Source organism: Ursus maritimus, unplaced genomic scaffold (genome assembly GCF_017311325.1).
Source record: "Ursus maritimus isolate PB19 unplaced genomic scaffold, ASM1731132v1 scaffold_11, whole genome shotgun sequence".
NCBI classification, from domain to species: Eukaryota; Metazoa; Chordata; class Mammalia; order Carnivora; family Ursidae; genus Ursus; species Ursus maritimus.
Genome location: NW_024423453.1, coordinates 25,175,067 through 25,247,155, shown reverse-complemented (window position 1 = coordinate 25,247,155; position 72,089 = coordinate 25,175,067). Strand labels below are relative to the sequence as shown.

Genomic DNA, 72,089 nt, shown 5'->3' with positions numbered 1-72,089 from the left:
ATGATTACCCAACATTTGCACCAACATGGATGGGACTGGAGGAGATAATGCTAAGTGAAATAAGTCAAGCAGAGAAAGACAATTATCATATGGTTTCACTCATTTATGGAACATAAGAAATAGCAGGAAGATCAGTAGGAGAAGTAAGGGAAGAATGAAGGGGGGTTAAACAGAAGGGGGAATGAACCATGAGAGACTGTGGACTCTGGGAAACAAACTGAGGGCTTCAGAGGGGAGGGGGATGGGGGATTGGGATAGGCCGGTGATGGGTATTAAGGAGGGCACATTTTCCATGGTGCACTGGGTGTTATATGCAAATAATGAATCATGCAACATTACATCAAAAACTAAGGATATACTGTATGATGACTAACATAACATAATAAAAAGTTATTACAAAAAAACAAAAAATATCCAAGCTGAATGATTTATTTTTACTTTTATATTTTATTTTGTAAAAATTTTTATTTTTCATTTTGTAAAAAAATGTTTTTAGTAAAATTTCCAAGCTGAATGATTACCTAGTATCTGAATGGACATTCTAACTTGGAAATTCTTTTAAGATAATGCTTGTGTTGGCCAATCAACCAAATATTGGCTGAAGAAAACATTTTGCATGAATAATTCCTATAAATCAGTCAAGGATGTATTATCAAAGGTCTCGATTACAAAGCAGCTGATTAATTTATGTTACATACTCACTATCACACAAATTATTACACTGTTCTTCAAGAATATATTGATAATTTGCATCTTCTAATTAGTTACCTTAAAATATTTAACAGGTGTAGGTTTAAGAGTAACATTGAAAATAATAGATTATAATAGCTTAAAGAACTTGAAGATTTTTCTTCCTCTTGTAAGGGATATTCCATTCTAAACTTATCAAAATTGTACATGAATGCCAGGATCTTATTTAAGTGGCAATTGACATGGTATATTACCTCTTGCCATCAAAAAATACTTGTTATCATAATTATTTTAATTACACAAAGCAAAGTTCAAGGAGATTTAATGAGTACGTATTTTTATGTTTGAGAGGATGCTAAAGCAAATACCAGAATTTTAAAATTATCTGAGGCCTGACCTCAAAGAGTTTACAGTTCTTCAGTGAGAAAGCAAATGAAGTAATTAAATGCAAAATATACTCTAAACATACTTCAGGGGATGATATGTTCTTGTAGTGTGGCCCATTGGGTACAGAATTACTTTTAATGTAAAAGGGGCAAAAGAATCAGGGCAGAAGTCCTTTACAATTCCTTGAATTTTCTTTTAGTAGATTCAACGTAAATATTGGGGAGGGTGAGGGTGAAATTGTATTCCTGGCTCTCATTATCAATGAATTTCACTACACTTGTACCTGTAAATAAGGAAGTAAATCTTCAGTGTCTGAAAGTAAAACATGTAATGTTTAAATATTAATTCTACAATTAAGATAAATTACAGGGTTCTTTTGTCTTTGATTAACACTCTCTGGTTTGTCAAAAGAATAAGCCAAAAAGGAAATGGGGTATAGAATCTATCTATAAAGATGCTTCATTGACTGTGAGCCAATAGTAAGAACAAGGGTGAGAAACACTTTGCTAGTATGAGTATGTCAAGGAGTAAAACAGACATCTAACCATAAGCATGGCACCTATGAACGCTGTCATATTCTCCATGACAATTATCTTTCCATCCATGTCGATGATGGGTACCATCATTTCCACATGGGAATGTCAATAATAAAAAGCATATTTAACAATTGCAAGTCTCATTCTCTATTTTTCCCTTTATCTGCATGAAGTTATGATCTTTGGAATATTATATGCACCAAATTTTTAAACAAAAAATAAATTTCACCTAAATTTTGTCAACATAGTTTTCTTCCCCCTCATCCAACATTCTAGAATCTAAAGAATTTGGGGCTAATGCAAAAACATACAAAATTTCCAACAGAGTGAAAATAATCTTGCTCTAGTTTGTAAAAGAGTAATCAGCAAATATATTCTTATAGAAATCTCTCCTTCTAATTTCACCAATTAGAAGTCTAGTGTATTTAATATACATTAAAAATATTAATGACTCATCAGAGACATTAAGCCTGTTGATCATTCAAATCTCTTACAAAACTTTTAAGTTTAATCAACAACTGAGATCAGCATTCATTAAGAAATGGAAGTTTGATATGAGCAGTAGTTACAGATCTAAGAAAACACATGGACAAGGTTAGTAACTCCGGTATTCCCAAGAGCTGTGTAAGAGTCCTGGAGTCTAATGAATTTAAGAGTAAAGTTAGGTGATAACTCATTGGAGTTTTATTTGTATTTCCCTGATAATCAGTGATGTTGAGCATCTTTTCATGTGTTTGTATGGAAGTGTTGAATCACTATATTGTACGCCTGAAGCTAATATTACACTGTGCGTTAACTTACTGGGATTTAAATAAAAACTTAAAAAAGAAAGAGAGAGAGAAGGTGAGCCTGGGTGGCTTAGTCAGTTGAACATCCAGCTCTTGATTTCACCTCAGGTGGTTATCTCAGGCTCCATGCTCAGTGGGGAATCTGCTTGAGATTCTCCCTCCCTCCCGCCGCCCCTCCCGCCTGCACATGTGCACACACACTCTGTTGCTCTCTCTCTTTAAAATAATAAGTAAATACATCTTTTTTAAAAAACTTGAAAAAGGGAAAAGTTAGGAAGTATCAAGAAGGCTAGTTTTGAGAAATGAAAGGCTAGCAACTCTAGGATACTTACTCTGGTAGTAACCAGTATATTATTAACAATTGAGTATTTACTTATTGATGTATATGTTTAGATATTAGTGTGCTGAAAGTTTTAAATCTCAGATTGCAAACAAATCAGTCTTTTCGATCAAGGCTACTTCAATATACCTCATCGGTTAAATTAGGTGTTTCTTGGTCAGGTCCACTTCGTCCTCTTAAAAACTTTTCTTTCAACTTTGGAATGGGAAGTAAATAAAAGAGGTCAATAGTACAATTTATTTATTTGCCAATGTGTTTCATTTAGGTTTTACCTCAGAATCATTATGGTTGGTGTTTTCCAAACACAAGAAAGAATACTAATTGCTCTGGGCCAACAACTGCCTTGCAGGTTGTAGGTGCTAGGAGGGAAGGGAAAAAGAAGAAGCTTTTCCTATTAAAAAAAAAAAAGGCTTAAAAGGCTTGAAGACAACTGGAACATTTTGCAGCTGTCTAGAACCCATGAAAGAATCCAGCTAAATGGGCCAACACAGATAGAAGACCACAACAAACACACTTGGAACCTTAACAATGTCTCTGAATTAAAGAACCCTGAAGTACCCTGCCTTAGGACTTCCTCTTATGTGAGCTAATACAGTTTACTTATTTTTAAAACATTTTTAGAAGAGTATTGGTATTTATAGCTGAAAACCTCCTAACTTACCTTATTTATTATTTATAAATAATAAATGCATTATTATTTATTTCTGAGGAAATTTGGTAAATGTTACTTACCTCTTACATGAGAACACATAGCAAAAAAAAAAAATTGAGAAATAACATAATGAATAGAGAAGAGAAAAAGTAATGGAATTCCAAGTTGTCAGAATAGTCTTTAGGCATTTTTTAGTGAGTCTAAAAGAAGTAAAAATTTGGATAATTTAAAAAACCTGAGAAACAAAGCAAAGTATGATCTTGAGCTACATTTAAATTTCAATTATCCAATTTTAGTTTTTACTTTTGCCCGTTATTTGTCCACTATATCTCATCCTATACTTTAGGATTTTCTTGGCATAGCCCTATCTTTACCTATTAATAAAAATACTTAATTAACATATTCAGGACCAATACTTTTAAAATTAAATTAACATTTGCTTGCATAAACATTTGCATTTGTGTCATGGGACAGGTTCATAGAGTTGAACAAATCAGACTACATGTAAGGTAAAAACAATTAGTAATTTCTCTGGAAACCGTCAATTTAAAAAAATTGTTTTGGGTCACCTGGGTGGCTCAGTCAGTTAAGTGTTTTACTTCTGCTCAGGTCATGATTTCAGGGTCCTGGGTTTGAGCCCGGCTTTGGGCTCCCTGCTCAGCGGGGAGTCTGCTTGTCCCTCTGCTTCTGCCTCTCCCCATGCTTGACTCTTTCCCTCTCTCTCTTAAGTAAATAAATAAAGTCTTATAAAAAATTTGTTTTGATGAGTTTTTATTATTATGATGTGTTCCCTTCTATTCACTATAAAATAAAGTTTAAGTCCTAAAATGATAGCTATATTTTACTTATGTCACAGAAAATTATAAGACAAGGGTTGTTTAGTATGAGTGACTTAAATATTATTAAATTAAATTTCAATTGCCAAGTATCATTTTTTCTTTCAAAACTATCTTCTAAAATCTACTTAATATTTAAAGAGTTCAATAATTTTGTTGTGCTTATATGTGAACATTAATGGTACTACTATTGATTCCAATCAGCTAACAACAATTACACTTAGTATGAATCGGTGCGTTTGAAAAGAATAGACACAATCTCTAAAAGAAATTTCATATTTTTTTTATTTTTTAAATATTTATTTATTATTTGAGAGAGAGAAGGAGAGAGAGAGTGGGAGGAGGGGCAGAGGGAGAGAGAAACCTAAGCAGACTCCCTGCTGATCATGGATCCCAACAAGGGTCTCCTCAAGGGCTCAGTCTCATGACCCTGAAATCATGACCTAAGCCAAAATCAAGAGACCAAAGCTTAAGTGACTGAGCCGCCAAGGTGCCTCAAGAAATTTCGTTATCCTTATGATTTACTTTACTACATTATCCTTATGATTAATAAAATTTAAGATGCATTTTTTGCACTTGAACATTAATATGTAAATGTTAAATAACAAATGCAATTAAAAAGTCTTTATTAATATCTGCAGTTTTACTCATAGAAGTTCTTTAGATATTTTCTTTTACATATCACTGTATATCTTCTCTACACTTTCTTTCTAATGTGTTATTTAACTGTTACAGATAAATTTGAATTTATTTTGAAGTAACACAATTCCATAAAAAAATTATAACTCTGTAAGGGTGCCTGGATGGCTCAGTAGGCTAAGCATCTGCCTGAGGGTCAGGTCATGACCTCTAGGTCCTGGGATAGAGCCCCTTGTTGGGGGGGTCCCTGCTCAGGGGGGAGTCTGCTTCTTCCTCTCATTTTGCTCCTCCCCCCTGCTCATGTACTCTCTCTCTCTCTCTCTCTCAGATAAATGAATAAAATTTTTAGGAAAAATTGTAACTCTATAAAGTGTTGATTATTTTACCAGCACCGCTGATCATGACAAAATGCATGTATTATAGGGTTATAATGTATTATGGGCTTATATTTTTAAGGCCAAACAACTGAGCATCTTACACATTTTTTTAAATTGAAGTATAGTTGATATGCAATATTATATTAGTTTCAGGTATACAACATAGTGATTTGACAATTCTGTATGTTATGCAAGGCTCACCATGATAAGTAGATTTATATATATATATATATATATATATATATATATATATGGAAGGGCTATGCTAATATATATATTTTTCATGATAGAATAAGATTTAAATAATATTTAAAGTACTACATTATGCAAAATTATATGATTATGCAAAATAAAGCAATTTACTATCTGCTGTGAATTGTTAGATTATCTCATTTACTTGTTAACTTGTTGACTTTTTATGTTAACATTTTAGCTAATTTTCTTTTTTTCTGGTATCATGTTAATATACTGCAACTATTTTTTTTCCATTCATATGTTTTGGCAATTTATACATGTTGATATGGATAGTCTTAATTCAATCATTTTAATATGTGGATCATTTAGGCATTTGGATATTTTCCTCTTTCAGAAATCATGCAATAAATATTCTTGGACAGGTATAATTATCCACTTGCACAAGGGCTTCTCTATGATTTATGCTCAGAAGTGGAATTCTTGTGGTTAGGTTATATGCATATTCCTAAATACTGAGAAAAAAACTACCTGTTGTATTATTTCTATTTATGTTCTCAGAGTATAAGCTTCATTTCCTAAAAATATTTCTCAAAATCAAAAACAACTAAGGGATAATTTCAATTTTAACAACATGCAGAAACCCCACATAAATATTTATAAATTTAAACCTTTTGATTTTGCATACTTTATTTATATTGAAGCAAAGTTCAGATTAAAGTAAAAGTCATGGGACATTGTTTATTTCCTTCAAAATATTATTGATGTTGCTCATCTGAATTCTGGTACTTCCTGTGGAGAAAGCTAACAATATTCTTTCTCTTCCTCTTTGTAGGTAACCTGACGTTTCTCCCTATTTGCTTATATGATTTTTTTAGCATTAAAGTTGAATAATTAATGAACTTATGTTACTCTTTTTTCCATATCGTCTTAGGTAACAGGTAGACCTTTGTATTGTAATGTTCATATTTTTTTAAGTTTTTTTCTCAGATTTTCTTCATCTTTCCCATTATCTGTTGTTTTATCAACACTATTATTTTGTGCACCTTGGAACTTCCCTGTCTTCTAATTCTGTAATTTAATTTTTTTTTAAGTTTATATCTTGTGGCCTTTCCCCAACATTTATTATGACTTTCAAAAGTATTTTAAATGTTCTCAGTTATATTTTTTCTTTTTTCTGAGTTTAATGTTATATTAATCTTCAAGCTCTTTTTATTCATCTCTTCTATTTCTTCACAAAGTTGTCAACTTGTTTTTAATCCTTTAAAAACATTTGCTCATCATTGAGCTGTTGCTATGGTACTTTTTATTTTGTTTTGCTTCATAATCCATTCTGTCCATAATTTTGCTGAGTTATTGACTGGAAGTAGTTCTTTGTATATTTCTCTGCTATAAGTTCTTGACATTTTTTTATATTGCATATAATTATATCTTGAAGAATATTACTTATATTTAAATATAGTCATCAATTTACTGAAAAGAGATAATGAAGAGAGGAAGGGGACTGAGAAGTGTCCACATTAAAATTCATGTTTGCTGTTCAACTATTTTCTCATTAAATCTGTTCTTTTCTTAGCAATTGCACTTTTAGAAGTTGGTGTTTCAAAGTTTAGTGCTGTGCAAAGTAAAGCCATTAAAATCACAAGGCCATGTTGTGTTCCCTGGATGTCTCTGCTTGCTTTCTTCTTCTTCTTCTTCGTTTTTTTGTTTTTTGTTTTTTGTTTTTAGTATCTGGCTAGGTTGCTAAATTGAAAATAGAAACTACATTTAAGCATGATTTTATCTTTGCACCATTCTCTCTTTGCTAGGGATAAATGACTTCTTTCATGATTTGATCAGGATCCTAAGGCATAATATTCTAATTAAAAAAAATTGATACAAGATTTTCATGACCAATGAGGATTTCTAAGAAATTGTGCATTTTGTTCTAGGCTTTTGTTTTTCTCATATTGTTTTGTTTTTGTGCATCTTTTTTTATTTTAGTGCAACTATCACAGAATTTGACAAGGATGCTCTATAGCTTAATTCTTTCACTGTTTTTTAGTTTCATGGGACATGTTTCCTCTAGATATGGTTTGGTTTTGGTTTTGTTTTTTGGTTTGGGTTTGGTTTGGTTTGGTTTTTAGTGTTTTTGTTTTGGTTTGGTTTTGTTTTCTTTGGTGTGGGGTTTTTTTTGTTTTTGTTTGGTGTGGGGTGTTTTGTTTTTTTTTGTTTGCTTGTTTTTTGGGGGTTTTTGTTTTTTGCGGGTTTTTTTTTTGTTTTTGTTTTTATTTTTATTTTTGCTACTCTTGTGCATTCCAAAGGAGATAGATGAAGTAAAATTCCTTTAGGGAACTTTATTTCACAGAAGTTCTAATTACCAACTTGAAATGTTTCTTTCCTAATGTCTTCCCAGGAACAGAACAGTCTGTAATAAATGAGAGGAAAACTTTCATCGCACACATACACATACAGAAGAGAATCATCAATTGTACACAGTGACACTATTATCCTGTCTTCCTCAAGATGGAAAGTTCAAAGTTTAATGCTATTGACATCTCGTTAGCAAAATTATAGTTAAGAAAAAAAATGTGTTGTTGACTAAAAACTTCAGTTAAAGCTTTTCAATGAAGTAAAAATTAAACATAACAAAACATTCATTCAATGAGGGAAATGTATGCAGCTCTAAATTTTGAAGCTATTTGTGTACATATTTCTTTTCCTTTCTGGTTGTGAGAAGTTACATAAGTGAACTTTGCTTGGCCCTGTTTTCCTACTGCCACAAAGTTAGACAGGTATTAATTACTGTTACTCCAACAGAAAAAAGAAATTGATTTCAATGTTTCAAACTTGGCATATGAATTTTACATAGCTGAACTATATGAATCAGGAAACATACTTGCTGTAGCATTCTGGATTCAGTTGTCTGCATATCTTCATTCCATTTTAAAAAAAACAAATTATTATTATTACTTTTTAGAAAAGGAAGAGAATTTTATTTGAGTACAACTTAGGACAGCTGCCTGGGATACACAATCTTCACATAGAAAAGAGCGCTCTGGTAAGGGAATATTTGGTGTAGGCTTATATACAGTTTTACAGAAACAGCTACAAAAACAAATTTAATATCTCTTTGACTACTTTAACATGTTTATTCTTTTGACCCTTCCACTTTATTTTCTAAGTCTTTCTGTGCTCAGTATTTTTCTATTATCTGCATCTAGTTCTTAGACTATGAATGCAAATATAACGAACCCAATTGCCTTGTCACATTTCCATACAACATATTTGTCTAAAAAAAAAAAAAACATATTTGTCTAGAAAAATTCCAACCCTGAATAAAAACATTCTTTTGTGGATGCTAGGACAGCTTGGTAAGGACTGTACAGATTGGCTCCATTTTAAACTCCTAATATCCATATTCAAGCAGACCTTTACCAATGTCTTACATCTGTCTTTACTTTTCTTATTCTTTTTCCTTCCTACCTGCCTTCCTTCTCCTTCCTCCCTCCTTCCTTTCTTCTGTCTCTCCCTATTTCCCTTCCTCCTTCCCTCTCTTCATTATGATTACTTCAAAACATTATCTATATTCACCTAAAACTCCACTTTAAAGAAATAATTCCATTTTCTATTCCAAAAAGGAATTATAAGTCATGAGAGGAATGTCCTCAAATTTTACCTCTGAACCAAGAAACTTGCTTGCACCAGCATGTTCATTTCTCTTTTCTTTGTTACAATGTACAATCTTGTTTCTCAGATTGATTCCTTCTAACTAAGCCCCGCTTTCTATACTTGCTTCCTTCTCAAGAATCTCACTTTGCCAATTATTTCTTGTCTTCCTGTATCATCAATCTCAGGCTCTCTAATGCCTCATAATCATAAGCTTTTAAAAAAAATTTTTTAAAAGATTTATTTATTTACTTGAGAGAGAGAGAGCATATGTGCATGCAGGGCGGGGAGGGAGGAGAAGGGACCAAGGAAGAGAATATTTAGCAGACTCCTCAATGAACACAGAGCCTGACATGGGGCTCAATCTCACAACCCATGAGATCATGACTTGAGCTGAAACCAAGAGTTAGACACTTAACTGAGTGAACCACCCAGGTGCCCCATCATTCTCATAACCTTTTAAATATCCCCCAATCTATTACCAAAATCAAATAATAATAATAAAATAAAACTCCTGAGCTGACACACATATAAAAATGCTGACAGACATGTAAAGTTTCCAAGAACTGTGCAAGTATGTGTACCATAAGAAGGTCAAAATCTCCATTTGCAAAACAGAAATAGCTAATAATTTCTACATCTAGTCCTATTCTGCTCTTCCTTTTGTATCTTCTTTCTTAATGAAAATCACAATCATTCACCAGATGACTAAGAGATGACATCCAGTTTGATATGTTATATGATATATGTATATTATAGAATGATATATAAATATACTGTGATGAATCTTGGAATTGAAAGGATAATTTTTTAGCTTAGGGAGAAATTCATTATTATTTAGGCAAAAAAAATTATCAGGGCATTTATAAAGATGGGCATTTCGAAATGTATAAATACTGTTATAATTAAACAATTCATGAACAAATGGTTAAGACATTTTCTCTATGTAGGATTATCTGCATATGTAATTTTAAAATATTATATATATTATATTTTAAAGTTTATAATATTATATGTGTTATTTATATATTTCAGAATTTGAAAGTTCATTTGTTTTTTTAATATTATAGGCTGTAGAAAAATTGGCACGGGAAAGTAAACGAAAAGTAGCATTTCAGAATGTAAGTTTATAAAAGATACATATATCAATTTACAAAAAATTCCAAGTCCAAATGTTGCCATAACATGAAAAAAGGAAGCTTTATTAATCTAACTTGCAATATATGAACTTAGTATGTTTGTATAAAAACATGCTCCTGAAGGAAAAACAAATTTTGGGGGCTTATTATTTTTAAACAGTACAATCTATGTAAATGTTCCTCGTTATTATCATTCTCTTATTGTTCAGAGACTAGTGTTGTAATTATGCATTGAAAATGTGCTGAATTAACAAATTAATCGGTATGCATATTGAAAGGATTTTGCAGAGTATGGGGAGCAATATGCTTCTTTTTTATGCACTAAATAACGTTAATGAATCTGAGTAAAAATTTAAGACCCGAGGTTAGCTTGCAATTGGGTAAGTGATCAATTAAAAAATCAACTCAAATTTGATATCGTCAATACTGACAGCATCAACTTCAAACAGCTGCTGAGTTGCTGATGAGATAAACAAATTAATGTGATTTCAAATGCAAAGCAATCCATTATTTCCAGGAGAAGACTTTGAAGTAAATGTTTGGAGCCGCATTTACATTCAAAGTTAGAGAGGTAAGAAAGACATTTACAAATAACATAAAGGCCCAGAAAACTAATTTTGTCCTTAGTGTGTAGACAATTCAGAGGCCTCTGATTTTATCAGTTTGTTGAATGTTTGAGATAAAACACTAAATACTGTTATGCATACATCTTTCATTTCTTTGTGTGTGTGTGTGTGTATGTTTGTGTTTGACATACACATAAATAGCTCATAGTACAAAATTCGTGAAACCTTTCGGTTTCCCTAAGGCTTGTCTCCAGTGTTCATTTCTAATTACTATTAAAATTTTAAAGGTTACTAGAAGAGCAGGCAATGAGAATTTAGACAGTCTATAAGTTAGAATCAACCAATCATTATTGAATGTTTTAGTATGCCCAGGAATACAAAAATGAACTAAATGCATTCTGGACTTGAATAGCCCAATTAATGAAAACAGATGTTATTGATAATTACTATATAGTAATAAGGCGCAGTTTCACATAGAAATTGGATTGAAGGAGAGAGAGAATTTTCTTAGGAGGTAAGTGGGGAAAATGCATTTCAAGAAAACTCAAGAACACGTGCAAAGGCACATGGATACGATTGAAGATGTCATCTTTGGGAAATGTTGAGTGGTTAAAGGTGACCACATAGCAGGATATAGCCATTCTGGAAGATCAGACCCCAAAGTAGCTGGGACAACTCACTAGCTGCTGTCTGACTTCAGTCTCTAGGGAATTGCAAGGCAGCGTACATACAGCAATCAGGAGAGTGAAAACATGACCCAGTTTACGTTTTACTTTGTATTTTGGAGAAATAATAACAGTGAAGAAGATTATTCAGAGAGAGAGACTATATGTACAAGAAGATTATTATGAATAGACAAGGCAAACAATCCTAAGGATTTTCACTAAGACCTCGGTTTGAGATGGAAAGAAGAAGGTATTTTTAACAAATATTAAAGTTATTTCTCTCATCATTGATATTCTTGTTTTGTAATATCTGAGTGCTGCATTTAACCCGTACCAAATGTAGACAGAAACAAACTCGAATGGTATATATTTTCAAAATTGTAAATAATAAAGGCCCTTACAAACCAATTGTCTTTTAAGTATGTCCATCATTGAGACAGCTGTGTCATTGGTTTAAATGATTTATATGTATTTTATCTGCCCTAATTCTATGTAAATCTTTTTTAGTGAAAATTAAAATTTCACAGATAGCAGTGCCTTTTGCCTAGTCTGCTTTCTATGGGCTGATGATCTCAAATGAAACTGTAGCAGTGAAAAAGGATAGAGCTACTCTGGAGATCCATGTATCCACAATGGCAACGGGAGGCCTTCACTGAGGAACCCTCCCACCTCCGATATTAAGATGTCAATAGGATTTGTGGCATATTACTGAACCCTCACCAAAGCATGAGAATTGTTTCCAATTTACTGTCAGTCAAGTTAAGCACATTTGTACAAGACAAATTATTCATGATATACAATTCTTGTGATATAAATTTTCAATTTTCCCTCATTACAGCATCCCTACGGCTAAGTGAATAGTTTCTATTCTAACCATTCCATATAAGTCTTATTTATTTATCCATAGTCTGTTCGTGGTATTATGAATTTCCTGTTTCTCTGCTCAGGGTTTGTCACTTCCTAGTATTAAAGCTTTCTTTGCTGTTAATAGGAAATATGTATGCTCTGCTCTTGTCCTTGCATAAAATTTAAGGACTCAATCTTTATCAAAAGTTATTGCTCTCTCATTTCCTGCCATGGTTTTAGTCTGGAACTGCTTTTACTTCTCTTTCCCTCTGACTCTCAGTGGGTTGACTGTCTTCATACCCATTGTCAAACTGCCATTACATTAGTTCCACTCAGGACCCTGTCTGCTCTGAAAGGAGTGAGGACGGCAGTCCATTTATCCTCTTGCTTCCGATTGACTATCAGGCAAAATGATTTCCTTACTTCTTTAACACCTGAGATATATTGTAAATCCCCTGAAAGACTAAAATTATTATCCTGATCTACAGCACCTCTTGTGGCTTTATCTTTCAATCATTTCATATAGTACAGTATTTGGTGAGATCTTTACCTATCTATGATATAAAAACACATGCATCTGAAGAATAATGAAAAAAGCAAGTTTAATATCGTAACAGATTATGTCAAGAAACCATATAAGAATAACATAAAATTGAACTGGGGTTGTTATAGACTGTCCAGACAAAGCCTAAGAGCAAGCTAAAGATAGCTAAAATAAGAGGACATTAAGATGCTGTTTGGCTTTCTGTTAGGGATACCATTATTCAAAGTGACAGCAATTATGTCATGGTTTTACTTTCAATGTTTCTCTCCAAGATGTTCAAACATTAAGATATATAATGGCTCATTAGTCACTATTATGTCATTTTTTCATTGTAATTATGTTCATATGTAACTCCATTTGACACCATAAAGAAGTGGAAGTTATTTATCTTCCAAATCAATAAACTTTTAAAAATCATCACAACATTATGTTATAAAATTCAGTATACATCTTAAAAGTGAATTTTCTGGGCCTATAGCATTTATACTATCACATTAAATTTTATACTATAATAAGAAAACAAATATCAAGAAATAAATTGTTTCTCAATGTGTTAATATCTTATAAATAAGTAGACTTGTCTAAAGAAGGTTTAATATATTGAAATAGTAAAAAAGTTTTGAATTTTCCAAGATTAAAATTCTAGCTGATTTTAGAATATATCTTTCAATTACTCTTGATCATGCATGAAAATTCTATTATTTAAAAATAAGATTCTAGAGCTAAGGTAATTTACAATTTTTATAATTTCTTCACTAATATAGCTAAATAGTATAACATATATATCATAAAACAAAACCAATACAGAAAAGCATATCTTCATAGTCTTACTGATGAAGAAAGTTACAATAGCAAATTGCTTGCATAGCATTGAGAGGGGATCCAATAAATATTTGTGAAATATTTTAAAACTATGCTGTGCATGGATGATGACAGAGGACTGTTATATGACCAAACATCTCACTATGTCCTGGAAAAAGAAAAGTACTGTAAATATTGGGTTTTTTTAATGTTATCATGTTATTATCTAATGCTACGTTTGTCAAATTGCAGAGCTAGTCTCAGTGGATCATGAAATCTAAGCAGTGGTTTGTAGCTAGTATTTCAACATGAAATAAACTAGATTAAAATTGGAAACTGTAGGAAAATCATGGTGCATTTCAAATGTTAAGGGTAACTACGGTTTATGAAATTTTTACTTTGGTTTTACATATGCATTTGTTACTATTTAACCAGTAAAAGCCAGTGTGGCCAGACAGTTGTTTAAACTTAGCATTGTATGAATTGATCAATACATCCATTCTGGTGCTGCTTTCACACCATAGATAGTGGTAAATGTCTTCAATACTCACCCTGGATATTATTTATATAATTTTCACATTATATGCCAAATATCTTTCTTATTGATATTCGTAATCAAGATGTTAGAGCAGACCTGTGACTGTAATTACTTTTTTATGATAATGGAAGGGGCCAAGGGGGTTTGTTTTACGTACTTCACTAACAAATAGTACCAACTAACAAAGTTATTTTTGAGCGAAATAAATAAAAGGGAAAAATTATCATATTCTTAAAAAGCAGATGTCCACTTTAAACACCTTTTACATATTCTAAGAATATGTAAGAGTATCATTCTTTTTCCTATTAACTAAAATGTTTTATCCTCATTTTCTTAATCCAGTTTGAGATCAATCCAAAAACGTATGGCAGTTGAATGTTCCCATTTTTTTGGTAATGCATAAGAACATAAAATGTATGAATTATGAATAGGTAAATGAGTGGCTAAGAGTATTGTCATCTCTAGTGCTTCTGCATTCAAAGAGAAACCTAAAAAGTCATAATACAAGTCATGATCCTTGTGCAAACTATATCCATTGTAGAGAGGAATTGGGAATCTCCAGTTAGCATACAAGTAGGAAACTAAGTGATGATGTTCTCACCAGCACAAAAAGCAGTCCAATCAATCTTGCTTTATTCTATTCAGTGTTGCATAATAAACCTGTGCCCTCCCCACCCTGGCTGGAAGTGATCCTTGTCCACATTCAACATTTAGGATTCCATTTTCCCTTTTGGAATTCTTGCCCTCAGAACTTTATTGATATCAAAATATTACCTTATATGTGGAAGTAAAGTTAATAAGGCAATATATATAGTATTATGAGTATTATGTGAATTATAAATCTTTTTTCCTAACAAATTATAATTTATTTTAGGGGCGGACTCTAATCGATTCTTAAATGAAATGACAACTTTAAATTATAAGTCAATGTTGTTATTTATTGCAGTGCTGTCCCTCAAGTATTTGGGAACACTGGAAAAGAAAAAGACTTCCATGTTATTTATCCTGGAGTATAAAACCAAGTGGACTCCTGCAGACCTGGCAGTCCCCAAGGAAATATTATTCATTATGTATTTACAGTTATTAGATTAAAACTTTGTAATGTGCTATGTTCAATTAATAATAATACAGACAGGGTGAACTATGAAATGCATTGTGCTTTTCTAAGAGCTCTAATATGGGAAAAGACAAGCAGTTTGTCCTAAATGAATGCATCTAATTGGTGCACTTTATTATAAAACACTGGAGCAGCATTTTTCAAGAGGCTGTTCTATTTGTAACTGGCTGTCTTCAGCATGTCAGGGTGTAATAAATGTGCTGCAGACTAGAACTGCTGATTAGCATTTCTGGAATCCCAGGAAGTTAGTAAAAGCTGTTTGCCATTAAAGAAAGACCTTTTTAGCAGCCCTCAGAAAGGAGCTATAGTCCAATGACCTATGGTTGTTATTCAGTGTAAGTAACTGTAGGAAGTTTTCCTTTAACATATGTCGTGATGCATATATGACCAAAAAGGAAGAGAAATACTAATGAGAAAATTATGATGCATTGTTGTAGTGTAATAATATTTCAGTATTTCCCACAGAGGTATGTTTGAAATTTCTAGTATAAGTGGTATCTTAACTATAATTATCTGGAACACTCTACTTTTTTCCTTTTTTTTTTTTTCTTTTGTTTCATGTTTCCTGGACTCAGATCAGTAATGGATGTAAATCAGCCACTGGTAGAAAGAAAAATGAATAAGAGGAGATTTCAGTAGAGTCACTAGTGATGACAAGTGAGGCCAAATCAAAATTCACTTATGAAATAGAGTTTGATGTCACACTGAAAAAAAAAAGGTCATTATAATTTTCTACTATATCTAATAGACAATATAATAAAATGCACCTTTAACCTAAATTTTTTGAGATACTAGGTAGCTACAATATTTAATCCTGAAAATATCAAAATAATGCCTGTAATAATTTTCAAGATGTAAAATATGAGCATAGACATAAGTCATATGTTGACACATATTAATATTCACTGCTTTGGTCTGTTACTATATTATTACTCTAAACTTCTATCAATTATTTCTAAAAGTAGAATCATAATTTATCTATTTAGAACTTCAACTTAAATAAAATACTTTAACATAATGTATTTTACAGCTGGAATCTCTTGAGTTTTTAAGGCCAAAATAACATGTAAGTATTTCTATGTTAAGGAATAAAATTACTCTTAATGACAGTCTTCTGAATTAGAAACCATGGTAACTAAAAATACAATGATCTAGTGTGTGGACAGAGAAGATGAATTGAATTTTTGATGGATAGTATATTACAAGAGACCAAAAATAATCCTACATGGTTAAAAATACATAAGTAAAATTTGAAGCAGCTTCCAGAAAATTTAAAGGGACAACAACCTGTTTGTTTGTTTGTTTGTTTCTTTTGAACATTCAAAATTAACCCAACAAATAGTAGAATTTGGAAAGTCATTGTAAAGTCCACTTTACAATTGTAAAATTGTAAAAGTCCACTGCCCAGGGAATAACACAGGTTCAGAGAAGTTATGAGAAGACTGTTTCCATGCAAAGAATTCTCAATAAGACTGAACCAATTTCTTCTCAGAAACTTTGGAAGGAAGAAAGAAGTGAGTTTATATAGTCAAAGTAAAACACAGTCAACCAGGAATTCAATATCTAGCAAAGTTGTCCTTCAACTATGAGGGCAATATTAAGATATTCTCAGAAGGGCGCCTGGGTGGCACAGCGGTTAAGCATCTGCCTTTGGCTCAGGGCGTGATCCCGGCGTTATGGGATCAAGCCCCACATCAGGCTCCTCTGCTATGAGACTGCTTCTTCCTCTCCCACTCCCCCTGCTTGTGTTCCCTCTCTCGCTGGCTGTCTCTATCTCTGTCGAATGAATAAATAAAATCTTAAAAAAAAAAAAGATATTCTCAGAATAATAACAATTTAGGGAAGTTAATACTAGACTTGTGCTAAAGAGAGTCTTTTGGGTTGAATAAAGGAAAATAGGCAGTGACCAAGCCATATGGAGAAATAAAACTTCTGATAAAAGTAAATGCATGAAAAATTATAATTTAATTTTTAGTTAATGAATCCAACTTCTATTTTTACATGATTTAAAAGACAAATGTATAAAAAGAGCAATTATTCATTATAGTTTGGGGTATTCAGTGTAAAAGACATAATTTGTGACATCAGTAATAGAATAGGGGATAGGTAGGAGTTTTATAGGAACAGAGTTTTTGTAATATATTGGTCAGGTTGATATAAGTTCAAATAGGATTGTTATAACATAAGATGCTAAATGTAATTCCCATGGTAATCAGAAAGAAAATATCTATAGCATATACACAAGAGGAAGTGAGAAGTGAATCAAAATCTTTCACTACAAAAGCCCCATTATAGTCAGTGATGGGAAAAATTAAGGACAGAAAACTGTAAAGCTGTAACAAAGAGCTAAATTCTCAAAGGTTAAATATAGAACCACCATAAACCCCAGCATTTTCACTCTTAGCTATATATCCAAAAAATTGAAAGCAGAGTCTCAAATGTTCATAGTAGCATTATTCACAATAGCAAAAAGTTAGAAACAACCCACGTGTCCATCAACAGATAAATGGATAAGCAAAATGTGGTATATACATATAATGGAATATTATTCAGCCATGAAAATGAAGTTAGATATATATTCAACATGGATGGGCATTGAAAGCATTATGCTCATTTAAATAAGTCAGACACAGAAAGACAAATACTGTATGGTTTCACTTATAGGAGGTATCTCTAATAGGCAAATTCAAAATGACTGAAAGGAGAATAGAGGTTATCAGAGTCTGGGGGAGAAAGAAGATCAGGAAGTTACTACGTAATGGGTACAGACTTTCTATTAAGGCTGATGAAAATATTCTAGGGGTTAGATGTCATGCTTATAAAACATTATAAATGTATTTAATGCTACTGAATTGTATACTTCCTGATGGTTAAAATGATAAATATCATGGCATGTCAATTTTACCACAATTTTTATTAATAAAAATTTAAATAATAAAATAAATTTAAATAAAATATGAAAATCTCTTAAAAATTCTGGCATTTTCAGGGCTTTAAGCAAGTTATTTATTTATGTAATTATCTTGATTTCTTACCATTTATTTTAAGATTTATTTATTTTTATTTGAGAGAGAGAGAACAAGAGCAGGGGGGTCAGCAGAAGGAGAGGGTCAGGGACAAGCAGACTCCCTGCTGAGCTGAGAGCCCAAGGTGGGGCATGATTTCACGACCCTGAGATCATGCCCGGAGCCAAAATCAAGAGTCGGATGCTTAACGGAGTGAGCCATCCAGGTGCTCCATTCTTACTATTTTAAACTGTAAATATTCAGTGACAAACATGGTTACTGCACACACACACACACACACACACACACACAGTTTATATAAACTTTTATCACCAAACATTGATCTTGAGGGTAATCTCACTCAAGGAACTGAAATTATAAGCACTCATTCAGTAATTTTTATTTTTTCCACTTTTATAGGTCATGTCATAAATGCACTTAGGAACTCTGATGGAAGCTAGGTCTCTTCTTTAGAATAATGATCTGTAGACACACACACACACACACACACACACACACACTGTTCCAAGTGGATTTCTGCAGTTCGGCTGCCTTCTGTGATCTATCTATGGGGTCTTTGGTTTAGAAAACTTTAGTAATAATAGCTTCAGAAAAATAAGTTCATCTATCCCATCTAAACACAAACACCGCACACTGACACTTTGCTATGAGGAGCTTTTTGAGTTCAAATCCTCTGTCTTCTGTCAATGGGATAAGGCTCAAAACCTTTAAGTAATTTTCTCGTAAAAAGATGAGGCTCTGATGATACCTAAAAAGTACTCAATACCCCAGAACATGAAGGTATCTGTATAATAATTTCGTCTCTGCTGAAAGTATGACAACAATTACATATGCTAACACTTTAATGGAGAGTGAAAATTCATTTGATTCTATCACCCATTCACTTACTGTCATTTTCTATTTAAAAGAAAAGATGCAAAGAGAGGATAACGTTACTTTCTGGGGTTCTTCCTAGTTTTTGAACTCTTCTAGAAGTAGGAATGTTCACTGATGATATAGCATGTATTTTGAAATAATACATTTGTCATTTCAAGAATTTGTTTAGTTAGATTCTGGCTGCTGGGGATACACATGCATTGCTTTGCCTGTGGCATTTCCGCCTTTCTAACCACCTCCTTTGAAGTCACATAATAATCATTAATATCTGTCATTTGCATATTCATTCTAAACACGTTTTATGGTTCAATCCATAAATTTGTTCTTGCTGTAACTTCTTATATAGAATTATTCATAATTACCTTACAATTACGCTTTCACTGTATTCTTCACAGACGTCAGTCAGCTTTATCAAGTGTAGCCTTAATGTCATCTAAACTTTATTGCCATAACTGCAAATACCCAGTGATGTCTTACAGTACAAAGCCATTAGCACTAACTGCTCATGAAATTCGGTGCCTTCTAGAACCTAATGGACTTGCAATCATTTCTCAGGAGCTAAAAAGCTGCGACCACCAGTGTGTTTCATGTTCACTTACTTATTTCTCACACACAATCATTTATTTTCTCTCTGAGGTTACAAATGTAGTACTACTCAGTTATTTACTCTCCATAAACCATCTAGTCACACTTATGAATATCAAATCATAATAGAGATTATAATACATGAATGCTTATAATAGGCTTATTAAAACAGGTCGTTACATTCTTACTATGGTTCAATATTGACATCAACAAAGTGAATGGCAATAAAATGATTATGTTTCGGAATATGTAATAAAAATGCACAAAGAACATAATAAAATGTTATTATGCACCATAAGGAAAATAAATAGTTTTAGGAATGAAACAGTTGAACTATTAAAAATGTTGCAAAGATGATTTCAAAGTCCTTTGTGGCTAAAATATAATATCAGATAAAACCATGACATAAAAGTTACATTGAAAATTAAACTAGTTCATTTCAAAAGTTGAAACCGTATAAAAGTTGGATAGCTGAAAAAAATTTAAATTTCTATCATATTCAAATACACATAAATGAATATTGTAATTTTTCTTAAGCCAAAAATGCTACATTTAATGATTCTGTTGATAAAATACCTTGTATTAAATGAGACAAACATGAGTTGCTGAGGTGTTTAAATGATTCACAATTATGGAACTTGGAAGAAAACTGTTCCTGATGATATTTCAATAGGAAATGGAGGTTTTATATATCTTAGCCAGTTATCATGAGTCATAACTAAAAAGAAGGATCAATGACGGTCTAAAGAAATGCCAGGCAGTCTAGACAGGCTGACACCTAAAAACTGCCTTTAAATGTGTATAATATAAAGTGGGGTGATGTGGAGTCACTAGGCAATGTACAAGAAAAAAATCAGAATGACAAAATTTGAATAATGCAATGTGTGTCTCATTATAAAATATCATTTTGTAAGTCCTATGTAGGGAAGGAAAAATAATTTTCCCTCTACATATTCTGAATTTTTAGCTGAGACTTCTGTAAGATGACTTAAAAAGAAAAAAGAAGCAAATTTATTAACATGTATATCTCATGTATGCATGGCAGTAACTCCCTGAGGTGGCTTAGAATTTAGGCTCAAATGCCATCTTATTGGGAAAGGAGAGAGGGAATGTAGACCTTTTAGGGAGAATAAATGAATTTTAGGAAAGATGAATGGGCCCTTGGAAGAATAGATAGGAGGTAAGATAGTTTGTGACAAAGTCTGCTAGATGGGGTGGGTGTCAACTTTTAGTCTCCTCTCCTGTGAGAAGAGTCAGTCTTCCCTGGATGATGAAATTCCCAGAAAGGAGATTTTTGACATGGAGTTCTTTTTGGATGATCTGCCTGTCTTTAAACAAATTAAAGGGAGTGCAGAGTATTAAAAGCTAAACTTAGGCACATTAAAATTTTCAAAAGATTTTTGAGCAAACATCGTTCCAGGGCAATGTCGAACTGAAAGTGGTTAGGATCTCTGGGAAAGGCTTTTCTAGAGCAGATGAGAAAGCAAAGCAAGGAGATGTTTTGATTGACAATAGTTTAAGCAGTTGTCTTATTAGGGGAAAGCCTTGTTGTCTGGCTGTTCTTAGGTATGATTTCTTAACCTTGAGCATTTACAGGAATCTACTCTGGTTTAGGTGTCCTTTTGTTCATGTGGGCTGCGGGGGCATTAGAACCCCCTCAGTCTTAAGGTCTCTTGTTTCATTGCATTGCCAAGAGAAAGTTTCTTGCTGTGTTGGCTGTTTTTCAATTATCTACAGCTCAAAATAATCAACATACCAAAGTGGCATATTTTGGGGGTGATATCCTCTTTATTTTCTTCTTTCATTCACCTTTAAAAAAATCCAGAATATGTAGGGACAGGGCTACTTATTTAGGAGTCTGAGGACATATATTGTAATAGATATTGGATATCAGGCCAGGACACAGCTTTACTAAGTGCATCCAAGTAATATTTGTTCTGAAAAAGTTTTCTGAGGAAAAACATCTGATCTCAACTCACTTTGGGAAGTACAACATAATATGTTTATGCTAGGGCCAGTAAAGTGATAACACTAGCAGATCAAGTGCTTTGAGAAGGCCTGATGAAAAGACATTTAACTTCATCAGTCTGCCACTTCCCAAACGCATTATAACGATACATATCTTACATAAGACATATACCTACTTTCTTATATCAGTGAGTCACTGTTTAGTGGGGAGTATCTACTAAGATGGCACACCATTGACTTTAAAAACAAACTTCATTGAGAGACTAACCTATTCACATTTAGTATCACAATAAAAACTACCGGACTTAATGGGATTTAGTTTAGTCATCATGCCTTTTCATTTACAGGCATATCTTGCTTTAATGTGTTTCCCTTTCTTGCATTTCACATGTATTATATTTTTTATAAATTGAAGTTTTGTGGCAACCTGGTGTCAAGCAAGTCTATTGGCACCATTATTCTGACAGCATTTGCTCCGTACATGTCTCTGTGTTACATTTGATAGTTCTCACGTTTTAAACTTCTTCATTGTTGTTATATTATTATATTTACTGTAGTGATCAGTGATGTTACTGTTGTAATTATTGGGGGGTGCCACGAACCATGCACATATAAGGAAGCAAACTTAATCCATAAATGTGTGAGTTCTGACTCCTCCACCTGTCAGCTGTTCCCCTGTCTCTCTCTCTCTCTCTCTTTCCTTTCCCAGGGTGCTCCTATTCCCTGAAATACAACAGTATTGCAATTAGGCCAATTAATAACCCTGCAATGGCCTCTAAGTGTTCAAGTGAAAGGAAGAATCACACTGATCCCACTTGAAATCAGAGGTAGAAATAATTAAGCTTAGTGAGGAAAGCAGGTCAAAAGCCAAGATAAGCTGAAAGCTAAGCCTTTTGCACCTAATAGCCAAGTTGTGAATGCAAAGGGAAAGTTCTTGAAGGAAATTAAAAGTGCTAGCTACTCCAGTGAATACATGAATGATCTGAAAGCAAAACAGCCTATTGCGGAGATGGAGAAAGTTTCAGTGGTCTGTAGAGAAGCTCAAACCAGCTACAATATCCCTTTATGCCAAAACTTAATCCAGAGTAAATCCGTAACTCCGTTCAGTTCTACGAAGGCTGAGAGAGATGAGGAAGCAGCAGAGGATAAGTTTGAAACCAGCAGAGGCTGGTTCATGAGGTTTTAGAAAAGAAGCCGTAACCGAAGAGTACGAAGTGAAGCAGCAGATGCTGAGCCAGACCCACAGCAAGTTATCCCGATGCTCTAGCTATGATCAGTAACAGGGGTGGCTACACCAAACAACGGATTTCCAATGAGACATCCTTCATTAGAAGAAGATGTCATCTAGGACTTCCCTAGAGGAGAAGCCAATGTCTGTTTTCAAAGCTTCGAAAAGAGTTGACTCTCTCGTTAGGGGCTAATGTGGGTGGTGACTTTAATTTGAAGCCAGTTCATTTACCATTCTGCAAATTGTAGGCCCCTTAAAAATAATGCTAAATTTAATTTGCCTGTGTTCTAAAAATGGAACAACGCTTGAATGTCAGCACATCTGTTTACAACATGGTTTACTGAGTATTTTAAGCCCACTCTTAAGACCTCGTGTTCAAAAGAAAAAAAAAAAATTCTTTCAAACTAGGATTGCTCATCGACAATGCACCAGTCACCAAGAGCTCTGATCAAGATGCTGCCACAAGATGAATGGTATTTTCATGCCTGCTAGTACGATATTCATTCTGCAGCCCATGGATCAAGGAGTCATTTCCACTTTCAAGTCTCATGATTTAAGAAATACATTCCAAAAAAAAAAAAAAAGAGAGAGAGAGAGAGAGAGAAAGAAAGAAATACATTTCATGTAGCTTCCACAGCTAGCGATTTCTCCGATGGATCTGCACAAAGAAAACTGAAAACCTTTTGGAAAGGATTCAGCATTCTAGATGCCATGAACAGCATTCATGATTCATGGGAAGACTTCAAAGTATCAATATTAACAGGAGTTTCGGAGAAGTTATTTCCAACCATCATGTGTGGCTTTGAGGAACTCAAGACTTCAGTGGAGAAAGGAACTGCAGATGTGGCAGAAATAGCAAGAGAACTAGGTTTAAAAATGTAGCCTGAAGATGGAACTGAAATGCTTCAATCTTATAAAATTTTAATGGATAAGAAGTTGTTTCTGAGGGATGAGCAAAAAAATTGGTTTCCTGAGATGGAGTCTACTCCTGGTGAAGATGCTGTGAAGACTGTTGAAATGACAATAAAGAATTTGGAATATGCCACAAACTTAGTTGATAAGACAGCTACAGGGTTTGGCAAGATTGATTCCAACTTTGAAAGTTCTACTGTGGGTAAAATGCTATCAAAACAGCATCACGTGCTACAGAGAAATCATTTTCAAAAGGAATAGTCGATCATTGTGGCAAACTTTATTACTGTCTTATTTTAAGAAATTGCTATGGCCTCTCCACCCTTTCTTAAGCATCACCCTGAGCAGTCACAGACATTAACATTAAGGCAAAACCCTCCACCAGCAAAAGGTCTGACTCACTGAAAACTTGGATGATGATTCACGTTTTTTTAGCAATATGTTTTTAATTAAGGAATGTACTTTTTTTAAGGCCTAATACTACTGCACACTTAATAGACTACAGTATAGTGTAAACAACTTTTACATGTACTAGGAAACCAAATAATTCACTTGACTCATTTTATTGTGATATATGCATTCTTGCAGTGGTCAGGAACTAAACCCATAATATCTCCAAGGTTTGACTGTTTATACTTCTTTCATCCCTTGTTTCCATCTTTGCCAGATGGAATGTGCTATATATGTTTTTCTTTTTAGTAGTGTCAGTAATGACAGAGATAGATAAGTAGATAGGTGATAGATGATGGATGATAGATAGATAGATGGATAGATGATAGATAGATGACAGATGATAGATGATAGATTAGATAGATGATAGATATGATAGATGATAGATAGATGATAGATTAGATAGATGATAGATAGATAGATAGATAGATAGAGAGATGATAGATAGAAAAATAAAAACAGAAACATAGATACATAGAGAGATAGATGATAGATTCAATCAGATTTTGCTAAGGGACCCCTGTAAGGTTGCCAAAAAAACTTCTTTTTAAAAAAGATTTTATTTATTTATTTGAGAGGGAGAGAAGGAGAGAGAGAGCATGAGCTGGGAAGGGGCAAGGGGAGGAGCAGAAGGAGAAGCAGACTCCCTGCTGAGCAGGGAGCCTAATGACACTGAGCTAGATCTAGGGAAATGAAATCAGGACCTGAGCCAAAGGCAGCCACTTAACTGACTGAGCCACACAGGCGGCCCTGTGAAAAAAATTTATTTTTATTTATTAAATTGTTTAATTATTTGTAAATTTTATTTATTTATTAAATCATTTGTAAGAACTAAAAATTAGAGTCTACTGACATCTTATTATTTTGGACCATAATTAAGTATATGTAACCTTTCTAATCCTCTTCGTTTTTCTAAAAAAAAATATTTTATTTATTTATTTATTTATTTATTTATTTATTTATTTATTTGAGAAAGAGAGAGAGCAGAAGGTGCAGCAGAGGGAGAGGAGCAAGCAGACTCCATGCTGATTACAGAGTCCAACCGGGTGCTTGATCCCATGACCCTGATACCATGACCTGAGCCGAAATCAAGAGCTGGATGCTTAACCAGCTGAGCCATCCAGGTGCTCCCCACCTTCCTTTCCAGTATGAATTGGCATATTTTGGCATTTACAATAATTCATATATTCATATTTTGTGTATCTACTTTTCAACAATGTCAACAGCATTAACATTGTTTTGTAATAATCCTTTAAAAAGTTTTTGGGCTAAAGTTGAGCTATGCTATAAGAATCATCTGTAGAACAGCTTTAAAATTTATATTTTTAGGCCTTATTCTGATTTTGATTTAATGTAATTTGGGGTCAAACTTTTAAATCTGTATTTTTGAACCCACTTCAAGTAATCTGACGTAGAACCATACTTAGGAACGATTTCTTCTTCCAGAGTTACTGAGTGCCCATATAAAAAGCCACAGCAGGGGTGCCTGGGTGGCTCAGTCTGTTAAGTGTCCTGGGATAGAGCCTCAGGTCATCCAGCTCCCTGCTGAGCAGGGAGCCTGATTCTTCCTCTCCCTCTGCCCCTCCCTGCTCTGTGCTCTCTCAGTCTTTCCCTCTCAAATAAATAAATAAAATCTTAAAATAAACAAACAAAAAAACACAGCCCTTTGTGGGAAGGTGCGTGGGATTTGTTATTTAGGGATCAGAAAAACCTTCGTAAAAATTTAACTACACACTTGTAACAACTCAGCTATGATGAGATACTTGGAAAGATGAGAAGGTACCATTCATCAGCAAAAGTAAAATTTTATTCTTAAAAAATTGTGCATACAAAATGAGTCCAGAGGTTGTTATAAATAATTATTTTATTTTCCATCAATCAGTCCTTACAAAATTCACCTCTCATGCTCATTAAGGGTTTCTTTTTTAGATCCGCACCCTCCTTAAACCTTTCTTTTCTTCAGAAGTCTGGTCTGATCGGCCAAAGCAACCTTTTTCATGACACATCCCCAAAGGCAAGAGAAACAAAAGATAAAATGAATTTATGGGACTTCATCAAGATTAAAAGTTTCTGCACATCCAAGGAAACAGTCAGAAAAACTAAGAGGCAGCCCACGGAATGGGAGAATATATTTGCAAATGACACTACAGATAAAGGACTGGTATCCAAGATCTACAAAGAACTTCTCAAACTCAATACACGAGAAACAAATAAACAAATCAAAAAATGGGCAGAAGATATGAACAGACACTTTTCCAATGAAGACATACAAATGGCTAACAGACACATGAAAAAATGTTCAAAATCATTAGCCATCAAGGAAATTCAAATCAAAACCACACTGAGATACCACCTTACGCCAGTTAGAATGGCAAAAATAGACAAGGCAAGAAACAACAATTGTTGGAGAGGATGTGGAGAAAAGGGATCCCTCCTACATTGTTGGTGGGAATGCAAGTTGGTACAGCCACTCTGGAAAACAGTGTGGAGGTCCCTTAAAAAGTTAAAAATTGAGCTACCCTATGATCCAGCCATTGCACTACTGGGTATTTACCCCAAAGATACAGACATAGTGAAGAGAAGGGCCATATGCACCCCAATGTTCATAGCAGCAATGTCCACAATAGCTAAATCGTGGAAGGAGCCGAGATGCCCTTCAACAGATGACTGGATTAAGAAGTTGTGGTCCATATATACAATGGAATATTACTCAGCTATCAGAAAGAACGAGTTCTCAACATTTGCTACAACATGGACAGCACTGGAGGAGATAATGCTAAGTGAAATAAGTCAAGCAGAGAAAGACAACTATCATATGATTTCTCTCATCTATGGAACATAAGAACTAGGATGATCAGTAGGGGAAGAAAGGGATAAAGAAAGGGATAAAGAAAGGGGGGTAATCAGAAGGGGGAATGAAACATGAGAGACTATGGACTATGAGAAACAAACTGAGGACTTCAGAGGGGAGGGGGGTGGGGGAATGGGATAGACCGGTGATGGGTAGTAAGGAGGGCACGTATTGCATGGTGCACTGGGTGTTATACACAACTAATGAATCATCGAGCCTTACATTGGAAACCGGGGATGTACTGTATGGTGACTAACGTAATATAATAAAAAATCATTAAAAAAAAAAAAAAAAAAAAGAAGTCTGGTCTGGCCGTTAGTCCCTATGTATTGCAAGACAAGGGCTTTACATCCAGGCAGGTCCCTTAGAGTGAACAACACCAGGGTGGTGAGGGACATTTTCTTACTATACTTTTTACAGTATAGATCTGTATGCTCTTTTGATGAGTCTATGTCACTCTTTCATTGTTCCAAAGACCACAACATAATTAGGGGAACAAGGTGAAAAAAAAAGAGTAGAAATCGTTGTTTGACACATTTTTTAGTTATAATTTATACATGTCAAATATATTTGTTTTTTTCCACCCTCTCTATGACACATTAGTTAGACTGAACACATTTGGAATTTTACTTTGAAAAAAGAACTTGTGTATCATCATATATATACATATACATGTATATATATGTATCATTAAGAGTTAAGATTGATTCTATTTAAAGTGTGCACATTTCATGAAGTAGTCATCTGAATTAAGTTGAATAAATGATGTGAATAGCAAACAAAAACAGAAGTAAAACAATAAACAAACAGAGCAGGTTTTAGACTCAAGGAAGAAATAGAACACTTTCTTAATGTGGTAAATAAGATCACTGAAAATGGCTAAGGAGGTGACTTTTCTTACAGCATTTGAAGGAATCTGCGCATCAGAAAACTGGTGCCCTGAATAGATCTGGATGAGTAGAGGTAATGTGCAAAATCAATGACTGCACTATATCTAGAAGAAATACTTGTCAATGTGGAAAGAAAATGAAGAGTATTAACTAATTGTGCCACAGCCAGAAAGAACAAAACTATTATCAATAGATCCATGGTACTTCATTTGGTGGGCACATAAGGGAGGAAAGACAAAAACCAGTTTAGGAAAAGAAAATTTCTTCAAGCTATTCATACATTGGAATGTGGCCAGTGTCAGCAGATCTGTAATGAACAGTGAATCACACGAAAGAGGCAAGTAAGATACAGGTGGAAAAATCTCTTTCACTTAAGTGATTTTAGATAGACTTTTTGTCCCTCTCTTGAGGCCATGGGAGAATTTATCGCATCTAAAGCATATAACAAAGAAGAGACATATTTACAATTATGAGAAGATGTTAGAAGATGTTATTCCAGCAAAGGAGTGTTGGTCTGAAGTTCACAGTGAAACAAAACACATAGAATTTTAAAAGGGAAAAAGTGCAAAAAACAAACTGTGACATTTACGAAGGAAAATTATTACTTACGATGTTCTTCCTAATCAGTAATTCTAATAAATATTCATTATCTACTTACTAAAATTTTGCAAGTGTATTTTCATTTAAATACTGTTTTTATTTATTTGAAGAAACTCAGTTTTGTTTGTAAAGTCTTCTTAATCAGATTACTAAAATTTTACAATTTTTATATATTTGATATTAAATTTAAAGACATAATAAATGCATGTTTTAGGAAGGATTTTTTTGTATTGAATATGTTTATTCACAATCAAATTTTCGTCCTTCAGTGTTATTTTTCTAAAATCTTCCTTAAAAGTCCTCATATGGAGGGATTATTTTACCCTAGATGTATGTTCCTAGTATAAATAATATTAACTGTTCGAGGGTTTTGGATTTTTTTTTTTTTTTGCTTTTTTTGTAACAGTTTGAAAGAAAATACTGAGTAGCAGGATTTTATATTAAATTATCTGATTTTAAATATAAATAATCTCTAAGTTTGCAGTGCTTCAGTCAGTAAATATTTGTCAAGAGTGGACTTAGTAAAGGCCTGTGTAAAATTCTGAGGAGAAAATGGTAAACAAAGAGACAGGTTTAGCCCCTTGGTCCTATAAAAATGGATAAATTTGACTTCCTTGATAAATATTTAATCGAATAAACCCCCCTGTGTGTAACCATGTACTTCTTGTGAAGAATACAAATAAATGAATGTACATAAAATAGATGATATTTGAATAGATTTTGCTGAGATATGTTAACACCTTCTGATCCATGTATAAGCATCTAGTTGGTTATATGACTTTCTATTCTAGGGCATCATAAGTGAAAAAAAAAAACAGGAAGAAAGAAAAAGTAGTATTCCATTGTGTTACCACAAATGTATGATGAAAAACTGTCACAGCAGACCCACGTGATCTCACCGGGCACCAACTTTTACCAACTCAAATGATACCACAAGCTCTGGAACAGAGAAACCTTTTTTCTTAGGGAGCCAGAAACACATCAAATGATGCTGTCAAAAAAGTGTCTCTTCTCTTCCACATACTACAGTGCCTTCGGTTCTCTTAAGTATAATGTGTGTAAACACATTGATCAACAAGGAGAGCTATTTCAGTTGTTTAACGTCTCCATTTTCACTCCCTTAAGTACTCAGACAGGAAAGGTGCTTAGGTGATTATACCCCATTTTCCAGCCAGCCCTGCCCCAGAAATCTATAAATTCCAAGTTGATTTACAGGTATATCTTTATAAAAAATAGGACTTTGCTATTTTTTAAGCTAATAACTTACAAGAAAGTCTGAGGTAGTTCTTAGTGTATTAAGGAGAGTTTTGGTTTCACAAGTATGGAGGGAATAGGTTATAGGTCTACCCAATAATTTGGCTAGCTTGATTAATCAATCCGATTAATAAGTACAATCTGGCTAATAACCTTAAGAAATGTACCTACCTCCTCATAAAGTTATGATATTTAAAATCAATTATATAAAAGCCAATGTGTACTTACCACAATACCTAGCACATAATATGCTCTAAATAATGTTATTTACAAGTATCTCAAAGTGAATAATAATAAAATTAGTTTTCAAAGATGTTTAAAGTGCTGAAAAATAATTATTTTTTGCAGTAGCTAACATAAAAGTCTATGCTATATCGTAGAGATTTGCCTAGCATTCATTATGAAAATAGGCTCATCTTGCTAATAAGGGACATAGGAAAAGTCAAGTCCTAAGACTCGCTGTGTATCACCTAAAAGGTTAAAAATTAAATATATATATACACATATATAAATTTAATTTATATATATATTTAATTTATATATATAATATTTAATTTATATATATTTAAATAAATGTCAGAGGTAGGAAGCTAATAACAATAGAAAAGGAAATCAAGGCTCTAAAAATATAAATCTATATGCCTGCGTATATTCCTAGAGTAAATAATCATTATATTAATTTTATTTTAGAAATATTTTGAGCATTTTTATATGTGATTTTTCTCTTAATTGATGGAATGCCTGTTTTCCATTTATGAAAACAGAAAGAAGTGAATAATACAGAAAAGCAATGTAACTCCTTAGATATTCTTCAAAAAAGAAGCAGGTTGTTTTTTAACCTCCCTGGATTATTGAAAGGGGTAGATCAAGGAACATATATTAATAGTCACAAATAGTTTACATAATAACCGTAGATATCTTACTGTCAAAATACCTAAAATCATAAAGCTTTGACTTAAACTCAATTTTTCTATTTACAAAATTTGTGATATTATCCCATTTCTTTAAACAAATATTTCCATTTTCTTACCAGTACATTTTTTAAAAATATTTAATTTATTTATTTGAGAGAGAGAGAGAAAACACAGAGAGAGAGTGAGAGGGAGAAGCAAACACCCCACTGAGCAGAGAGCCTGATGTAGGGCTTGATTCCAAAACCCTGGGATTCTGACCTGAGCCAAAGGCAGATACTCAACTGACTGAGCCACCCAGGTGCCCCACTAACCAGTAAATTAGAAAAACAACAATGAAGGATATCAGAATATACCACTTCAAGATATTGTTTATTCTGAGCTAAAGACAATTGGGAAAAACAAACAGATAAAAGAGAACTACTTTTAATACTTTCATACTTTTAAATATATGTTTAAGAATATTTTCATAAATTAACATAATTATTACATCATTTTCAGATAATATATGAACGAGACAAAGATTCAATTAAGAAAAATTAGCTATTTCTTCATTGACTTCATCTACTATTCCATAAATACATATAAACCAAAAATCAAATCTACTTACTATTTTAAGCAAATACATAGGGCATGCTCCCCAAAACTATTTACCGCATTTTCCCCTTCCTTCCTTTGCTTTCATGGTCAACCTAGAGCTTCAACCTAGAAATCTCTAACAGCTTCTTTCTTAGTATTCTTAATGTTTAATGCTAAACATATACAAGTTCTAATTGAGTCTATGAAATTTAAAATGACAATGGTTTCTGAAATTTTGTTTTGATCATATTATTTTTTTCTTAAAAACATGATGATTTTTCCATTAATTAGAGATTAGCTGAAAACGAATAAATAAAATTGTAAAAATCACAGCAGATATGAAAGGAAGGTGATCTTTTAAAATATTAGAAATAGTATTTAGTAGAGATTTGGGGCCTTATTAATAAAAGCACGGTGTGGATACACCCAGAATAAAGACAGAGAAAAATAAGAGAATGATAGCTGTAATAGAAATAATAAAGAAAAAAGATCTCCCCCATCTGATTAAATTATGAAAGATGCTATTTCAGACATATAAAATTGTGGATTTAAAGATAATTGCACCAAAATGAAATATTATTTTCACCAATATCTAAACTATCACATTTAAAACAGCTTAAATATTTTATCTGTTTGTATTTTGTAATTAGATGAATTTGACCTGCCCCATGTGATATAGGTCAGTGGTTCTTATTGGAATACTGTAGCCCAGTGTGGGGTGTTTTTTTAATTTTCAGGGCAATTTTATTTGTTATATTGATGGTATTGTGTTGAAATTTATAGGCTAGGGCCAAGAATCCTAGCCTTTCTACATCCTACATGGGGCAGGTTCATGTCCTTGATGGCTTTCAAATGTTCCAGGAAGTAGTTTTGGGCTTTTTTTTTTTTTTAAAGATTTTATTTATTTATTTGACAGAGAGAGACAGCCAGCGAGAGAGGTAACACAAGCAGGGGGAGTGGGAGAGGAAGAAGCAGGCTCCCAGCAGAGGAGCGTGATGCGGGGCTCGATCCGAGAATGCTGGGATCACACCCTGAGCCGAAGGCAGACGCTTAACGACTGACCCACCCAGGCGCCCCTCCAGGAAATAGTTTTGTACATTAAAGTTCTATTTATAATTATCTAAGACTTGAAACTAAACACTGATATGTATTATTTTTTGCATATTTATCTTTAAATATACTTTGACATATTTAGGAAGAAACTGCACCACAAATTAAGGGAAGACTTTTCTTTGGTTTTGGGGGGATTTTATCAATATTTGTTCAGATTTCAGAAAAATCACCATTCTGATGCCACCACCATTTGTGATATTTGAGTCACTCATAAAATACAATGAGATCAATCTCTGTTTGTAGTGTTAGCATTCTCATTTTTGCTCATATTTGCTTAAGTTGAAGCCATCCGATTACTATATTATGCTATTAGGCTTACTTAACCCCAAACACTTATATTTTGTAATACAAATTACTGTATAATAAATTATTTCCATTTTTGCTTTATACAAAGGAACATTTATTTTGTTTTACGTTATATGCATTCTAGATTATTTTGGTCATGACTTTTTTTGGCTATTAAAGGAAACTTTATGGAATATTTGCTATAAAAATGGAATATTGCAACACCACCAAATGCTGGCAATAATATGCAACAACAGGAACTTGCATTCATTGCTAGTGGGGATGCAAACTGGTACTTTGGAAGGTACTTTGAAAGACAGTTTAGCAATTTATTACAAAGCTAAACCTACTCTTACAATTCTTATAATATGATCAAGTAATCACAGTCCTTGGCATTTATCAAAATGATTTGAAATTTTACATCCACCTAAAAACCTTCACATAATGTTTATGGAAACAACTAAGATATCCTTCAATAGGTGAATGAAGAAAAAAAACCCACATGGTATATCATACATCATGGAATATTAATTCAGTGACTAAAAGAACAATAATCTATCAAGCCACAAAAAGACATGGAGGAATCTTAGAGATGTATTGCTAAGTGAAAGAAGCCAATCTGCAAAGGCTGCATATTGTGATTCTAACTATATGACATTCTTGCAAAGGTAAAAATATACATACAGTAAAAAGATCAGTGGTTACTAAGTTTACAGAGGAAGAAAGAGGAAGAAATAAACAGGTACACCACAGGAGATTTTTAGGTCAATGAAACTACTCTTTATGATACCGTAATTGTAGATACATGACATTTACATATGACAAGACCCATAGGAATGTATAACACAAAGCATGAACTCTAATACAAACTATGGACTTTTGCTAATAATAATGTACCAAGCCAAAATAATCTTAAGAAAGAACAAAGCTGGAGGTATCACAGTCCCAGTAGTATTTCAAGATATACCACAAAGCTACAGTTTAAAAACAGTATGTATGGCATTGGCACACAAATAGATACGCAGATCACCAGAACAGAATACAGAGCCCAGAAATAGACCCAAACTTACATGGTCAATTAACCTACAACAGAGGAGGCAAGATTATCTAATGAGGAAAAGACAGGCTCTTCAACAAATGGTGTTGGAAAAACTGGTTATGTGAAAAGAAAGCTTAGGCAGTAATTACTTTGACATCAGCCACAGAAAATTTTTTCTAGATATGTCTGCACAGGCAAAGGACACAAAAGCAAAAATAAACTACTGGAACTACACCAAAATAAAAAGCTTTTGCACAGTGAAGGAAACCATCAACAAAACAAAAAGGCAGCCTACTGAATGGGAAAAGATATTTGCAAATGATATATCTGTTAAGGGGTTAATATCCAAAATGTATAAAGAACTTAATCAACTCAACACCAATAATAATAATAATAATAATAATCTAATGAAAAATAGATAGAAAACCTGAATAGACATTTTTTTCCCAAAGAGGACATATGGATGGCCAACAAACACATGAAAAGATGCTCAACATTACTAATCATCAGGGAAATGCAAATTAAAATCACAATGAGATATCACCTTACATCTAGCAAATAGCTAGAATCAAAAAAAACAGGGAATAACAAGAGTTGACAAGGACGTGGAGAAAGAGGAATCCTTGTTTATTGTCGGTGGGAATGCAAATTGGTGCAGCCACTGTTGAAAACAGTACGGAGTTTTCTCAAAAAATTAAAAATGGAATTACCATATGATCCAGTAATTCCATTACTGAGTATTTAATCCAAAGAAAATGAAAAGATATGTGCACCCCTATGTTTATTTCAGTATTATTTACAATAGCCAAGATATGAGAAAAAAACAAGCGTCCATCCATGAATAAATGGATAAAGAAAATGTGGTATGTATGTATATAAAATGGAATATTACTCAGCCATAAAAATGAACAAACTCTTGCCATTAGCAACAACATGGATGGACTTACAAGGTTTAATAATTAGTGAAATAAGTCAGACAGAGAAAGACAATATACAATTTCATTCATATGTGGAATTTAAGAAACAAAACAAAGCAAAGCAAAGAGACAAAAAACAGACTCAAAAACAGGGAACAAACTAGCAGTTGCCAGAGGTCAGATGGGTAGTGGGATGGGTGAAACAGATAGAAGTGATTAAGAGGTACAAATTTCTAGTCACAAAATAAATAAGTTACAGAGATGAAAAGTACAACAGCATAAGGAATATGGGCAATAAGATGCTACTAACATAGTTTGGTAACCTGGTGACTATGCTTGTCACATGAGCACTGAGTAATGTGTAAAATTACTAAATCACTATATTGTACACCGGAAACTAATATAACCCTGTATGTTAATTATACCTCAATAATAATATTGTATCAATATTGGTTCTTCAATTGTAATGAATATGCCACATTAATGTGAGCATCTAAGAATAGGAAAAGCTGTGTGTGTGTGGAAGAGATATAGAACTATCTGTACTTACTGCTCGTTGTTTCTATAAACCTAAAATTTCTCTAAAAGCAAAGTCTATTACTTATTTTTTAAGAGAGTCATAAGTAAGTGGTGGGGGGGGCACCTCGTTAGCTCAGTCAGTAGAGTATGTGACTCTTGATCTCGGGTTTTAAGTTGAAGCCCCATGTTGGATGTAGAGATTGCTTAAAAATGAAATCTTAAAAAAAAAAAAATTTAGAGAGCAATATAAGGAGTTGGTTTTGTTTTTGTTTTAGTTTGAGCAGCAGTTTCTCCATTCCTCAACCATCTTTATTAAATACATGTTATTTTTCCAAAAGCTTTTTGGTTTTACAAAGCATTTTTGAAAGACTTTATTCATGTTAACCTATAGACATCATTCCATATATTCCTACATCTCAGACACCATTTGATCTCATGTTACAATTTATTTTGTATCCATTCCCTCATATATGCATGTCTTTTATTGAAGTATAATACAAAAAGGTAATTTCATAATTTGGGGGGAATATAATGAGGGAAGCAGTGAGATTTTACGACTGACTAACAGACTATAAATTGGGGTTTCTGGATTAGCTACACCTGGTTAATATCTAATAGGGGCATAACCCTTTGGGGTTATCTGTTTCACTGAGAATTATCCTGCACCACTACGGACCATAAACCTACAAATTCTCATGCAACTTTAACAGGTCTGGAAACTGTAAGCAATAAGAAACAGTGAGTTTAGCTAAGTACATTTTCCCTAACATTCCTTGGATGGATTTCACCCCTATGTGACATTGAAAGGATGTGCGACCCATATTCTTGCATTTCTAAATTTCAAATATTTTTGAGATGTTTTAAATCTGGATTTATTAAAGAAACTTCTAAGAAAACACTTTTCTTTCTCAAAGTGGCTTTCCTTTTCTTAAAAAATGTAGGTTGTGCGTTAGTTACTTTAACACCTTGATCTATATTTTACTTTGATGAATTGCAAAGAATTTAAGTTACTGGTTTCCTATATAAACATTTTTCTCACTTGGAGCTCACATCTTTTATTTTATCAAGGAAACGAACTGAAAATTTACATGTCTGTATGGGTATAAAATGTAGGTTGTTTTCACATTACTCTGACATGGTAAATGTCATAAAATAACAGAAATTTAGGAATATTAGGTGGACAGTATGTTTTATACAATGTTAACATTTGAATATTTTTAAAGGTTATGGAAAAATATAGAAGTCTTAAAAATTCGTGATATTCAAAATGTACCATCATAAAAGACAGAAGTTTAATGTTACAATATATTTGGTTAACTGTATTTCTGATACAGTGTTCACTTGGATCATACATTTTGGATCTTCATTATTATTGTTATTATTAGTATTAGTAGGATAAATAATATTTGGTTCGTGTTTGACTAATAAAGTTAGAAGAAGATAATACAAACTGGAACTGAAATTTCATCTCACATAGACCATAACACAATCCCAATGTGAATTGTCTTCACTACTTTTTTTCATAATACCTGCAAAATTAGTTAGTACTATGTTTGAAAGAAACCTCTTTATGGATGAAAACCAAAGAGTTAGTAACTATCCTAAAAGCAAGATCTTTGAAATGACCTTCTCTTATCTTCGAAAATACACCCATGTTGGACTTTTCCTCAATATACTCTGATAGTCATTCAAGCTTGTCTGATTTAAAATTAAAATTAGTCATGAGAAGAATTATTCCTTGAGAACTGATATGAAAAAATTCCATTCACCTCACTGCCAACTCTCAGATTTTACTACTTGGATTATCTCAAGACCTCATGTAAATGCATGTTTTTAGATATCTCCATATGGAGAACAGTTAATTTTAAAAATAAGGAGAGTCTGTGAACTGGCCTGTAACTTTTGTATGCTAGACCTTCTTCAGAAAAATAATTTTTGGAAAAGATTTTGACAAATGTAAAGACATTCTATTTAAATCCAACATGTTCAAAATTCTATAAGACATTCTTAAAATCAAGAAGGTAATCTGGGTGTATGGGTAGCAAATTTGTTTAAAATGAAGGAGGATTTCTCACTGAACAGTCAAGAAAGAACAGACATCTTACCTTTAATTTGTTGGAAGACTTTGTCTTCTTTCTTATTTTATATGTTGCTTAGAGTATAGGTTAAGTTGTTATGAGCAGGTTTAGGACTAATAAGAGAGAAAAAAGTATAATTTAGTGATTTACATAAAGGATTTGAAGTAAGAAATGCCTTGGTTCAAATTTTAATTATAATACTTGTTAGTTTATTATCCTGAGAAAAATAAATCGATCACTTTGATGATCTTTAAAATATATTTAATAATATCTATCTCATTAATACATACATACATTAAGGTATATAATATATTACGTAATGTATTTAAGTTATTAATTTAGTGAATGATATATAGCAGGGATTCAGTTGTTAGAATTAATGGTCATTACCATTTCTATTGTATTATAGAACACCTTTAATTGAGCCAGTGAATTATCTTTAATTTAAAGAAGTATACTCTAAAAGGAGACTTGAGTTTCAAAAGTTTTTCCAATTTGCTAGTTTCCTTAAGGTTGCACCAGAGACCATGTCTAGTTATGAGATAAAGAAAGGCAGGAAAAGTCTTGTAAAATGGATAGGAAAGGGTCTAGGAAACAATCCAATTATTATTTTTTTCTATGCACCCCCCCCATTTGCTTTCCACTGAAGCACATTTAAACATAATCACTAAGATTTTACCTATCACCCACAAAGGGGATCAGAACATGCCAATCCCAAAATGCCACTTTGTATATTGATTATGTTGAGCTAATGTTACTTGAGAAACAGCAGTTGCAGGAAAGGTTCTCTGACCTCTGGTTTCTACCTAAACACATAAAATTTCCCATAAGAAAGATGCCCTTCCTGTACCAGGAAGAGAACTTATCACTGGAGACTGAGTTGATGCCAAACATATCTGTACAAACAGGCCTACTAAAATAATTCTTATCTTCCATTCGTTTTCCCCATATATTTCCTAGTCCCTTTCCTACAATTTACTGCCCCAGCCCAAACCCCTTTATCTTGTCACTTTTCCAAAAATGGATCAATTTTTTGTTTAAAAAAAGTACATAAGCTCTCAGTCTTAATGGCTCTTTTGGGTCTTCATTTTCCTTCTGAAGATTTCTGTATACACGTAAAATTATTAAATAAAATTTGTATGCTTTTCTCTTTTAATCTGTCTTATACCAGTTTAATTCTCAGACCCAATGACAAAAACTAAGAGGGTAGAAGGAAGTTTCCCCCTACACCAGACTTGCCCTTTATGAACTCATATACCCTAGGGGATTAGGTTGACTAAAAAAAAATGCAACTCAATAGATAGTTTCAATGTGAGGGGCAGGGAGAGACAGTGGAAACCAAAACACCTTTCCCAAGATGGTTTTGGGAAAATAGAAGGATTTTGAGACCTAAGCACTAAATAATGAGGGAAGCAATAAATAACACTTATACTATCCAAAACTCTGGAAAGAACAAGGATAAAGAGGCAGAAATTTGCCCAGACTGGGTGTCAAACCAAATCATTGGAACTTGGGATGGCAATATAGAGGACATATGATAGGGAAACCTAACCAGGAGGGATGGTATGAGAAAAAAAGAAAAATCAGCACAAAAATTGCCTAGCTGCATTGTACAAGTTTCTAAATCAGCAGCAGAAAAACAAGTGGGAGTGAACTTACATAACTTTATCAACATGTCTTCTTTTTGCCATGAACAGTGGGTCTCCTAGTGACAATTATCCATTCCTGCTCAATTCAAATCACTCTCTCTGAACACTCTTCAATAACTAGGATGCTTGTAAACCCAGTCCCTTCATTACAAATAAATCGAATATGGAGTTCTTGGCTCTTAAGTATAAACTTAGTGAAAAGGGAAATGTCATTAGTATTGATATTTGGGTAGGACTGCTGAACTCCAGCTTGAATTTCCCCTGGAGTCAAGAAGCAAGAAATCCTCTCACATTATATACATTAATCTTACCACACCAAATGTAGCATAAGAATATTCAAAAGTTAAGGAAATGCTATTTGAATAAGAGCTGGGAAATGAGAAGGTAAAGACTATTAATTTCATTTTTGTGTTTTCCTAACTTAAGGTGCCCTAGGAACATAGTCAAGTGATTGTTTTCAAGTTGTCCGGCCAAATTTATTAATTTAAAACATTTATTCTTCTCGTTTTTATGAAAAGGCTATAGCCCTATGTAACACAAATGTTTCAGATTTCCGTAACCATATGACTACAAAATAAAACAGAAGAAAGCAAGTTGGACCCCTCACACATACAACCGACTGATAGAGCTCAGCCCCTACGTGTGTGTGCAAATGCAGCTGTGAAAGCATCCAATGAAGTCTCAATACAGCCAAAGACTCATACTGCCCATGCAAACATATCTGACTTAAAATGCCGCTGTCTTTAATATTTTCAATATATGGGCATTGTGTCTTGTGAGCAAAGAACAGAGCCAAGTACAGAAAATTAGATTCAAGAGGTAAAAGATGAGAGAAGACCCCTGAGCAGCTCTTTCGGAGTAGGCTTCCACAAACTGGGTGGCACTCTTTGGAGATCAATATAATAGAGGTGGGTGTTTGGAGTTTTCTATCACATTCTTTGTCTAAGTATTCTGTGATAAACAAGCAAACAGAAACATGCAGAACCACCATCTTTGTTTTTGTGCTTCGGGGCCTAGGAGAAGCTTTGATTCTTACACCCTCAGGCAGAAAAGAACGGCTTTAGTGGAACCTAGTGAGACTCAACTCTTCAGTAAAGGATCTAACACACACACACACACACACACACACACACACACACAATCTGTATGAACAATAGAAAAGACAAAAAAAATCACATGACAGATGAGACCTGGAAATTTTTCCAAAAGGAAAATTGTGACTTATCATTCAACCATTAACTAAAAAAATTTAATAAGTCCTTCTATCTTTTTGAAATATATTGTTCAGTGAAAGTTTAGATAAAGAACAGTTTATCAGAGTATTGTATAGACCAATTAGGTGATTTTTTTTCTATTAGTGTTTTGTTTTGTTTTGTTTTTTGTTTTGTTTTGTTTTAAGCGTGATCTTTAAAAAGATTCACCAAAAGGCTGAGTAAATTGTGTTTGCCTCTGAGTAACGGAAAAGAGGGGACTGGTAGAAGACATTACTTGCATCATTCCACACCCTACTTTGAACCCTTTTGTAAATTGCAGTTTATACAAAATTTTGCATTTTGTAGCTTGTTTTTATATCATGTATCATAAGTCAAAAAGTCAAATAAGCAAAAGCCTATAAGCAAACAAAGTTTTAAAGCAAAGAAAATTGTATCAAGCACAAGTGGTTAGCACTTAGTCCTAGCATGAAAAAAAAAAGGCCAGCAAAGGCTGGCATTCTGCTGTTTCCACTACTGACAGGTAATCTTAACCATCTACTTAACTCTGACTCATTTTCTTTATCTGAATTCTGGGGTCAGTAATAAGTAAATCAAAATTTTTGAGAAAAAATTTTAAAAAGATGAACTTTGGAAAGTGTTATAAAGCCTAGTACTGAAAGATAGTAATAAGTGGATGCTGTTACATTATTTGTGTTGAAATGTATTTAAAATTAGAAAAGCCGTCTCAGTCATTAATCAAATAAACAATAACGAAAAACTCGCCAAAGCCAAGTATTCATTCTAAGGAATTTCAAATTTGGTTCTTTCTTTCATTTAGAATAAGACCTAGTTGCAGGTATTCACTATCATAGTGAATAGTCTCAAAAAGGAGCATAGTACGATGGTAAACTTTTGTAAGCGGTAAAATGGTGTCTCATTTGAGAACATATGTAAACTGTGATCAACTTTATGCTATTTGATAAACTATTTATGTTGATATTTATGCACTCGAATTCAGAAGAGAACACAGGAGTTAGTTACTAGTTAGCACCCACAGGTTCTAACATTCGATTTGGCAAATTATATCTGCGCATCTAGCGTTTGCTCTCAAAAAGTCATCATAAGACAACTCACGTTCTGCTTATCTCAGATGTAAGGTGAAAGGAGAAAACAGAAGGACATATGTGAGAATTCCTTGAACACTACCTAAGTAGTAACTATTTTAACCAGCTTATCTGATGAATCAGACGAGTAACAGCAGGATGCTAGAAAGAGATTATTTTTAAACTGCTTGGATTCAAAGGAAGAAAATTGATTGCTTTATTTACTGCATTCCTTTTTAATCTATATACGTGTATATGGTTTAAACCTAAGCCTCTTATTAATTGAACTAATTCAGGTTGAAAAAATTGTAAGCAATTCATTTAAAGGATTATAATAAATCTCATTGTAAATAAATAACTTGTAGTATATCATTTAACTAAGAGTTGGAAGGTCAGCATTTGACATATTGGAGTATTATTTTCCTAATTAGCAAAATACATTAAACACATTAAAATATTTGGCAATCTTTTAGTGGTCTTGTGTTTTGAAGTAGAGTAGAAGTGAAATTTAATTTAAACCGGAATATGATGGAATTTAGCATTATTAACTTTAATAAATTAATAATTATAGAGAAGACATATGTTTTGAAAAGGACGTTATTAGTTTTACTTTTACAAAATTCAATATTTTCAAAGTTGATGTATAATTCATTTATGCAAACTAGACGTATGACATTAGACAGAAGAATTTTTCATTTAAGTATATGATTGGTAAATGATAATATTCTGGTACTCATTATTTTAACATATTAGTTTCTAAACATCTTGAAATAATTTCCTTCAAATTGTAATTCAAAACTTAATATGCTTTGGGTTATATTTTTGCATTATAATACTATCTAAAGTTTGATGATTCGTATGGAAAGCATTAGCTCTTCCTTTAAAAAATAAATGGATTTTCAGCTTAATGAAAATCACAGTTCGAATAATCCGATTTCTATTAGTTTTACTCGGAAGAAATGCTAAATCATTAGAATGTTTTTATTTTTACTGTTATTGATTAGTTTCCAAGTTCTTCTAAGACAGATTTAAGCAGCCAACTTGCTGAATATAATGACAAATTTGGCTTAGGCAGTTAAATATTTAATAAAAAAATCTTGAATGTCCACTTTTTAAGTGAACAATCTTATTGAAGAGAATAGCTTTTATATTACCATAGAGACAACTTAGCATTTGATGAAATTATGCTTAACATTTGTTTCTGGATATTCTATATATTCAAATTGTCTTGCTCTAAAACACTAAAGAAAATATTTGAAAATTCAAAATACCTGGAATACTTAATTAATGATTCTTGGCACATTTTATTAAAATATGAATAAATTAATAAACAATGAAATAGAATTATGTTGAGAAATTGATTTAAAGGGGCCATATTTGCATATTCTCTTGTCTATTATTACGTTTTCACCTCCTCACTGGATGAGTAAACTGTCAGTTCCCTCATTTTCCAGTTGTAATAGTTGCCTCTTACAAGGCAATTGAGTGGTGTTTTAGGAAGAGCCTTAACAAATAGTGATTTTTTTATAAGTATCTAACAAGCAGTAGTCATTCAATATATAAAGAATGAGAAAGGAAACTACAAAAACATGGCCAAGAATATCGTTGGCATCCAATAATGACTTTACAGTGAAATTTTAAAGAACATGGAGTCAGATTTTTCTTCATTTCCATATTTACCTTGGAGGCGAAGATTGAGAAAAAAATTGTGCATGCTATCTTATTATTTGTATTACTTCATTTTGGCTCTGTGGATTCTTTTCACAACATGGAGTAATATGGCAGATGTGTCGGAGAAGGGTGTTTTTCTTTTCATAAAGCATAATTTTGCTTTATGCATCAATGTTGGCACCATATCGCCACAGAAAGTGTAGAGGCATAGAAGACATGTAGAGAGATAGTCACAGAAAGTGAAAGAACTCAGACTCCTAGTGATGTCTCAGTTTGTAAAGAAGTCAACCATGACTTCCTTTTATTTGTAAAGTGAGTTTCTGGCTAATAGTAATCTACCCATAAAAACTTGTTAAAATATCAATTTTATTTATTCTTTAATACAAATATATTCACTGAATATTTACTATGCGCTATCTACAAATTTTGAATCTGTGTAGAATAAAATGATAAATTGTATGTTAATTCAACATTTACTCTATTAATTAAAGGCCTAACATAATCCAGGTATTATTCTTATCACTGAAATGTAACAGTTATTAAAATGGCCAGCCATTTCTTTTTTCAAGAAGGTTACAGTGAAGTAAAGAGGGAAACCATAAAAGAGAATAGGTGTAACATACAGTATGTTAAATGGTGACAGGGACCAGGCAACAATAATAAAGGGAAGGAGGATGGAATTGCAGCAAAGTGGTCTTGGAAATTTAAACAGGGATGTCAAAGTAATGAAAGATAGTGAGAAAGTGACTCATGCAGGTAAACCGTGAAAAGGCATTTTAGGAAGAGAGAACAAAAAAATGCAAAGACCACTTAAGATCTGAATGTACCCTGCGCACTCTTATTTGAGGAAGAGCTAGAGTTTCCAGTGAGGAAAATGAGGAGAGTAATAGTTTGTGTGTGCCTAGATAGAAAGGATGCGAGATTGTGTATACCTTTATAAGCCTCGCCATGAAAGATAATGGCTTTCACTTAGACAGATGCAGGGTGCCACTGGAGGGAGGAGGAGAGCAGGAGAACATACTCTGTTCAATGTTTTTTCAGGATCATTGTGATTGTTTTGTATTGAATAGATTAAAGGGGAATTAAACAAAGTAAAAGGAAAACGACTTCTGAGATTTGCAGCAATCTTAGTGAAAGGTGACTTGGGCCAAGGTGTCTTGAGATGCAGGTAGGAGGGCTTATGGGTACAGGCAAAAGAAAACGAGTGAGGAAATGACCTAACAATTGGAGGAATAGAGAAAACACTAAACTGCGGAAGACATTGGGGGTAGGAGGTATTTTGTTTATGTGTTTGTTTGTTGTAAGAGAGGGTTTTTGACAAATGCCATACGCTTATTAGATATCCAAGTGAGTTATTAGCTGAATGTATGATTTCTGAAGTCAGCAGAGGGGTTCTGCTAAAAATATAAATTTAGGGATTATCAGCATGCTGATGGTATTTGCATCCAGGATACTGGAGGGGATGATCAAGAAAGAAACTCTATGTGGGAAAGATTGTGGACCAGGATTTGAGGCCTTAGTTACACCAACGTTAAGATTAGGAAAGGTAACACCCTAGTAGCCGGAGATAGAGCAGCCCCTGATGCCCTGGAAAAAATCCTTTAAGTCAAGTTGAAGAATTTTTCAAGGGAAGAGAAGAGACAGTTGTGTCAAATGCTGCTAATAGGTCAAATAAGATGAGGTCTGAGACTGGATTTAGCAGCAGGGAGGTAATTGGTGAACTTGACAATGGAGGTTTCACTGGATTAGTAGCCAAAGCCTGATGAAATATTTTCAAAAGAAAATGGGAGAGGAATTTGAGACAGAGAGGGAAAAAAGCTTTCAGTTCAGTTGCAAAGGAGAGAAATGCAGTGATAGCTGTGAGGAGAGTCAAGGGGAGGAGTAATGCCATGTCTGCATGCTAATGGGAAAATCTGAGTAGAGGAATTCTTGGAACCTGGCCTATTTGTTAAATCCCAATGTAAGACCTCGGGGGTGCTGGCGGGGGCTCCCCTGGTTCTGGGCTGATCAGGGCTCCAGTAGTAGTGACTACTGCCACCATCAGGTCGCGGGGAGGAGTTGCAGTAGCCCAGCCGGGTGGAGGCAGTGGGCTGGAGGGCCGTGGGAGGGCCAGTCCCGCCGGCTTCTCCTTGCCCCTTGGCCAGAACTGGAGAAAATGTTCCTGCCTGCCGCCACTCCAGGGTCCGCTTTTCATTTTTGCTGCAGCTCCTGGAGGAGGTCTCTTAGATGCTGACAACCCAAGTGCTCACAGTGGCCCAGCTTTGTTGCCCCAGGCCTCTTCCTGAACCTCCGCAGCTCAGCTACTTCAGCTCAGGTCCAGGACAGCTAGGAACTGAGAGAGGCAGGGGGACAAAACGAATAAATCTTCCGCTTGTCCCAGGAGACACAATACTGGGAGTGTATTTTACACAGTTCTTCCACCATCGATGGGGGACATGGAGTCTAGCCGTCCACAGGAATTAAATCTATAAAGAATTTGCCTTTTCCATCCCCTAGCTCCCTTCTCTCCCTGCTCCCTCTTTCCCTGCTCCCTGGGTTCACTTACCCCAAGAAGTACAGGCACGCAGGCTTTTGTCCTGGCTGTGTTTTGTGAGGAACTCAAATTAGACAAAGTCCAAGAATTTTAATCCTAACATTATTTATTATGTTAAAAATAAAGTCAGCATTTAAAACAGTGCCCGAGTAAACATTATTAAATGTTAGGTAGTCATTAAAATATTTTTTGAAGAAAATACAAGATGTCATAAAAAGCTAAATCTGGGGGTGTATATGTGGTTGTGTTTTACAGTATTAATTCTTTTCTTTAATTAAAAACAGTTTCTTAAGTAATTTATGCCATCTTTATAAACATGAAAATACAATAAATATTAGTTATTAAGATAAATGCCATCAACAAAGCATAAAATACAGGGAGAAAGTCTGTGTATTCTTTTCCTTGCCTGCAGGCAAATTGCACAAATGATTGGGTTTTAACTAGTTCAAAAGGTAGAGTGAAAAGAATAAATATATTTTAAGGAACTGGAATGTAGCAAACAATGTGCCAAAAGAAAAAAAAAAAAACAAAGTATAACAGCTTTAAAACTTTTCTTATTTTTATTTATGCAATTATATTTGTACTGTGTAATGACCAATATTATTGAAAGTAAATAGCACACATTTATAGAGGTGTGTGGTAAGACTGTCTTTTTTCATGCAGCATGCATTCTTACAGTCTTTTTATGTGTTTTATTTAGTTCACTGAACACACATCCACATTTGTTTAATCATACTGATGTCTTTATACTGTTTTCCTTCTGAGTTGATGGCTAATTTAGAGGCTACCCATGGACCTAAATCACTTACACTGTTTCATTCCTTGTTTATTATCTAGTCCTTATCTATGCCATACATCAAAATTAATGTTTTTATGAGGGTTTTAGTGCATTACTGGAATCATGACATGTTAATAAAAATTACAGCATTTTATTTTATTATTTAAATGGGTAATCTCCTACCAACATGTTGCCAGAGAAATCCTTACAGCCTATTATGTTAATAACTCAAGGGTATATAAAATCCTCAACTGAAAGTAATGGACTATAACCTAGAATAAATAAATAATAGATCGCAGAGAATATTTAACCATCTTATTTCAGTGATCAATAAGATGATTTTAAAAATCCAGAAAAATGTATTGTCCTTATAGGAGCTTCATATCCTTGAGATTTAGTAGATTACATTATGTATTTAATATTATAATTATAGTATTATATTATAATATATTATATTTTATATTATCTATAAAATATAAAATATACTTATATTATTTATAAATATAACAAATTATACTTATATAATTTGTTACTATAAAAATATAATTATATATAATATAATACTATAATTATAACATTTATCATGACTCCATGAATATTTGAAATTTCTATGATATTACATGAACTTTGAGTCTACTTATATATCCCATATAAAACTTAAATAGTGAATTATGTTTGAAAATTAGACTAAAGAATATTATTACAGAACTTTATTAAATAATGAGTGCATTAATTTTGTGTTGTTGTTCTTTTATTCTGCATATATGTGCTACATATTTTGTATGTGCCAGGCACTGTTTTGTGCACCAGATTGGAGGAGAAAACAAAACAGGCCAAAGTTACTGCTTTCAATCTAGTGAAAGGAGACAATCTAGAAATTAGAATTAGAAAACTATAAGACATCAAATGGAGATGACTGCCAGGGAGAACCGAAAGGGAAGGGGAAGAGGATGAGGGTGGGAGTAGCACCACAATTTTAAAGAGAGTGGAAAGGGAGTCTTCGCTGACAGCAACCCAGGCAGAGGGAAGAGGGAACAGAGCCAGTGCTGAGAAAGAATATTTCAAAGAGAGTACAAAAGCCCTGAGTTGAGGCAGGAGATGATTTGGAGTGCTTGAGGATTAAACAGAAGCTTTGTGATTTTGGAACGGACTCAGTGAGGGAGAGGAGGGACTCTCTGAAGACAGACTGACAGATGTTGTAAGATTCTGTAGGCCACTACAATGAGTGGCCTGCCCTGGACCTTCAATTCTTATTTTATCAGAGTCCTAAAACCGCAAGATCATCCTCTGTATTTCCAAAATAAAGGCTTGGAGTCTTTATCACTTAAGCAGAGCATTCTTCATGAAAATTCAAGAATCTCCATTAAATTACATGATTCATGCTACCATGATCATACAGACCCATGAATATCCCAAAGGAATGCCAGGATCTATAATTACGTTGAGTTTCTTGATCCAAACCATCTGTCAGCATATGGAAATTGGGTTTGTCTCTTTATCCAGACATTTAAAGCATTAGTAAATTTAATGGATTTATATAATTTCAAATCATTTTCATTATATTGAAGACAGAGCTTTTACTTAAACTATTAACTTTGACAATAGCAATCTAAAGACTCGCACAAATTATAAATTTGCTAAACCATGTTCACTCATTGCAGATCCCAGCAGGAGATATACATTTAGCATGTTATATTAAAAACAGGGACAAGGAGGCTGGCATTGCAAATGTGGATTTATTTCATTTGTTGTTAATAATCATTATTCAATTTTTACATTAATATTTGCAAATATAATGCAACTTACATAAATAATAGCTATTATATAACATCTGTTATATGTAATGCACTGTACAAAGCATTTTACATTTGCTACCTCCTTTTTGAATTGTAATAATAAGTGTATTTTAAATAAATGTTTTCTGTTAAAACAGCTTTAGATTTACAGAAAAAATTCCATAGTACATAGAATTCTCATATGTCCCACAGTTTCTAATATTATTAACATCTTATATAAATTATGATAATTTGTTACTATTAATAAGCTAATGTTAATATATCATATTAACTTAAGTCCTTATTTTATTTAGATTTCCTTAGTTTTATCTACTGTTCTTTTGTGTTCCCGGATTATGTGTAGGACACCACATTACACTGAGTTACAGATCTCCTTAGGCTCCTCTTTGCTGTGACAGTATCTCAGACTTTTCTTATTTTTCATGACCTTGAGGTGCTTTCATTCTTGTGGTACTGAGAGTTAGGATTTTAGTTTATCTTTTTTTGGGGGGACACCACTCAATCCATAACAGTGCCCTTGATATGATGTGATAAAAATAACATGTTTCTTCTGTGGGCTTTCTCCTAAAAAAAACATAATTCCATTCTAATCATGAAAAAAAAAATCAGACAAATCCCAGCTAATGGACAATATGTGTATGTAGTGATGTAAGCTGTGGATATGTAGCCATTTTATGAAAAGTTTTAAGCGTTATCATAGCTCTCAATCACTTACAATTCCCTTTATTTTTTTCTTCTTTGTCAAGCTTCATCTTCCTCCATTAAGAATCTCTGACATCTATACTTTAGTTCCAAGCTTATTTTTAAGTTTCTGCTTCAGAAGATTCTACTATCTTTTCTATGGAATTCGAAAATAATTTCTTAACTAGCTTGCTGTTCTTATGTTCCATATCTACTGATACTGGACGTATATTCCTAAAATACAGCAATGATCATCCAACACCTTCGTGGAAAAATATTCCCTGCCTTTCCATCACCAATCAAAATTCTACTCCCACTCAAGGTTTATATGATCTAATTGCATACAGAATTTCTAGTATCACCTCACTATTCTCTTTCCCAATTCTCAAATTTTAGCAAGTAGAATTTTCGTCAGTGTACGTATATACACCAAGTTATGTATCTTATTCATATTGTTCCCACTATCCAGGATACACACAGCCCACAGCCAAATGTCTGAGTCATATTTATCTTTTCTGGACAAGAACAAATGTAGTTTACTTGATAAAACCTCTCCTAATCTTTGCAGTTAGAAGTAATCTCTGGTCTCTGAACCCCCCATGACATTTGAGTTTTCTCCTTTTACACACCACTCTTGATCTCATCCATGCATCTATGATTATTGAAAGCAGGATACATATCTTAGCACTTTTTAAAATCCTCCACTGCACCTAACACAATATCACCCATATTTAGTTTTATATTTATCATGAATTCATGTGGCATAAGTCAAAAAAAGAGATATTTTTAATCTTCTGCTACATTGACAAAATTTACAAACCTTTCTTTTCCCCCCAGTTAAATCCAATTATGCAATAATTTATTCAGTATCTCCTCCATATTCAGGTCTCCATCTTCAACAAACCATTTATTGGAGTTTTTCTAGCTCAGGCTAATTTATAAAATCAGATGTTATTTTAGCCCTGTCTCCTTCTTCCCATTATTCTCATATTTTATTCTGTATTTGCAGGAGTTGTTTTTCTCTAAGTACATAATCATATCATTAATTTGCATATGAATGTTGCACTTTCAAAGTTAAGGAAAGAGAATCTCTCCAAGAAGCCGAAGCTAAAGAAAAAGTCTTTAAACCTAGGGAAATACTTATAAAGGAAAATGATAGCTTTCTTTCGAGGCCCATTCTCTAAATTAGCCAGTGACATTTTTAAGCATCAGGGAAAATTTTAGTTTCCTGCTAAGAAATGATATAGGGGCTCAGTCAGTTAAGCATCTTACTCTTGATTTCAGCTCAGGTCATGATCTGAGGGTTCTGGGGTCCAGCTCTGTGTTGGGCTCTACACTCAGCAGGGAGTCTGCTTAAGATTCTCTCTCTCTCCCTTTGCCCCTCTCCCCTGCTCTCTCTCTAAAATAAGTAAATCTTAAAAAAAAATGAAATGATATGAAGACCAACAAATAATTGAGAGCAACAATGGGGAAAGAAGCAACTTGAAATCTAGAACTAAAATGGAAAAGCTAAATATGAAAATGCCCTCTCAAAAATAAACGAGACAACAACAGAGCTTAATATTACCATTAGTAAAATTCATATGGCTATTGCCAATTTTTTTCAAGATTGGTCAATACTTTCTAATATTTGCTTGTCTAAATAAGTAAGTATTTTTCTAGGACCATATTTCTTTTTGATAACTCTTCCTTTAAGGACTATAATCAGTAGTTATTTTCAAGGACATTTTGACAGGACGTGCTGATGAATCACATAGGCAACAGAATTTGCATTGAGTACTTAATGTACCCCTGGTGCTGTTCTACACATATTAGATACTGTGTTGATAAGTCACTGCTGTTCCCTCATTCTGTCAACAACTTAATAAATGGACAAAACATAAATAAGTTAATACATAGGCTTTAAAATAATCTTGAATAGTAATAATTCTTATAAAGTAAGATAATATGTGAGGGTGTGGCTGAGGGTGGGAGGGCCTGCATGTGTGTGTGTGTGTATGTGTGTGCATGCATGTGTGTGTGTGTGTTTAATTGGAAAGTCAAGAAAAGTTTCTTTGATATATACCATTTGAATAGGAAGCTTGAGTGAAGTGAAAGGGTGGGTTCTCTGCATTCTTAGCGTGGGTACTATCCTTCTCCATTTGGGTTTTTGCAAACTGAAAACAGTGTAATTGTTTAAAGAAAATTAAAAGTATTTGAGCAGGGTAAGGCTTTGAGATACTATAATTCTATTTTGTTGCATACCTTGTAAAGTTTATAGCTTAATCCAGAACTTTGGTATCTTTTTGCATCTATAGGCACACCTGATTGCTTAAGAGGTACAGGGTATTGTGAGCTTTTGATAGAAGAAACTCCTTTGGAGTTTCAGGGTGGTGGTTAATTTTATGTGTCAAATTGAGGGGGGAACAAGATGCCCAGATGTTTGGTTAAACATTATTTCATTGTGTCTGCAGGGATGTTTCTGGAAAATATTAGCATTTGAATTGGCCAATTGAGTACGCAAATGGCTCTTCCCAGTGTTCACATCATCCAATCCACTGAGGGTCTAAATAAAACAAAATGGTAGAGAAAGATTGAATTCATTCTCTGCCTGAATGTTTGAGCTGAACCATCAATCTTCTGCCCTCAAACTGGGAATTACACTTACATATACAACTTATGCTATCCTGGTTGTCAGGCCTTTGGACCCAGACAGTAATCTACACGATTGGCTGTTAGGCTCCCAGTTCTTTGAACTACACCACAGCTTTCCTGAGTCTTTAGTTTGTAGGCAGGAGATGGTGGAACTTTCTAGCCCCTATGATTATGTGAGGTAATACTTTATAATAAAACTTTATGTATATAATTTCTTGTTCATATTGTTTCTCTGGAGAATCCTGAATACAGAATACATTCTGTTTCTGCTGTGATAAATAAAAATAAAACCCACTTTAGCCTAAAAGAAACCTCAGGTAGTTGTTTCTTAAATGAAACACAGATATGACCAGAATTTCATTTTAGGATGGCATTTATTTTTGTAGACATAGTATCACTTTAATAACAGTTTAGTAGGAGAAATGCTAACATTACATAGAATATATACATACAAAAACTTTATAACTGGGGAAAATCTTGCATTTATTCATATCACAATAAATGTTTGCATTTGAGCTTTTTTTCCAGTTGGGTTCTAGTCTTCTCAATCCTTTGACTGCATCAACATGGCCGCAGTATATTTTATAATCCATGCTTGCTGATTTTATACTCTTAAGTAACCAATCATTCACAAAATAACTACCCATATATTATTTTGTCTTTAATTAATATTTTTCAAAGATTGTAATTATTTATTTGACAGAGAGAGAGTGAACAAGAGAGAGAGTGCGTGTAAGTGGGGGGTAGGGGCAAAGGGAGAGGGAGAAGTAAACTCCCTTGCTGAGCAGGGAGCCCAACATAGGGCTCAATCCTAGGACCCTGAGATCATGACCTGAGCCAAAGGTAGACGCTTAACCAACTGAGCCACCCAGGCACCCCTAATTAATATTTGTTTAAACTCAGAGTGTATTTTCCTAGTTTCATTGTCTGTTAATCATTAAGTGGTAAGCATCTTTTGTATATATTAAGACATTTTTACCTTAAATATATGAACCAGAGTAATAGTGGTTAACAATTAAAGAAGTAGTAATGACAGTCGTTCTATGAGGGGAGAAAACTCCAAATTTTCCAAGATATTTGGCAATTTCTTTGTTTATAATGCATTGTCTGGCATGTGACTTTTAATAAATTATAATTAGATTCAGATTTTCATTTTAAGATTATTAAAATATGTTCTTTTAGAAGGTATTTTAATGTTTTGTTATCAAGAATTAAGGTTGAACATTTAAATTAAACTTCAATTTTATTGTGTTACCTATGCAAGTCAAGTACAATGACAATCAGTGGGAGAGATCCATTCTTGTACTGCTAACTTCGTTCTGGTACAGACTGTGTGAATGCCACAGTTTATTACACACAAATAAACTACTTAAATTTGAAGTGTACACACAAGAATTTTTCATTATGGCCGTTTAATAATTTATTAGGAAGAAGTCCTGTACAGCTTGCTTGGATCTTTGTGTACATTTTCCAACAACCTAGGATTCCCGTGCCATTCAAACGGCACAATTTAACTCTCACACACTGAATGAATACTAGAGTCAGCCTAGTTGACTTCTGCTATTGTTTCATAATGCCACATGACGCATGTACCAAACTTTGGTAATCTGGTTTCTCTGATTTAAAGATTTCTTGCTGGTTTCATCCTAGTCAGGCCGCATCGTTCTTCAAAGACCACAGTCATTCTCTCGGTGCTGAGGTCTGACATATGTCTTTGATATTGTAGTCATTATATTCTGCCTTCAGATTCACATATATTTATCCTTTCTGGCTGCTAGCAATAGGATTTGTTCCAGCAACTTCTACCTGAGAGACCCATAAATGCTCTCCCACAAATCTTCCCCATTCCCCAGACAGGTCAAGCTGTTTATCTATTTCAAATCTTAAAATAAGAAGCGTTTAATACCTTCCCTTCTCCAGGGACTCATCCTCTGCAGGGGGCACCACTCAGTGATTTGTGTGGATCCAAACTTGGCCTGCTGTGGTAGCCATCATGAAGGAACTTGAATGGAACTTCCCTCACTTCCTCTTCTCATGGAGGGCACTCTTGGTGATTCCAAGATGACTTTCAGTTTATGTATGCATCCTTATTAACCACTTTCATTAAAGAAAAGGAACTGCAAACCCACACAGGTGTAACTTTGCCAGAATACACCCTCTAGTAGTTCCCTCACAGTAATCCTCTGCCATGTGCCTGGCAAATTTATTTTGGCACCAATTACAAGATATCTTGATTTCAGAAAAATAAAACGAAAAAAATGTGCTACTTTGACTTTGGCAACGTATTATGTAGAGTCACAACTTTCACATTATGTCCTCAAGCTGAATTTAGAGCTGGAGAATTATGCTGTGACAGAAACTGAATGGGGGAAAATAAGAGATAAATGGTAATCTTGATTAGCATGTTCAACTCTGCTTACTCCTTAAGGGAAAGTGACGCTGCTATCTACCCATCTATTCAAGCCAGGAAACTCTGTATCATCAGACTTCTGCTTTCTCGTTTTTTCCTGTCTCCCACATATAATCCATCACCAGATTGTGTCAGGTCTGCTTCTAAATATGATTCACATCAGTCTATTTCATTTCCATTTCCACTGATGTACTTCAGTCCATGCCACCAGCATCTCTGGCTTGAATTACTCTAATAGCCTCCAACTAGAGTCTCTGCCTCCAGTCGTGTTTACAAATCAAATCCATTTTCCACACTGTAGCCAAAATATTATTTTTAAAGTACAAATCTGATCATGTCACATCTCTGGTAAACTGTATTATTGGCTCCCCAATGTTTCCAGAGTGAAACCCTATATGGCTTACTAGACTTTTCATGTGGGCCCTATTTACCTTCCCAGCTTCAGTTTTTAGCCTTATTCTTCCCAAACCCAGTGATACAATAAACTGAACTTGCCTTCAGGAAATTTAACGCACTGTTCACTTTGAATGGAATGTTCTTCTGCCTTCTCACTCTGTGAAGACCCAACTGCTCCTTTTAACCCTCAACTTAGATGCCACTGTTACAGAAAAGTCTTATCTGCCTCCTGAATTTGTTCCTGTAGATGTGCCTAATATAACATTTATCATTCTGTATTGGGATTGCTGGTGTTACTAACCTATTTTTATTTGTAGACAATCTGGTGTCTCAGGTTGAAGGCAGTGGAAAGATGTATAGTCCCAAATTTATTTTAAATATTCTGCATTTCAATGTTATTAGATAGAGTATAGAATTGCCAATTTTCCAGTCTTCATTATTGTCTTTTTTTTCTACACCTGCTCTACACATTTTAAGGAACCCTGCATTTCTTCTGGGGATATTTAATTTTGTGACTTCTGTATGCCATGTTAATTCTTTGGTGCCTTCCTTTGTTTAGAGTTATATCTCCTAAAATTTGCATAATGGCTGAGTGTGTCTCAAAACACATTACATGAATCCTATCATCAGTGTGAGTTATACACAACTTATTCACAGTATCTGTGGCTTATTGCCAAATAAATAAGCCTATCTGAAGTTGTTAGACCTACGTGTGCTGTTTAAATTTTCATTGTGGATATAAAGTGAATTCCTTAGTCAATAATTATAAGTTATAGCATTGCCCACACAAATAGTTTACAATAGACAGTCTTTATGTTATTATGGGTGGGGAAAAAAGGAGTTTCAAAATTTATAAATATCCTTATGAAGTTCTTTTTTTAAGATTTTATTTATTTATTTGACAGAGAGAGAGAGAGTGAACACAAGCAGGGGGGGTGGCAGGCAGAGGGAGAGGGAGAAGCAGGCTCCCCACAGAGCAGGGGGAGCCAGATGTGGGACTTGATCCCAGGACCCCAGAATCATGACCTGAGCCAAAGGCAGTCACTTAACCAATTGAGCCACCCAGGCACCCATGAAAATCTTGAGAATATAAAGTAATGCAATAGGTTTTTTCCTCCTGAAACTTGCTTAACAATGCCTATAACCTCAAATAAAACAAAAATATTCCATAAAATTTAAACTATATTTTGTGGCCAACCATGTTGCTGATTATATAAATGAGCTGCAATAACATTGGATCAAAACAGCTTAAATTCAGAATGATGCTTGCTTTTCAGAAGAATAGTGTTTATAAAGGCTAGAATTTCAATGATTTACATGAAATAAATCAAAGTACTATGAACAATGCTACTTTATAATTCTTTGAACAATTTCTTATAAAAAAGCATATAGTTAACAAGTTTAACTTTTAAAATCTAATTTTTTAGTTTTTTGCCTGCTGTATTAGATTAGTGTTCTGCAATAATTCATGTCCACCTAGTATTTCTGAATGTGACTTTATTTAGAAATAGCATCTTTGAAGATGTAATTTTTAAAGGATTTTAGGATGAAATCATCCTGGATTTAAGATGGACCCTAAATCCAGTGATTGGTATCCTTTAATGAAAAGAGAAAAGGCACCCAGACACACATAGAAAAGAAGGCCATGGGATGGTAGGGGCACAGATTTGTAAAGCTAAGGAATTCTAAGAGCTACCAAAAACTAGAGAAGACAAGGAAGAATTCTCCCCTAGATCCTTTGGAGGGAGTGTGGCTGCTGACACCTCATTTTGTACTTATGGCTTCCAGAATTAAAAAGGAATAAATTTCTGTTGCTTTAAACCATCAAACAATGGTAATTATTGTGGTAGTCCTAAGAAACTAATATACCAATCAAGCACATAATCCTTTGAGGATATGTTTTATCTACATTAATTTTCCTATAATTTTGAACTTTTCTATTGAAAATCATTCCACGCTTTTGAAGGTTTTCAGAGTTCAAACATTTCTATCTACAGTTTTCCAATACAATGTTCAACTACATTTTTTTAAAACAATGGCAGCATTTGACTTTCATCTTTACTAAATAAATAGTACCATGAGAAAAATGTATACAGTTTTTAAACAACCATATATTATTTCCATTACCAGAAAAGTGGAGAAATTTTAAATACAACTAAAAACATTGTTCATTCAACTACAGTGAAAATCTGGTTTATTTCTTTATTTATAAATATGGCATCATGTACAAAAAAGAGGTCATGTTAACACACACTAAGATGGTTACCATCTGCAAACAGGAGAAAGGGCCCTCACCAAAGCATTGAATTGGCCAGCACCTTGATCTTGGACTTACCGACCTCCAGAACAATGGGAAATAAATGTTTTAACAGCAGCCCAAACTGACTATGATAGTACTCTAATAATTTTAATTATTTCAGGCACAGATATCCAGCACAAATATCTGTTTTAAGTGTAGTACTATGTTTAAGAGAATGAGTTATGGTGCCTACACTCAAACATTAGCATGCATTAGAATTACCAGAGGACTTTCAAAAACAGGTTGCTGGACTTGCCTCCAAGTTTCTTATTTAGTAGATTTTTGGTTGGGGTTCAAAAATTTGCTTCTTGAGCCCTGGTGTGATGCTGTCCTACACAGCTGTTCTGGAGAACAGTAGTAGTTTATTTCTGTTTGCCTTTTTTCCCACCCAAGTTGTGCCACCACCCCATGGAAGATTGGATGGACATGGACCTGAGCCCCCTGAGGTCTCAGAACTATCTTTTCAGTTGTGAACTAAAGGCTGAGAGAGATTATCACTTTAAGGTGGATATCAAGGAAAATGAGCATCAGTTATCTTTAAGAAAGGTCAGTTTAGGGCAGGTGCAAAGGATGAATTGCACATTGTTGAAGCAGAGGAAATGAATTACAAAGGCAGTCCAATTAAAGTCACACTGGCAACTTTGGGAATGTCAGTACAGCCAACAGCTTCCCTTGGGGGCTTTGAAATAACACCATCTGTGGTCTTACATTGAAATGTGGTTCATGGTCTGTACATATTTGTGGACAGCAGTTAGTAAATATGGAGGAAAACATAGAGTCAGAGGATACAGAGGAAGGGGATGTGAAACCCTTTAGTATATCTGGAAAAGCACTCTGCTCCTGGAAGTGGTAACAAGTTTCCACAGAAAAAGTAAAACTTGCTGCCGATGAAGATGATGATGAAGATGACGATGATGATTTGGATGATGAGGAAGCTGAAGAAAAGGCTCCAGTAAAGAAACCTGTATGAGATTCTCCAGCCAAAAGTGCACAAAAAACAAACCAGAGTGGAAGACTCATCAACACCAAGATCAAAAGGTCAAGAATCTTAAAAAAAAAAAAAAAAAAAAGCAGGAAAAAATAACCAAAACAATGAAAGGACCTAGTCCTGTAGAGGACATTAAAGCAAAAATGCAAACAAGCATAGAAAAATCTGCCTTTCTTCCCAAAGTGGAAGCCAAGCTCATCAGTTATGTGAAGAATTACTTCCAGATGATTGACCGAGAGGCTATTCAAGATCTCTGGCAATGGAGCAAGTGTTTTAAGAAATAGTTTAAACAAGTTGCTAAAATTTTCCATCTTATTTCATTTCTGTAACAGTTGATATCTGGCTGTCCTTTCTATAATACAGAGTGAGAACTTCTGTACTGTGTCTGATAAATGTTGTCCAGGTTCCATTGCCAAGAATGTGTTTACCAAATTGCCTGTTTCGTTTTTAAAGATAGAATTCCACCCTTTGCTTGGTTTTAAGTATATATGGAATGTTATGATAGGACATAGTAGTAGTGGTGGTCCAACAAATGGAAATGGTGGGGACATAAAAATATACATGTGAAATAAGCTCAATGTTTTAATAAGGTGAAAAAAGAATTTGCTTCTCTGAAAGTTTTCTGGTGTTGTCAGTGCTGTAGGTCTGAGGACCAGTCATTGGCAACTAATGAATATAACACAAAGAAGCCTAAGAATGAATTCTTTTTCCCAATAACTCTGAAGTAAATTTTATCAATTTCCTTATCTGTGAGAATAAGAAGATTAGAAGTTATCATATATTATTGTTATGTTAAATAAAACAATACACATAAAGCATATATTATAATGCTTAATACATGATAAGTGTTTAAAAGAATATTGATAATATTCTAGTCATCGAGTTACTTCTCCCACAACTGGTCAACCCTGAAGCTCTGGAATTCTAACTATATACTTCAAAGTAGTTCCATGTGTGTGTATGTGTGTGTGTGTGTGTGAGCACGTGTGTGCATCTAACTGGTGAAAGAAAGAGATTTCTGTGTAAATTTATCCAGAATAATTTTCACACATTTTATTATTATTTTATGATTATCATTATTTTGCTATTTTAATCTGAGGTTAATTAATGTAGTTTGGAGCCACTAAAAATTTTCAATAACATAAACCATCCTTCAGAATCCAGATTATTGGGATGATGAGTTTATATCACTCAAATGTTTCTATGAGATTAAGTATAAAAAATATGGATCTCAGTTTTTTAATTTATTTCTGTCTCTCCCTAAGCATCTAGCACAGTAATCTGGAAACAATAGGGTTTTGATTAATTATCTGCTGAAATTTTTAATTCTGTCAGAGTTCTCTATACACATAATATTCAGGCAGCAAACACAAATAATATATCTGAAGAGTAAAATTGTGTTGTTTTATTGGTTTCTTCTATTTTGGTTATAATTGTGTTGTTCTCTCAAACAAGAATCTGGTTAAATATTATTTGTTTTGCTGCTTTCATAGAACTGACACATATCCAGGAGCAGTAAAGTACAACAAGATGTCTTTCCTCTTGCAAACTTTTTAAAAAACTTTACCAATTAAAACACTTTCAAAAACCAATCCATCGGCTCACACAACAAAGTGGTGCACAGCAGCATTACATAGTAACAGCAGAGTCCTATCCTGGGGGAATGGTAGCATCCTTAATAACCTATTGGGTGGTAGAAATAACACTGCCAGAAAGGTGGAACTGCCTCATAAAAACATATGATCTTCCAAACTCTGTAGAGGAAATCATAACAAAGTTTTATGTGATTATATCTCAACGACAAAGTTCCAACTAAGATTAATATCAATATTATAATTGATAATACAATATAATATTATTTTTTTAATCTTAAAACCAAACACAAACATTTTAAAAGGAAATACGAATATCTTTTTTTTTTTGGTTTGAGACTATAAACTTAAAATCCTGAATAAATTTTATTTGGTGTGAGGTTCAACAAATATTTATTTTATCATATTGTTCCATGCATTGTTACTTCTATCTCTAAATCTAAAGTCTTTATCCAATTCCATCTTTTTAAAAGAACTTCTATGGTTATGAATTTAGATATTATATTTCTTTTCTTTATCTTTTTTTTAAATAAATAAATTGCAATATATCCTCCTACTTATTCAACAAGTATTTACTTATAACAACATGAAAAAATACTGAATAGATATTGACTTATTGAGCAACAGGCTAGTGAAGTGTTTGAAGGATACACATTCACTTCTTAAACATTCTTTTGTGGTGAAATAAGTAAATACTCCTGAAATCTATTTTGTAAATTATTCTGTGAAAGGAATAAAAAAGATACTAATAATCATGTTGTAGTCACTTTTTCTTTCAGTAATCAATTGAGCTAAAATGGATTGAAAGAAATTTGGCTCACTATCAATTTCCCCTGATCCCATGAACTTTCAGTGCAAAACACAGTCCAATTAGATTGTTGGAACTTAAAAAGTAATGTTTGGTTGTGATGAAACAACATAAGATTTTCAACAATTTCAAGATTTTTCAAGATTTGCTTCACTATAGTAAGTCAAATATCACAATTAATATTATTTATCAAGTAAAATTGGACTAGTGGTAATAAAGAAATTCACTTATTTATGTAGCTTACTTAAAGACTGTCAAATTGAATATTACTAAGATTGTCTCCTTATTTCAAATAACAGCAGATCACTATAAAAAAAGCTCATATTTCTACAAGAGTTTTCATATTGTGGAAGAAAAATTATTGACAGAATAATAACTGCTACCAACATTTAAGGTATTTTTCCATACAAATTTGACATTATAAATGTGCTCTGTCCAATATGGAGCTTCTAGCCATAAGTGGCTATTTAAATTTAAATGTAAATTAAATTAAATCAAATGTTTGCTTTCTCAGTCACAGTAATCACATTTTGAGTGCTCAATGGTAACATGTGACTAATGGGTACCAGGCTACACAGAGCAAATATAGAATATTTCCATCATTGCAGAAATTTCTGTTGGTCAATACTATAGTATTTTTCCTAAATAAGTATAGTTTCAATTTATTAACAAATATTCTATATTTTATCACCAAAACTTAATGTTTGAGTGTGTATTTCATGCATTTTAATTTAATAATTGAAAATTTTATATTCATAAACTTTGTTTATATACTTTGTGCTTATATAAAATATTTTAGGGAAGATTTAGTATTTTTTTAAAAATGTCTTAAGCATGCAATATTTGATCGAGTCAATATCTCTTAAATAGTTCAATGACTGATTTGGAAATGTCTGTGGAATCAGCCAGTAGCAAGCCTAAGAAATTTAAGCCAAGCAAGGGCACTTGATAATTTATGTCCAACAGTTGATCAGAAAATATTTATAATGGCCAGAGCTGAATATTACTTCCCTATAGGCACTGCTGTCATGACACCACTGTGATCACGATTACCCACTCTCTTTTCTGTTTATTGAAAGGACAGCCCTCTGAGCAAGTTCATTAAGGGCTATGAATTTGGTTAATTTCTCACTCTATTCTGTGTAGATCTTAATAAAATAATTATAATTAACATAATTCGAAAGCTTGATATGGTACCAAGAATTGATACATAAACTTAGCATGAATTCATTAGCTCAAAATCTTCAGAACAACTCTATAAGATAACAACATTATCTTTGCTCTATATTTGAGTAAGTTGATACTCAACGTAGCAAAATCATTGTTGAAAGGCTGCACTGCTTCTATAAGCCAGAATATAAAATTGGGTATTATCTTAATTGCATGTGCTCTGTCTCTTGCTGAGCTAAACTGGCTTTATTCACATGTCATGAAGTGACCCTCCAAAGGCAAGTTCACCAACAAATGTGGTATGTGTATTAAAACATTTATGAAATTCATAAAGTTAAAAAAATAATAAAACTACCCAAAAAAAGGAAATGAAAGAGAGCAGTACAGAGTGGAATCAAATTATAGATAAACAGGGGAAAAGAAGAATGAAGGAGAAGGAAATAAAGAATGTATAAGAGAAAAAATAGAAAAATAGAGTTGAGACTATATGAAATAAGAATATAGCTAAGGAGGAGAAAATTTTAAAAATCTGGATTTTTGTCCATTCCTTTACAATCTAGTCATTACTGTGTAGCAAAAGCCACTTCTTTAACAAATACTCTGGACATCTACTAATTTGTAGATGCTCTCCTAGATGATTGGAATACGAGTGTCAATGAAATATAATAATGGAATCTTGTCAGAACCAGCTCTGATGATGTAAACTCCCAGAGATTTGCCTATTAAACTTCCACTAACCTTGTTCCAGTCTATGGGGCTCTGACTTTCATTCTATACCTTACCTCTGTACTTAAAATCTCAAAGAGAGGAGAAGAAATCAACTCCTGATTTGCTTATTAAATGAGTAGTCCCTTTTATTATAACCTTGTATTTAAAAAATATAACTTCATTAGTTATAAAAGAAACTCTCTGTCATTTTAATTTTCTGTCAAAATGGAAAACTGATTTCCAACTTACATTGGCTCTCATTCTCACACTCATGGTAGCCTTTCTTGTCTTCCATTTTTCCATTGCAAATCATCTTTCCAAATCATCACCTTCATTTTGTCATTGCCTAACTAAACCCTACCATGATCTTTGCTGTTTCCTTAAATTCCAACATTTCAATTCAGCATAGCATGATGAACTGGGTGTAAAAGAACAATTTTTAGGAGGGCTATGTTATGGGTTGAATTGCGTTTCCCCCAAATTCACATGTTGAAGTTCTAACACCCACTACCTCAGAATGTGACCTCATTTAGAAATAGTGATTGCAGATGTAATTGGTTAAGATGAAATCATTAGGGTGAATTGAGGTCTCCTGATGTGGGAACTTTAAAAAAGTAGTATAAAATGCCACATATAATAAAAACTGATGTTTCAAAAACTTCCTATGAATTTAGGCATTGTGCAAAATGTGTCTGTATCATTTGATCTTTACAGTCAACAATAGGTACCTTGTTAGCCTGTTCCACTCTTCTATTCATCTCTCTTTGCATCAGAATTACCATCTCTTCATTATTGTAGTGTTACAAGATTTGATAACTAGTAGAATAATTTCCTCAATCTTATTATTCTTCAAGGGTGTCATTGTTATTATTTATTTATTTATTTATTTATTTATTTATTTAATTTTTTTGGTTTCTTTGAGTATCAATATATTATTTGTTTGTTTTTTTTTGAAGATTTTATTTATTTATTTATTTGAGAGAGAGAGAAAGAGAGAGCATGAGTGGGGAAGGGGCAGAGGGAAAAGGAAAAGCAGGCTCCCCGCTGGGCAGGGAGCCCAACATGACATGGGGCTGGATCCCAGGACCATGAGCAGGAGCAGACACTTAACCAACTGAGCCACCTAGGCGCCCCTCATTATATATTTTAAACTCATCCAGATTAAATTAAGATTATGCATTAATCTGGAGAGATTTGGCATCCTAACTGTGCTAAATTTTTCAGTTAATGAAAATCTTGTGTTCCTCAATTTATTTAGGCATCTTTTAGTTTCTCTCAAACATTCTTATAATGTATATAGTCATTAGACTTAGTTTGTTCATCCTTATACATTTTACATTTTTATACTCTTCATGTTACATATAAAATACAAGTTCATTTTGATTACTGAGTTGTATGATTACTGACTTGCTGTATTGACTTTCTGAATAAATAATTTATTTGAAATTTGTTTTGTGTTATGTTTGTGTATGATTATATATGCAAAAATCAACTTTCATTTCTTCCTTTACAATTTTTACACATAATTTAAATCTTTTTTATTTTACTCCCTAGAGTGTAATTAAATTTTGTCAACTTTTTGTAACTAAGTTTGTATTTCTTATAGTTTTGTTTGTAGCTACACTTACCAGATTTTATACATTCTTTGCAATTTTTAGTTTGTTCAAGCTACTGATCTAAATTTTTTCTTTGAAATTTTATCACAAGTTTTGTTTGCTTTTAAATGATCATTTTTAAATTCTTTCTTGGTATTTTGGATTGCATAATTTAATTGAAATATTAAATCAACTATATCCCTGAAGAAACTCAATTTAGTTGCCATGTATCTTTCACTTTTTATTATTCTTTTGATATATAGCTGATTTAGTTTGTTAATATTTTGTTAAGGATTTTAAAAAATGTTTATGAATAAGATTGGTTTGCACTTTCATCTTCTTGACATTTTGATATTAAGGCTATTGTAGTTTCATACAATAAGTTAAAAGTGTTCCCTCTTTTTCTATATTCTGATGACATCTGTGAAAAATTAGTATTATTTGTTTAAATTTACCAGTGAATAAATCCTGTCCTAAAGTACCTGTTTGTCCATTTATTTTCATTGAGCAGGTTTCTAATTTTCTATTTTCAAAAAATAAGAATCTGTGTAGTGTTCTATTTCTTTCTGGCTTAATTTTAATAAATTGCATTTTTTAGGAGATTTTCCATTTCATCTAAAATTTCAAATTTATTGAAGTATGATCATGATATCTTTTTATGATAATTTTAAATAACTTTTTAGTGTCAAATATAACCCAAATAGAAAAAAAGACTAAAGCAAATGTAGAGTTTATATTTTATCATGAAGCAACTACTCTGTTAGAATCTTCACAATTTGTAACATTTTTCAACGCCTCTGGTAATAGAACAGTGATATTACTATTAACTTGTTAGAATATCTACAAAGGAGTACAGAGCTAATCTGGTGAAAACATTACAGAAATATACAATGGTTGGAATGATCATGATTGGTGGATGTTTTCATGGAGGAGATTATGGAGAACACTAACTAGAATGAGAGGTTATTTCGAAAGTACATGAAAGAGAATCTGGCCATGTAAATCGGAGAGAGTGTAGAAAGCAATGAAGTTCTAGGATTTTCTGGGGGCTGCCTTTTGATTTTTGAGTATATAGGATATTTAATATTTGTATTCTTTTGTTGTCTAACAAATACAGTCTTTGTGAAGACAGCCCTTTTTTCCTTTCACTTGTTGCAAGGTAACATAACATGTAGTTGAAAAAGCAATGGAAAATGTATGAAGGTAATACAGTATTTATAGGTACCAACATTTTTATTTTGAGTAGCTTCTTTAATTGAAGTTTGTAAAACAAATTATTTTGTCTAATCAAATTCACACTATGGGAACTATGGACATCATTAGTAACCAATGACATTAACTCAACTAAACAGGTGTGTAATACCTGTGAAAGTCATCTTTTGGCCACTAATCCTTCTGGGCTTGCAGGAGCTATCTGAGCAGTGTTTTAAAGTGGTTATGGCATTAGTCTGTGAGAATCTACAGGCACAGATGCAGAACTTGCTTCTGTCATTTACCTCCAGTGATACCTCACATATTTCGTCTGCTTCAGTTTTGCTCTACATAAAATTCAGATAATACGTCCCAGGCTTGTGGTGATATGAATAACAGCATCTACTGTTGATTGATCTTACCATGCATGTGAAGCTCCACTAAATTACTTACATATATTAGTCATCAAAAGGTATAGTAGGACTTAGGTTTTCACTCCTAAAAGAAATGAAGACACTAGACTTATGATATAACTGATTTTACTCGGGTTCTTCTGTTCTTCATTGGACTAATGAGTGACAGAAAAAAATTATAGGCAAGAGAAGGTATTCCAGCCTCATGAAGGTGGTGGACAAATGCAGAGAATATAAATGGGGCAAATTACTTTTAACTCATCAGATAGAAGAAAGTAGCCGAAGTTAGAGATGCTAATGAGTAACTTTAAAGGTATAGAAATTATTAGGGAATTGGGTTTTGATACCAAAATATTATCATTATCAACATTTTTTAAAAATCCAGTCTTCATGGTATTTTGATTTATATGGTATTTTATAGAATACATTTGCCATTCTATGCACCAATTGATGCCTAATGCCTTATTTATAAGGATAGAATCAGAGAAAATAAACCATATCTAATCTTCACAAAGTTTAGTGTGTGTGTGTGTGTGTGTGTGTGTGTGTGTATGTGTGTGTATCTGGGAAGCACGTATTTTGCTTTTAGCAAATTTCTGCTTCTTTTTATTACCAACAAGTGTTAATGAAGTGGCTTTATGACCCAGGAGAATTGAGTTATTCCAGATAGAAACACTGTAAATGTGCAGCAAAGAATTTAGTGAACTTTTAGGGCTATATACCTGAAGCACCTAGAGGGTCAGAATTGAACCTGCAAATCGCCAGGTTATTGAACTATACTGCAACATTTTCAAAGCCTTCTTTTCCTTATATTTCCCTCAACAACAACAAAAAAGAATGTACAAGCATCTACAGGCCACAAGTCAAGGATGTGGTACCTAGAAAGTTATTTTTGAATTCCTATGAAAAAAGAGCCTCCAAAGCTGAATATTCATAATACTTTTTTAATGTTAGAAAACAAATGATGTAAAAAAAGTCAAGTTTTAAGCTAGCTCAGAGAAAGTGTTTGGCAATGTTTAATTTTACTTGACTCTTGTGATCCTGTAAAACAGCAATAAATAAATTGTCTTATTCGTTATGTTCCAGAAAGCCACTTATTGCAAAAAAATATCCTTCCCCATATGAATTAGTTAAAACTCAGAGATACTCCCTATGACAAGGCTTTATATAGACCCTACAAACTCTCATTTTTTATCTTATAAAGGATTGGCTCAGCCTTTTGTCCGGGTTTCTTAATGGAAACCAGAAAGCTTGTTAACCAAGCCTTGGACATGCATCTCTGCTTCCCTCAGTCCCCTGAACATTGACTCACCCACAACCTAAGTAAATATACACCCCCTTCTTAACAGCTTCTCCAAGAATTGGCTGGTATCAGGGTAAAACATACTCTGATCTACTGTCCTATCACTACCACCTCTATCTATTCTTTCTTTCATCCCATTCCACCACTTCCTGCTCTTTCTTGTTTTGTTTTCTTTTGTTTATTTTTGTCTTGTTTACTTTTCCCTATAAAGAAAAGCTACTTTCTGCATAACTTCTGAGACACTCGCAGATCTAATGGTTGGTACTTTCTCCCCATGGAAATAGTCTTCCTCCCCCGACTTGGTAGTCCATTTTCTCCTCTTGGCAACAATGTTTGACATAAAGTTTCTCCTGATCTAAATTCTGATTTGCTTTTTATTTGACATAGTTCAGAATAAATATGATATATATAAACCCCTGTCATTCTGTACAATTTCACTCATATGTGGAATTTGAGAAACAAAACAAATGAACATAGGAGAAGGGAAGGAAAAATAAAATAAGATAAAAACAGAGAGAAAGGCAAACCATTAGAGGCTCTTTAAATCTAGGGAACAAACAGGGTTGCTGGAGGGGAGCTGGGTGGGGGGTTATGGGGGAAGGGGTAATTAGGTGATGGACATTAAGTAGAGCACTTGAAACAATGAGCACTGGGTGTTATATACAACTGATGAATCACTAAACTCTACCCTGAAACTAATAATACATTATATGTTAACTAACTTGAATTTAAATTTTTTAAAAAGGAAACAAAAGAGAAAAACCTTGTCATTCCTGATTTTGGAATGAATGAATAAATGAATGTAAAGAGATGATAATGCTAAATGATAACAGAGAAGAAAGATGAAAGAAAGAAAGAAAGAAAGAAAGAAAGAAAGAAAGAAAGAAAGAAGAAAGAAAGAAAGAAAGAAAGAAAGAAAGAGAGAAAAAAGGAGGAGGAGGAGGAAGAAGAAAAGGAAGGAAGGAAGGAAGGAAGGAAGGAAGGAAGGAAGGAAGGAAGGAAGGAAGGGAAGATTGTCATCTCCATTCTAACATTTATTATCCAAACCAAAACCAAAGAAAGCATGTATCACTGTAAGTACTAGTACTTGCTATCACTTCTTGTTCTCCCTATATGTTCTCTCACACACTTTCACTCAGCATTAATACCCTTGACCATAGAGTGTAACACATTTCATAAAAATGGAAGAATGAACTATTTAAAATGCTTGTTTTATTTTGGTTCTGCTATGGTTGTCTTTTTCTTATTTCTCATTTTTGGAGGCAAACAACTTTCACGAGTCAATATGTAAGAAGTCTAGGTAAATACTTGATAAATATGATAGCTATTAATGAAAATTAACCATTTTTTCCAATATCAAAAACCTCCATTAGCAGTCATTTTAATCAAAGTATATTTAATCAAAGTATATTTTAATCAAAGCTTTGTTTATTTTTATTTTTTTAAGATTTTATTTATTTGTTTGAGAGAGAGAGACAGAGATAGCACAAGGGTGGAGGAGAGGGGGAAGAAGGCTTCCCACTGAGCAGGGAGCCCGATGTGGGGCTTGATCTCAGGACCCTGAGATCATGAACTGAGCTGAAGGCAGAAGCTTAACTGACTGAGCCACCCAGTCACCCTTGCTCGGTTGTTTATAAAATAACTTTCATAATTATCCTTTTACCCTCCAAAAAATTCTTAGCATGCAGAAATTGTATTATTATCTGCTTTTTATCAAACAAGAAATGATTAGTGAAGCTAAATTAGTGTTTCAGTTCACACAGATAAGTTCCAGGTTCTTCTAATTAATATATTTGCTTTCTGTATTAGAAAGAGTATTCTGTGCATTGCACCTAAGCATTTGCGAAATGAGCCTTTTTTTTTTTTTCACTTTTTTTGTTTGGGTTGCTAGAGAAATCAAAGTTAAGCCAGTGCTCTATTTATTTGCAGCAACTACCCTTAACCTAATTGCTTGCTGCTATCTCTACCTTGGCTCTACTGCTTTCAGTAAGACTCCTTGTGATTTTTTTCTTTTGTCTAAAGTAGGTGAGGATAGATTAGTGAATGCACAAAATGATATTTACCGATAATTACTTTCTAAGACTCTTTCTTTAGTAAGAGAGCAAACTTTTCACAATGTTATCTAAGGCAGTCTTTATTTAATGGGAACTCTTCTTGCAACTTGTCAACCACTCATTGATCATGTCTTTTTAAAAGCCTCATTTAAAGTGTTTCTATAAAAATTGGCGAGATACTGATGTAAAGACAAGCAGAAAGTCTTTCTAGTTAGAACATCTCATCTGGAATTCCTGTTCAACCACTTATTAGCTAAATGGCCTTTAATGAACCATTTAATCTCTCTCTTAAACTTGGTTCCCTTGTCTTGAAATGGGGCTATGAAATAATCACTACTTCAGAGAAATTTAGTAAATATAAAATGAAAGCATAAGCAAAAGTACTATTTCAAATGTCATGTACCATACAAATGCTACTTATGTTTATTGTACGTTAAAGAGCTCGAGGGGAAAAGTTTCTCCAGCAACGTCAAGTTCCACTTAAATATATTTTAACTATATTTTGTTTTTGTGAAGTGAATGGATACAGTGCAAAAACAGAAAATGAATTAATCAGATATCAATATGCCTATATTTCCCTAGTTATTCAGGTGAGAGTAATGAGCGAGTGTGTGTTTGGTGTGTAGAGGGTAGGAGCAGGCAAAGATGAAACACTTTCAAAGTCCACACCAAGAGTAAGGGTACTAGACATTAAGGACTCTAATTTTGTATGCTGTCACTTTGGTTCTGGTACGAGGATTTGTACATTTTCAGTGGAATTTAAGCAGGATTATTCCAATGATTGTTAAGTTGTCAAGACTCTGATGTGATTTCCTTCTGGAGCAATTCAGCTCCTATTATAGGTTGCTGTGTTTTATAGTGGGCATTTGAAAACCTATGATCGTGCTTCATATTCTAATTTACACCCATTTCACGTACTGTATGGTTTTAACTGACTCGCTTTAGAAGGATCCCAGGAGTTGCTAGGAAACCTCTCTGTTCTTTTCACTTTTCATATAGCGTTAGTGTTTCAAATGATAAGGCTGCACCTGTGGGTACGGGAGGATTTAATAGAATGAAACAGTGACAGCAAGGCTATGGCATAGATAACCACCCTCTCAAAGTTTCTTGCTCTTCATAGAGATGATAAGGTATAATACCAGTCGAGAAAAGAGCAATACATGCTTTCTTTAAATGTCAAATATTGAGGAAATATAATTTTTTAAAGTTTCAAGAAAACACACATATACACACATATATAAAAATTTACTTAACCTATACACACACACACACATAATGCCTATATATGTATACATATATACGTACACATTATGTATGTATATATAACGTCCGTTCTCATTCTTTATATTTTGGTTTTCTCTTAGATCTCTCCAGTGCTGTGAGGCAGATGACATTCAAGATAAAGATGACTAAGAACGTCTAGAGTTTTAAGCCAATCTTCCTGTTGAAAATATCTGTCATTATCACACTTGGTGTATGGATTTATAGTCTTTGGGAAAATACATACATATTTTTTTTCTGTTATTTTGCAAGTTTTTTTTTTAAATAGATAATTTTTTAAAACAGTGCAGTGGACCATTTTAATTCATCAAAGACCAGATAAGAGAGCAGGTCAATCTGCAGTGGTTGCTTCTTAGCATTCTTGATCAGGTGAATTTATTTTGGCACTCCAAGTAAGTAAACATAGCACTCAGAAAAAGATTTGAAATAAAATGCAAATAAAGAAATAGTGATGGAAGAGGTGATTGCTGCAACGTCATTTCTATTCTTCATTAGAATAAACAATGAACTTTTTCTCATGTTTTTCATTTTGAGAAAAGTAATACTTTTCTACCTTGTTCAAGATATGAATGTGTATGTATATACTAGATGGAAAAACTAGTTCAATCAGGACAATTTTTTAGAATAACATTTCATAATGACACGTTTTTCTTAAACTACTGTATTGGTTCTTTTCAATAGCTTCAAATGGCATTTTTAAAGGTTAACTGCAGAAAGCCTGTTGAATCTATTCCCATTTCAAATCTTTTATTATTTTCCCATGGATGTTTCAAAGTCTTTGTTATACTGTCAAAGCTGCTCATCTGTGATTACACTGCACTGAGCTGTGTATGTGTCAACTCATTATCCCAAACAATAGTTAATACAGCAGTTCTGAAACACTATGTTATTGCATGATTCTGGACTTAAAGAAAATATTTATCTGCTCTTAAATATGCTGGTACAGATACTAGTATTGTCTTCTTACTTATCCTCTTACTTAGGGAAATATTTTCATTAAAAGGCAGATTTATTTTTGTAATGGCTTGGCCAGTATTTTGAGTTTATTGTGTCTGAGATCTATGTTTCAATCATAATATTGCATACTGAACAATAAAGTACACAGCAAAATTTAGTAATTGTTTAGAAGTTGGGTTAAAATGGGAAGCAAAAAATTCTATTCCATTAGAATATTCCTAAAGGGAAACAAATATTCTATTTTTTCAAAGATGAAAAATAAACAGGTGGATAGCTCATGTGCTTATATAGCTTATTCTGGCTGGCTAATTATAAGGATATGGGAAGAAAATTAGGAAAAAATGCAATTATTTTCAGTTATTTATGAAATTATTTCAACTTAACAGGATACTAACACATTCAAAATCTCTTGCAGTTCTAAATATACAGTCTATTACATACTTAAAAAAATGTGTCCTAGTTATGAGTCATAATCATTGCCTGGTTATCCATTCAGCTAAATGGCTGAAATAAAGATATATAGACTCTATTACAGTGTTGATCTCTATCCTAAGGACTTCTCTATTATAATTGGAGTTTCTAGTGGGAACATATTAAACCCCCAAGTCGTCTGGAATGATGTGGGAATTACTTATTTAAAATTTTAAAGAATGACTATTTAAAGTCTTTTTTATTGAAAACTTAAAAAATACATTACTAAATTTTCTGCATTAGCGAACAGAACAACATAAAGAATTAGGTAAGACCATCTGGTTTTAGTTAAGACTGGGTGTTAACCCAAACTAGTTTGGTGGCCTGCTTTGGCAAGGTACTTGGCTTCTCCATGCCTCATTTTCTCTATCTATAAAGTAGGGATAATAATTGTAAATACCCTACAGAATCATTCTGAAGACGAAGTAAGTAATAGAGCCTGGCACATAGGATGTATTATATAAGTGCTGGGGGAAAAAAAGGCTTAAAATAGGAATGTATATCATGTTCTTGGATAGAAAGAATTATAATCCAAATGAAAGAGGATTGTAGTTTGAATAGGAATGTTGGTGGTGTAGATGAAAATAAGCAATCGTATGAAAAAGACTTCAGGAAGCCTTTGGCTCTGAAAGATGATTATTATGATTAGACTTGACATAACCCTAAAAATGGTGGGAACATTCACAGATACAAATTGATAAAAGTAGAATTGGCCTGGGGATGGCTATCTGCCCCCTTCTTTACACGTTACATTTAAAGAAGCGTTGAAAAGATATCCTGCAAGCAGGTGAATGTATAGTTCTAGAGTCAGAAAAAAAGAGGTCTGTGCTAAAGACTTGAATTTGGGCTTCATCTTTATATGTGGTCATCACTGCAGCTGTCAGCATGGGGAAGCTCACCTAAGGGAAAAAATAAGGAGAGACAAGAGGGCCTAGAACTGACCATCGAAAAACGACAACAAATAATGTCTGCATAGAACAGTAATCAAAGAAAGGGAGATCACCAGGGAAGGGAAGGATTGCTGTTGATTTAG

The 72,089-nt window shown here is 33.4% G+C and overlaps 1 pseudogene; it reads left to right on the top strand.

The window, feature by feature from the left end:
• Positions 1 to 56,617: 56,617 nt before the first annotated feature.
• Positions 56,618 to 58,207, top strand: LOC103671155 (annotated as a pseudogene).
• Positions 58,208 to 72,089: the final 13,882 nt, after the last annotated feature.